Below are 72,089 nucleotides of genomic sequence, written 5' to 3' on the forward strand. Positions count from 1 at the left end.
CATACATTGTTGCTAGGATTGTAAAATGGCTACTGCCACTTTGGAAAAGAGTTTGGAAGTTCCTGAAAATATTAAACCTAGACTTATCATCAATCCAGCAATTCTACTCCTCGGTATATATTCGAGAGTAATAAAACATATCTCCATTCAAAAACTTGAATGAGTGTTCACAGAAGCATTATTCATAATAGCCAAAAAGTAGAAACAACCTAAATGTCCACCGACTGATGAGTGGATTAATAAAATCTGGTATATCCGTACAACGGAATATTATTAGATAATAAAAAGCAGTCACACTGGTGTATGCCATAACATGGATGAACCTTGAAAACATTATACTAAGTGAAAGAAGACAGTCACGAAAGGACACAGATTGTATGATTCCATTGATATGAAATGTCCAGGGAAGGTAATTCATAGAAACTAAAGGTACATTAGTGTTGTCAGGGGCTGGGGGAGGTGAGAATCGGAGTGGCTGTTAATAGGTAAATGGGTTGTTTTGCAGGTGACAAAAATATTCTAAAATTAATTTTAATGATTACAAAACCCTGTGAATCTGCTAAAAACCATTGAATTATACACATTAAAAGTGTGAATTTTGTGTAATAGGAATTATATCTCAATAAATCTGTTGTAAAACATTATACAACAAAAAACAAAGGTTATCAAACAAAACAGAATAAAATTACATATTATGCTTTTTTTGGAAGAGTTTACAAAATGTATTTATATTTCTTTTTCATTTTGATATTGATCCTTCTAGTGGGCCTATGAGTTAGGAGAGCATGTTTTTTGAAAAAACAAAAAACAAAAAACCACGCACAAGATGGTTTACCTGTCATAATGCAAAATTTACTTAGTGCTGTAGGCAAAGCCATGTTTTGCAAATCACTAGGCTCCATTTAGAACACATAATTTCATATTGCATCAATCTCTCCTTTTTGTGATTCTGTCTAATCATAGACTTAAATATACATTCTGCCTAATTCTAAAAGACTGTAATGGAGCTTAATGATCACTTAATTCAATTTTTAAATTTTATTTATAAGGACACTGAAGCCTAGAAAAGTTAAACTCCAGCATATAAGCACATGAGCAACAAATGGTTATGGATTTAGATGCTGGCTAATGCCTCGAGTCCAGTGATATAGATCCAAATTTGAATCTCAGACTGTCACTTTTTAGCTTCCCCATTTGTAACTCTGACCTAGACAGTTATGAAAGTGTTTTTGTTAAAATAAGACAAAATGCAGATGTTAGTGCCATTGCTGTTAAACAGGGAACTTTTAAATCTTTTTTAAGGAGAAATGTAACATTGAATTGCCAAAATGATGTACACTACTCATCATACTGGTAAAACAGAGATATCAATTTCTCTTAATTTGTTTGAATCTTGGTACTATCACTTTTTAACTGAATCATCTTTTTTATTCTAAGTAATGACAGTTTGTCATTTCAAACCCTAGTATACTAGCTCTTCATTTTACAATTGTCTTTGAATTGCAGTAATGAGGTCATGTTATAGATGGCCCAAGTCATAGCACATATATCTACCCATAGCAGACAGCGTTATTTTGAATTCAAATATCATTGCACATCATAGATCCAACATACACAAATTCTTAGATCCTCACTGTGGAAAGGGTAATAATATATTGGCCTAAAGCCATTGACACAGTAACACTTAATCCATCAGTGTGTGCATTGCAAGCTTTATCAGTCTAGGAAGAAAACATGAACATTCATATGACCATGCCACAGATATAAAAGGAAGCAAGCAGGTTGGTTTTCTCTGAAAATAAGTCAGCACAAATTTCATTTGAAGTCTTGACATGGACTTTGCTAATAGAGCTACTTTATGATGAAGATGCATCTACATCCTATCCATAATTTACATACTTCTGAAAGAAGACAAAGTACGCAGTGACTGGAAGTGTATTAGGTACTAGCATGTTGCTGTGATGATGCAGGAGGTATGAAGGCTAATCACTTTATTCTGTAGAGTTCCTTGGAGGGTTAGGCATGTTAGAGCTGTGGCATTTTCAAGTGGTATGCATGTGTGTGTGTGTGTGTGTGTGTGTGTGTGTGTGTGTGTGTGTATAATCTCAGCTGTTCAACAACAACCAAAAAATTGTGTATATACATATACATTTCATTGAACATGAAACATGTTAATTAGGTACAGATCTTCCTCAACTTACGATGGGGTTACTTCCCAATAAACCCACTGTAAGTTGAAAAAAATCATAAGTAGAAAATGCATTTAATACACCTCACCTACTGAATGTCATAGCTTAGCCTAGCCTACCTTACACACGCTCAGAATCATTACATTGGTGTACAGTGGGCAAAATCATCTAACAAAAAGCCTATTTTATAATAAAGTGTTGAATATCTCATGTAATTTATTGAATGCTATACTATACAACAGAATGGTGGTAAGTGTATCAGTTGTTTACCTTGTGACATGGTGTGGCTGACTGGGAGCCGTGGCTCACGGCTGCTGCCCAGCATCAGGGGACAGTATCCTACCACATATCGCTAGCCCAGGAAAAGATCAAAATTCAAAATTTGAAGTACAATTTCTACTGAATGAGTACTGCTTTCAAACATGTAATGTCAAAAAATCTTACGTTGAACCGTTATGTCAGGGACTGTCTGTATTGAAAATGTTAATATTAAATAATAACATTACACACATGAAAGCACAATAAAGCATCCTAATGAAATTATTAGCATATTATAGAAGTATTCTCATACTTATGCATATCTTAGTATTTCATAAGCCTTCATAATTTTCATAAGTGAATGATGATAGTGGATGCTTACTGAGTACACCAAAGAGTTCAGACATCAAACACTTTCAGTGTAAGGTTGCAACCTACTGTTCTGACTAATTTAAAGTTTTACAGCTGCATTGATTTTTGGAATTGACCTCATTGGTCAATTTTCTTTATATTAGTGTTGCTATAAATAAACATTGATAAGCTCAAATATACAGATTTGTTTCCTTTCTTCATTTCTTTATTTTTCTTTAGTTTCAGTTTATTTGTTGCTCTTGCTTTATTTCACTTTCTTGTCTCATCCCTCTTTGTATTGTCATTCTGGTATTGTTTACAATGGCATTTCCTTTTGAAATATTTCACTAACAAGGTTCCCTAGGGCATATTTATTTCTTCTAGTTTCCTCTTTTTTCAAACATCATCTTGCTTATGTTCAATCAAATCAATATGGTTAGCTGATTCTTGTAATACTCTTCATTGTCATGGAACTAATGTTTCATTCTAGAGATTTTAACTTACACCTTTATTTTGCTTTCCTCTCACATGCACAGAGACTATACAGTTCCTTTGAAGCTTGCATGTTGAACGAGTGTATACTGAAAGGGGATTTCCTTGGAAACACTAAGTATGGAAAGCCTTTATATTTGCCTGCTCATCAACTAGTGAATTGACGACTGTTCCTCTGTAAAGTTTGTCAGTTTATTTCAGAATACTATGCACATTGTTAATAGGAAAATGTACAAAAAGTCAGAATTGCTTCACTGGATACAGTACTAAGGGAGAGATAATTTAATGTGCTTCACAGATAGAATAAAACATTTCTTTTAAAGCTCTAAGAATTTTACGTGGGAGTATGACCTCTTGGTCTCTTCATAAGGGATTTTCATTCATTTAGATAGAGCTGATCAAATAAACATTATTTTTCATTTGTTTTTATCTCCTACCATTATTTTAAATTAAATATAAAATAATGTGATTTTTGCTAATGCTTTTTTTTTTGCTAATGCTTTTTAAAATTGGGTTCTTACTGGAATGAAGTACAATAATAATTCATGCTTATACAAAGATATATTATGCTTAAGTATTTATGAATTTGTTGATAGGTTAAAAATCCATGAGAAATTATTTTATCTTTGCTTGTTTCATAGAAAAAATACATACGATATAAGTTACTTTTTAGCAAACTAGATAGACTTCCTTTGTTTGTAAAGTATTTGTATAGAATTCTTCAGGTTAATTCTTTAGATTTATTTGATTCTAGCTTTTCCCACCAACAGTACACAAGGGTTCCCTTCTCTCCACATCCTCACCAACACTTGTTCTTTCTTATCTTTTTGATAATAGCCATACAACAGGTGTTAGCTGATATCTCAGTGTGGTTTTGATTTGTACTTCCCTGAGGATTAGTGATGTTGAGCAGTTTTCATGTACCTGTTGGTCATCTGTATGTCTTCTCTGGAAAAATGTCTCCTCAGATCTTCAGCCCATTTTTAAATCAGATTTTTTGTTGTTGTTATTGAGTTGTAGGGGTTCTTTATATATTTTGCATATTAACCCCTTATTAGATTTATGATTTCCAAATATTTTCTCCTATTTGGTGTATTGTCTTTTTGTTGATTAATTCCTTTGCTGTGCAGAATCTTTTTAGTTTGATGTAGTCCCACTTGTTTATTTTTGCTTCCGTTGCCTCTGCTTTGGGGTCAAATCCAAACAATCATCACTAAGACCAATGTAAAGGATGGAGGCACAGGGAGAGCACAAAGATAGCACCTGCCCTCTGAGGTCTGTGGAGAGGATTACAGTCAGCCCTTAGACGTGTGTTTAATTAGAAGCCTGTCCCTCAGGCTGCAGCTATGAAGATAATAGGCCTCTTCCACAGACACTGAGCATTTCAGTCTTCTGCCCTGGGAGGTGGCTGTTAAGAATTCTTTCTGTTTGTTACAGCTCTGTGGGACCTAAGAAATGTAAACCTCACTGGCTATCAGAGCCAGGTGATCAAGAGGTGTCCCTTGGGTGGCACCTGCGAAAACTGGAGCACCAGAAGTTTGCACAAACTCCTTTCTGGAAGATACTGGTGATCTGGAACAAGACAGAGGGAGAGTGCAAAGATGGCACCCACCAGCCTCCATCTTTGGAGAGCATTTCCACAGGCCCCTAGATTTGTGTTAAATTAGATGTGCCTGCCCCTCAAGTCCAAGCTTTAAGATAAGCAACTAGGTCTCTTTCACAGAAGACTGTGCATTTCAGTTGGATGCCTCTGCACAGGCTCTGGGCATGGAGTGGGAGGAAGGTAGTCAGGTGAATCCACAAGAGCCCGTTAAGAAGTGTTTCTTAGATCACTATAGTCTTATGGATGAAGGCCCTGTTGGCTTTTAGAGCTAGATGTTTTGAGTGTTCATCCCTCAGGTGCAGGCCTTAAAAGTTGGGGTACCAGATGTGGGGTTCAAACCCTTTGCTATTCAGGGAGAAGCTCAGGGTTGTGAGTCCCTTTTGCATCTTTTCTTGCTGTGCCAAGGGTAGGGTTTATGGCCAGATTGTGTCTCAGCCTCTCCTACCCATTTTGATGTGGGTTTTTTCTTGTTTTCCTGATGTATAGGAGTTGCTCAGCTATTCTGGGGGTTTCTTTGAGAGGAAATTGTTTCTTATGTAGCTGTAGTTTCAGTGTGTTTATGGGAAGAGGTGAGTTCAGTATCCTCCTACATTGCCATCTTGAACAGGAACCCACATTAGTTTGAATTACCTATTAGGTCCAACAGGAATGAGATATGATTTGAAACTGTGGCCCAAGGGTGACCCTGGAAGGAAGATTGCCACTGTTGCTGGGAACCCCCATCCAGAACCCTCCAAGAGGAGAAGCCAGAAAGTAAAAAGGATAGTAAGCCTGTAGCCAGAAGCCCTGGCCTCTGGGCTCCCAGGTCCATGGGCATTTGTATAAATCCCACCACAGCTGAAAAATTCTATGAGAAAGACCCAGCTCCAGACCCTGAATCCAGACTCTGGTTCCAAGCCTTAATAACCAGCTTGCTTAGGTTTGGGTGTTTCACAATTACACATTCCTAAATTTCCCTCAAGAGGCCCATAACTTAGTAGCATTGGCATGATGGGTCATGGCTTAAGGAAGGGATTTGGCAGAGCTAGCAAATCTTGTGTCATTAAATAACCTGTATCTTTCCAGAAACTTTCCCTCAGGTTCCACAGATCAAGCGACTCTGATCCCAGTGGTAGTAGGGTAGCCATATAGCCTGGTGACCTCATCCTTATTTCAGTCCTTTCTTGTCTGTACTTACCAATCTGTTGACTCATCCAAGAGCAGGGCCAGATTAAATCATCAGTTTTGTGTTTGAGAAATGGTGACAACAAAATACAGGGCTTGGTTTATGTCACTGTTTGTTTGGTTTACTCTTGTATCTGGAAATAGGCAATGGAGAAAATACTCAAAGTGTACTTCAGGAGCATAAGGTCTCAATATTTCTCCTTGCTCTTCTTGAAGACTGTATACCAGAGTTTGGTGGTCTCTGAAGCTTGTGAAAAGTGATGCATCTGCCACGCCAGCTGAATTTGTTGCCTTTTATTGTATTTTGGGTCAGGGTGGAGTATGTACCAGTTGTTTCCACCTGTTACCATCTAAGGGAATTTAAGTATATTGTTCCATGCTGCATTTACTACTAATCATCTGGCCTACGCCAGGTTTAGTTTGATAGGCTTGACCATGGCTTGCCACACATGATTATCCTGGACCAGTCTCTGGCAAGTGGGAGTCAATGGAAATTCTTTGAAATAAATTAAGGCTACCTTTGAAACTGGGTGGGTAAGATTTACTGAGGCACCATACCTGGGCTATGCTAGAGATGAATGGATTCTTGATAAAATCAGGAAAGGAAGAATGCTGGAAGGCAACCAAATGAGTACTGAGGAGCCCTCAGTGAGGATGAAGGATGCTGATGCATATTTTCAGGCTCAAGATTTTCATGCAGGTTCTGGATATGATGTTCAGGTGCTGTTCCAAATTCCACTCATGCTTCTGATGCTTTCTTCTCCAGGGCAGGTAGGAAAACAGTGTCCACTCCTTTTAGTTCTATTATTTTAGTGGTTCCTAATGCCTTTAGGGTCACAGAGAAGGGAAGCATATATTCTAATTTTATAAATTCAGAAATTTGGGTCAGGATGGGTTTTTTGATAAGCATAATTTATGTTTTGCTGCCTTGGTTATATTTATAAAGCATCCAATGCATTAGTAATGCCTAATACTTATATTTGCTACATTACATGCCCATGTTCATTGTTATTTTCAACCATATACAATACATGTTTTCTTTCAATGAGCTATTTAAGATTATTTTACATCAACTTATGCTTTGAAGAATAAAATTAAAATATGATACAGATACACACATATACACATGTAACTACACATGCATGCAAGGAGTACCAAGATATAACAAGAATTAAGAAGGCACAGCAATCTTAAAAGCATTTACTATAACATGAAATGTAATATATTTATTTTCTTATAGTCTTGGATTAATGGGATTTTACATTTATGAAAACCTTTGTATGTGTTACTTAATCATATATTTTTGTTTTCTTAACAAATGAAATGGTGGCCATTAGAGGGTGGGAATGACTAGAAAGAAGTGAGCATAACTTAGTAAGAGAGGGGATAGAAAATACAGGCTTTCTTATAGCTGAGAGGATAAAAAGTATAGATAAGAAGTATTTTCAAACAGTTTTTCTCTTTTGTTATTTATCATCTACCTCTTTCTCAGCTATATGTATTTCTGATTTTTTATAATATATTTTTTCCCGTTGGTTGCTGGGTTAAAAAATACCTGTTATTGTAGTGTGGCATTAAAATGGATTATCAAATCCTTTTATTATAGGTGTCTATATGGAAGCAAATTGAAATAAAAGGATTTGATATTTATAAAAACCAAATACCTCAAATTACTAATAAGTTCTACGATTTGCAAACTTGAACTAAAGCTGAAACAAATCTGTCGTGCTTTCCCTCTTTTTTTTTTTTTTTGGCCCAACAATTCCCTTTTTGTACTTGAAATATTTTGCATTCTGCTTTTATCAACTGGATTATTATAAAAAAAGTTCTTAATCTCTGAATTGGTACTCTTCCTGTGGTTTTGTGAAATCTCATTTCTCAGGTGCAGTCCTACTTTGTGAGCTAGTTCACAGAAGCTAACACTGGAGCCCTGAAGAGAGCACAGAGAGAATGGATTTATTGTTATCATCATCTAAAACTCACTCAGGTTTCTTTGACATTTAACAATATGTAATACTTTCCTGCAGAGTAATTAGACATAAATAGTATATGGTTTAAGAATATGACTTGATTAACATTAGGTTTAAACATCTGAGTCAATTTAGAATTCTACTTTTCTATGATCCAGGTCATTTACATCTAAAAACGATGCTATGTTAATTTTTTTTGCCTGGTTCAATGTAATGCTAATCAACTTCTCTTTCCATCTCTGTCTCTATTCTCTGTGTCTCTTTGGTACCATGGTTTTCCACTCTCATGTCTGTTTCTTCTCTCCTTTTGAGACTGTGTTCCTCCCTTACTGGCCTTCCTGTCTCTTCTGTCCTGTGAGGTTCCTGAGTATAGATCTACCTGCTCTCAACTCTAAATCCAATATATCAAGTAGGCATAAAATGTGTTCTGTGAGTTGGGGTTAGGACAGTAGAAAAGCCAGCACTGGGGATGGTTGGCTGTGTACTGCCAGCCCAAAGGTGTTAGTGCAACTGGTACAGTTTGTGATGGAAGAAGAAAGACTGGGCAAGATGATAAAACCTGAGTTAGATCTGGAGATAGGACAGCCAAGTAGCAATTGTTCAGGGCACCATCTAGAAGAGAAGCTGAAATATCACTAAAATGAAAGAGCTGTTTAAGCCAAGTTTCCACACATAACTCCTTACATAACTGGAAAAAATGTAAATTGGCCACACTTCTGCCAAAGTAGACAGTGCCCTTGAATGAAAAGGAAGAGAATAAACTAAAGCATTCTCACAGTGCTGATGCATAGGCTAAATGCTTTTTTCCACAGTCAGATGCTATAGTCTGTAAAATCTGAGCTGGAATAATGCCTGGGTCTACTGCGGTTTACCTGGAATGAGTGATTTTCATAAAATTTAATTTAATCTAAATTTAATTCCTCTAATATGCTTCTCAGGAAGCAGTCTGGTTCATACCTCTGCAAAGGAAAACTGAAAAGACAATAAGAACAACAGGAAAGTTAAGAAACTCTTTGTAGCATTTTTTTCATAACATGGATTCTACTTAATCAGGGGATAAGACCTAGGAAGCAAAGTTGTTTTTGTATACTGTTTTTGTCAATGCAAAAATCAGTCTTCTTTCACCCTCTAAAAATTTGAAACATATTTAAGGAATATAATTTTAAATCGATGATATAGTATTAGCTTTTCAAGGTGCCTGCATATATTTATGAAACTGTGGGTAAAAACATCAAGTGTTAGTGAGAGCTGGGAGGGGAGTGTAGGCGTTGGTATCCTTGAGATCCAGGCATTCTTTGACGTAGGCAGGGAATGAACAAGTGCAGGTGCACAATAGGAAAGGAATTATTTTTCCTTTTTTCTTGATTTCTATAACTTCCAGATGTTGGAAGTGGTGGGTGGTGTAGAGGCAAGGGGTGGGGGGTGGCATGTGGTTATGGCTGGAGCAAGACAAAGAAGTTGTATTTAGAGAAGGAGACCTGAAGGACCGATAGCTACGTTCAACTGCCAAGCAAATAAATGATGGAGAAAGAGGGACCAACAACTGCATAAACATTTTTAAGTGTGATAATATGTAAAGGAAGCATATTATAAATTTACCAACTTATAAACAATATTGGTCCATTATGGTAGATTTTGGGGCTATTGAAATAAAGCAAGCTGTATAAGACTTCTGTGAGAAGATGAAAACATGAACGGGAATGAACAAAAGGTTTGGAATTGAGATTGCTTGTGAAAATAAAGATCTGGGGGAATATATATAAAGGCTACAGTTTTGAGATGTGGTTTCAATGATATTTTTGTTATACTTTGCAGAATGACAGAATTTTCCATTTTTGCCAGTCAAAAACTATTTAATGAGTATTTACTAGGTGGCAGGCACTGTTTTAAGCAGTGAATAATTCAGAGTTCCCACATGCAGGAGGTTATTCTGGCTTCGGTTTTCTGGTGTTGATAAGTGACATATAAAATAAGATAGGACAGACACAAGGGGAGGGGAGAGCTTTAGCTAGCATCATGAAGAAAGGTATCTCTGAGAATGTTGACTTGGGTAATGTGGAGTCAGTTGTGCAAAAATTCTGGAGAATAGCATCCATAACAGAAAAAATAGCAAGATCAAAGGCCTCAGTGATGGGAATGATCTTTGCCTCTTAAAGAAACAGAAATAAGGAGAGTGTGGCTGAAGTGTGGTGAATGTGAAGGGAGATTAGGTCAGAGAGGTAGGCAAGGGCCAGATTTTATAGGATCTTAGAAGCTGTGGTAAAGTTTTATTCTGGTTACCATGGGATGCTATTGGTAAGTTTTTAGAAAGGGAGGAAGTAATGATATAAGCCCAGAAAAACACTGGGGAGGATGGATCACTGTGGATTAAGAGTGGGAGACAAGGAAGTCTCTTAGGAAGCTAATGTATTATTCCAGGTGAGAGATGATGATGATTTGGACTAGGTTGTAGCAATTAAAAAAGATGAGAAATGACCCAATTGGGGAGGTATATTTGAAGTAGAGACAGGAAGAATTAGTGATTGATTAGTTGATGAGTGTGAGAAAAAAATAGAGTACTCAAGGATCAAACCAAGTTTTTGCATTTGAGATACCAGATGAATGGTGTGCTATTTATTGAGAAATAGAAGGTCTGAAGCTAAGTGCATTTCCCAGGGTAGAATTTATGTTTTACTTGGGCTTTATTAGGTTGGAATGGTGATGACAAGTAAGTAGTTATTTATGAATTTAGAGCAAAGGTGAATTGACCAGTCTGGAGATGTAACTTAGGGGGTCATCAGCATAAGTGTAATTTATAACCATTTGGTAAAAGTCACCTAAAGAGAGAGAACACCAAGTAAAGGGTCAAGGAGAGTCCTCAGGGAAAGTCCGACATTTAGAAGTTTGACAGGGGAGGAGGAGGCAATACAGGCAGCTGAGAATGTGTAAGCCGGGAATTGATGGGAAAATCTGTTAAGTGTGATTATCTAGTAGTACATAAAGATTGTCAATAAAGAAACAAGAATCAAACAGGCCAAAAGTTGTTGAGAAGTAGAAGATAAAGATGGAGGACTAACCATTAGTAAAATACCTCTTTTTCTAATGTAATATAATCTTCCCAACTTGGGCCTCTCAACTTCCATCTGTTGGTGGAGCCGTGACTCAGTGTCGAGGAAACAATCCTATTTCTGGGTCAGTAATTCCTATTCTCAGGATCTTATTTAACCTTATTAACTTATTTCCTGATTGTTGATTTGCTCCTCAGTGACTAGGGTGACTATACGTCCCAGTTTGATCAAGAAAGTCTCAGGTAATGCTTTTTAGTGCTCCATTTTATGACCCAAAATGTATAATAAATTATATGGTCACCCTATCAGCAATCTTATGGGTTTGAAACAAGGGGCAAGGACTCAGTTATAGGGAAGCTGTTCTGCTTATATAAAGTACAAGAGAGTATTTGCTGCTTCTGACTTGCGAAGCAGCTGAGTCCTGTGAAGGCTTTAGAGATCTGGTGAAGTTCCAAACATAAGCTGATAGTGACAGGTCTGGTCAGGTACAGTGAGATGGCCTGTTCCAAACTGCATTTCACCGTGTATGGCAGTGAGGTCAGGAAGGGAAATAATCTTGTACTCATATTGCTGTCTGCAGGCTCAAGAGATACCTCACTAGGTGTTTGTAATTTGGTTCTGGATTGGTTTCAGAGCTTCCCAGCCTTTTTCATGCCATTGCACATATTGCACATGATAATATATTTGCTGTTCATTGGAGTAAATGTACCAGGCTGTGACTTGCCTGGAGGACACGAGTGCTCAGTAATGAGTAGCCCATTCATGACACAGCAGTGTGTTATGACACAGGGAAAGATGCGTGAAGAAGATACGCTCCTTAGAATGCAGGTGAGAGAGTCCTGAACAATTTTACAAGAGGCAGGGGAAATAGCTCTTGTGATACAGAACTGAAAATGCCTGCCTGGTATGAGAGTGGACACAATGTTTCCATGTGGGTCCCCCACTTAATTCAGTACCAGAGGGAAATGTACTACTTGAGAAAGAAAGACATTTCAAATTATAATTAGTGAGTGCCACGTATCACCATTATAAATTTTCTATAGATTGAGAAAAGACAGTGATTTTTCCAATGCAATTCTCTAGGAGAATAAATCATTTGTGTTGGTGGATTTCTACCCCTTCTAAGATAAGGTAAACAGACTAGCATAATTAAGATCTTTATGGGCTAAGTCTTCCGTTTGAGTTTATGTTCATAACTTTTGGATTCTAACTTTTGGATAAAAACAGTTGTAGGCTGACTTCAACTACTTTCTCACTTACTTTTGAGGTTCTAAGCCTTGGTTTCTATGAACTGTAACCTATGATAATGGTTCTATGGGCGGGGAATTGCTTATTTTCTAAATTTGGAGGGTATAGGGCCAGAGCTATGAAAATCTTGTGTCTTACTAACACTGAATTCTGCAAAGTAAGGCTCAGGAGAAACTTATTATTGAATAATTCAACAAGTTAATTCCTAAAAGACTACACTGATTCCAGTGAAAAGCCAAGGCTTCAGCTGCTAAAAGAAGCCTAACTATAACAGCTGAGACAGAGCAGAATTAGAGGGCTGGGAGGGGGACAATTATTGAATGTTAATTAATTCACAAAAGCAAGATATTTTGAGTATGGCCTTTGTTCGAGACTTTAAATTTGGATTTTTAACTTGTGAAAAGATTTAATTTTTAGATTTAGTTTTTCACAGAAAATTTTACAGTGGAAGGGATTTTATATTCAAATGTGCGGCCTCTCTTATAATGGTGTTTTGTTTTGTTTTTACTGTTATTTTTCTTTTTTGTGTGTGTTTTTTAAATAGATCTTTATTGGAGTATAATTGCTTCACAATACTGTGTTAGTTTCTGTTGCACAACAAAGTGAATCAGCCATATGCACACACATGTCCCCATATCCCCTCCCCCTTGCATCTCCCTCCCGTCCTCCCTATGCCACCCCTCTAGGCCATCACAAAGCACGGAGCCAATCTCCTTGTGCTATGCTGCTGCTTCCCACCAGCCAACTATTTTACATTTGGTAGTGTATATATGTCGATGCTACTCTCACTTTGCCCCAGTTTCCCCCTCCCACCCCATGTCCTCAAGTCCATTCTCTATGTCTACCTCTTTATTCCTGCCCTGCAACTAGGTTCATCAGTCCATTTTTTTTTCTTTAGATTCCATATATATGCATTAGCATATGGTATTTGTTTTTCTCTTTCTGACTTACTTCACTCTGTATAACAGAATCTAGGTCCATCCACCTCACTAAAAATAACTCAATTTCATTCCTATATATGTGCCACATCTTCTTTATCCATTCATCTGTCGATGGACACTTAGGTTGCTTCCATGTCCTGGCTATTGTAAATAGTGCTGCAACAAACATTGTGGCATGTGTCTCTTTTTGAATTATGGTTTTCTCAGGGTATATGCCCAGTAGTGGGATTGCTGGGTCATATGGTAGTTCTATTTTTAGTTTTTTAAGGAACCTCCATACTGTTTTCCATAGTTGTTGTATCAATTTACATTCCCACTAACAGTGCAGGAGGGTTCCCATTTCACCACACCCTTTCCAGCATTTATTGTTTCTAGATTTTTTGATAATGGCCATTCTGACCGGCGTGAGGTGATACCTCATTGTAGTTTTGATTTGCATTTCTCTACAATTAGTGATGTCAAGGATCTTTTCATGTACCTCTTGGCCATCTGTATGTCTTCCTTGGTGAAATGTCTATTTAGGTCTTCCGCCCATTTTTTTAACTGGCTTGTTTGTTTTTTTGATATTGAGCTCCATGAGCTGTTTGTATATTTTGGAAATTAATCCTTGATCTGTTGTTTCATTTGCAAATATTCTCTCCCATTCTGAAGGTTGTCTTTTTGTCTTGTTCATGGTTTCCTTTGCTGTACAAAAGCTTTTAAGTTTACTTAAGTGCCATTTATTTATTTTTGTTTTTTATTTCCATTACTCTAGGAGGTGGGTCAAAAAAGATCTTGCTGTGGTTTATGTCATAGAGTGTTTTTCCTATGTTTTTCTCTAAGAGTTTTACAGTGTCTGGTCTTACATTTAAGTCTTTAATCCATTTGGAGTTTATTTTTGTGTATGGTGTTAAGGAGTGTTCTAATTTCATTCTTTAACATGTAGCTGTCCAGTTTTCCCAGCACCACTTATTGAATAGGCTGTCTTTTCTCCATTGTATGCTCTTGCCTCCTTTGTCGTAAATTAGATGCCCATGTGGGCATGAGTTTATCTCTGGGCATCCTATCCTATACCATTGATCTATATTTCTGTTTTTGTGCCAGTACCATACTGTCTTGATTACTGTAGCTTTGTGGTATAGTTTGAAGTTATGGAGCCTGTTTCCTCCAACTCTGTTTTTCTTTCTCAAGATTGCTTTGGCTATTCAGGGTCTTTTCTGTTTCCATACCAATTGTAAAAGTTTTTGTTCTAATTCTGTGAAGAATGCCATTGGTAGCTTGATAGGGATTGTATTGAATCTGTAGATTGCTTTAGGAAGTATCATCATTTTCACAATGTTGATTCTTCTGATCCAAGAAAATGGTATATTTCTCCATCTGTTTATGTCATCTTTGATTTCTTACATCAGTTTTTTATAGTTTTCTGAGTACAAGTCTTTCACCTCCTTAGGCAGGTTTATTCCTAGGTATTTTATTCTTTTTGTTGCAATGGTAAACGGGAGTGTTTCCTTAATTTCTCTTTCTGATTTTTGATTGTTGGTGTATAAAAATGCCATAGATTTCTGTGCATTAATTTGTATCCTGCAACCTTAATAATGGTGATATTTTACTATTGGAATCTCTTAATATTGTCATGTGATCTCTCTGCAGAACCCCTACTAGGCTCTATGACACAATGTGGTGGATGTAAAATTAAGGATGGGAAATATCATAGACAGTGACATTTTAGTCCTTGAGTGTAAAGTGGATATGTTACAGAGTATTTCAGATTAACCTTTGCTCTAACAAAATTCCTTTGGTGAAATAATAGCAGTCTTCTGCAGTGCCCATCTGCCTGCAGTCTTCATACTGCCCGTACTTGGACCCCTGCCAGCTGACTGCTCTGTTGCTATTTTAAGATACATTCTGATTTTTGTTTCAGTATGAAATTACTGTTAATGGTCTTCCCACCCAAATATATGCAATTCCTGGCATTCAACTTTCCTGAATGTGTTTATCTCCAAGTATTCAGCCTGGTATTAACCCATGGCTTTAATTATATGATGTAACATTTTACTTAGTCTAGTCCTGGGCTAAGCTATTCTTTTTCTTTCTTGATATGTCCCATTACCATCCAAAGCCATTGATCACACAGTTGTTCTCCCATGACCTGAGCTTTTCAGTGTGACCCAAGCCATAGCTTAATGTGATGTGTTTATATCCAGTCTGGACTAGAAGAAAGCAGTTTGACCTTGTTTATAAAAAGAATGTTTGTTGTAAGAGTACATGAACTAAAAAGTTGAAAACAAAATACTACTCAGTGATAGGCAGTGAGAAAAAAAAATATGAAATTTAATATTTTTGAGATCAACTCATCTCGTTGCATTGTGGATGTAATAATAAAACACCAAAGCTGTCAAAGATTTCTTTCCTCCTGTTCCTTCCATTTCTCTTTCTGCAGAGCTGGGATGAAGACTCAGATACATCTTAGCTCCAGAGCCGGGGGACCAAACCTCTGTGATTCACTACCTCTCTGTACATTATGCTTTATTCCACATGACCTGACTCCTCCTTCCATACCTCTTATTAATTTATTCCCAAGGGTGGGAGGCTGGTTTCTTTGAACAAAGTGAGAATGATAAATACTGTGCAAGCAGCAAATGCCAGGTGTCATGGAACACAATTCAGAGCTTAACTGTGGAGCCAGGCAAACTGTAGTTATTTCAAATATATGTTTTTTGTTTTTTCCTTAGATCCCATATTAGTTAGACGCAGACTTTATTTTTTATTTATTTTTTATTTTTTTTGCGGTACGCGGGCCTCTCACTGTTGTGGCCTCTCCCGTTGCGGAGCACAGGCTGTGGACGCGCAGGCTCAGCGGCCATGGCTCACGGGCCCAGCTACTCCGCGGCATGTGGGATCTTCCCAGACCGGGGGACAAACCCTCGTCCCCTGCATCGGCAGGTGGACTCTCAACCACTGCGCCACCAGGGAAGCCCTAGACGCTGACTTTAGAGTTAGCAAGATCTGATCTAGCTTTCCTTCTCAGATCTAACACTCACTGTGTGACCTGTGGAAAGCTACTTAAACTCTTAGAACTTCAGTCTCTTCATATGTAAAATGAGGAGCTAGGTCTGCTTTCCATTGGGTTTTTGTGAGGATTGAAATGATGCTTAAGCACAAGGCTGGGCCCTGGTAAGAGCTCAATAAATGGGAAACATTTGTAAGAGTGACACTGCTCTGTGTTCTGAGAAAACTCTTGGTATAAAATCCATTTTTAAAGAATTTCCTTCCCTTTCTTCATCCTGGGGTGTTTTTATTTGTAAGGAAAACCCTATCAGGTGGAGAATTTGTTTACTTAGGGGGAAAAGTTTGTGCTGGTGCAAATGCTTACTTCTTACTAAGGTTACTCACCTGCTGGGTTTTGTCAAGGGATTAGCACTGTGAAAGAGAGGCAAAGAAGTCTTCCCTCAGGTTGAGACTCAAACTAAAGTTTTGTAATGTATTTGGAGCAGCAGGTACTCATTTCATGCACTGATATTTTCTTTCTTTCCTTTCTTCCTTCCTTCCTTCTTTCCTTTCTTTCTTTCATTTTGAGATATGTTCTACATACAGATATATCATAGTTTAATAATCCATTTCACTTTTTATTGGCTGTATTCATCAGGATTCTTTTAGGGGAACAGGACAACTATGATTATTATAAAAATAAAATAGTATAGTAATAGACTTCACACAAATTTGAGAGTAGCTGGGAAAGTAAAGTTCTGGAAGGGAGAATTCAGGAGTCAGAGAGAGAGAGAGAGAGAGAGAGTCACTAACCAGGTTCCTCCTGGAAGAGCATGATAATGCAAGTCAAAACTTTCAGGTAGAACCAAAAAGCCAAACATATCCAACTACCAAAGTGGACGGGACCTGTGGAGAGGTATTTTTGTCAGTACAGACCAAGCGATTTGTGGTGGTCCAGGAGCCAACTTTGATCAACAAGGCCAGCAAGTAGACAGTTTTTTTTTTTTTTTTTTGGTCTATCTACTTGACCATAACAGTCTGAGAATAATGACAGCTGCTTTGTTTACTCCTTCCAAATCTCAGAGAAGTCCTTCTTTTAGCCAACTCTTCTTACATGGAACTGTGCTGGGAAGAGAATTCTAGAAAACATAGTTTCCAATTTAACTAAATTGACATAACGCAAACTACCACATTAATATGTGGGTTATTTCCAGTTGTGGTAAGCAGAATAATGGTCCCTCAAAGATGTCCCAGAACATGTGAATATGTTACCTTACACGACAAAGTGGATTTGGGGACTTTACAGATGTGATTAAGGTTAAGATCATGAGATGAGATTATCTGCATGGGCTCAACCTAATCTTATTCTTCCTTAAAAGGGAAGAACTTTTCCAGGCTATGGTCAGAGGCTGAGTGTGACTATGGAAGAATGATCAAAGGTATGCAATGTTGCTAGCTTTGAAGATGGTGGAAGGAGGCCATGAGCCAAGGAAAATGGGTGGCTTCTAGAAGCTGGAAAAAACATACAAAAATTATGATTCACCTCAGAATCGTATCTGTACAGTCTTTATACACATTTGCTCTATTATTTCCATTTACTGGAAGGGCCAAGTAAGGGCTACAGTTTCAGCTATTTGTGCAGTTTTGGCTTCTGGGAGAGGGTTAGATTTGAGCAGGACTGAGTAGATTAGATTTATATCCAAGTTAAGAGCCTCTTTGTCTGGTTCCTAAATGCAAGGTCAATCTAGAAGAAAAATGGTGTGTGTTTTTAGTCAAGAGTAAGGTATGAGTAGCCTGAAGAATCATGAGATAAAATAGATATTCTAAAACTAAGTCAGCAGAGGTCCCAGTTAACTCTGCTGCTACCACAGCACAGGAACGAGAGGACTAGCTTTTGCTCCGAGGTCAATGAGAGGCTGTGATAAGTAATAGGTTTCTCATATCCATTGTATGTGCACCTCAAACTTGACCTGATCTTCCAGGTTCAATTAGACAAAAAGATTTGTAGTAATTGGGGAGTCTAAAGAAGGAAGCTTTCTATGTGAGTTATTTAAATTATTAAAGACAACCTAGTGTCTATCCAAGGAAAAGGCTTATGTGTGTCAGCATTTATCATATCAGAAAAGTTAGGAATTCGATATGCACGTAGCCTATGGGACCAAGAAATCCTTTTAGTAATTACCCAGGAAAAGTCATGAATAGTTTCCAGTATTTGAGAAGAAAGAGACTTCCCATTTTATCTGATGTTATAGCCTACATAATGCACTTAGGTCTGACAAAATGGGAGGTCACTGGTAGGCACTTTGTCTTTCTTTTATGGTAATGCTATTCTTAAGTGAAGTGAATTAATTCTATAAGACTCTCAGAGAACATAATAGAAGATCATCAACATATTGTATATGAGTGGATTCCTGGGAACAGAACGTCTCTAAGTTTATGATTAAGTATTAAGCAAGGAGTAAGAGGGTACTTCTGTAAACCCTGGGGCCTAACTATTCAAGTATATTATTGATTTTTCCCAAGTGAATGCAAATACTAGATACCGTAAGTCTGGGTATAAGTGTATACTGAAAAATATTGGGTGTAGATCTAACACCATAAAGTAAATAGCTCTGTGAGTGATCAAGGAAAAGATGATATTGAGGTTGGGGAACACAGGGAAGCAGAGAAGCACAATCTTTTAATGACTTTTAAAACTTCTGCATATCAGTAGCTGCATCTACTTGTCTTTTTGTGGGCAGAACAGGAGTTGTGCGAGGTCTAATACAAGGACTAATGAGTTGTTTCAGAAGGTACACAAATATAATGGGCCACAGCTCTTTTTAGAGCAGTCACTCATTTTAGTGGGTCTTGGGCTAATTTCAAGGGCTCAGCCAGATCGATTGAGGCCATTCAGAGTTCAGCCTTATTTATGTGTCCTTCATCTGAACTGTTTCTAGCCTAGAAGCTCTTGGAGACAGATTCAGATCTTGAGGTATTAATAGAAGAGGTTTCAAGTAACAACTATGCTTTCATCAAACTACACACTGAGAATATTTGTCTAGAAAGTGGCTGTCTAATCCAAATATAATAGGGCCATCCCATTTCTAAAGTAGGTTTTGTCCCAGCAGATTCACTAGAGTGAAATCCCTAAGCAGAAAAGCATGTTGATTATGTTGCCATGTCTCAGACAGACAGGAATTAGTTGAGACAGGAAGTAGTTGAGATGAAGACAGAAGTGTGAGGGGTATTTGAGATTCTTACCATGAAATATTTTTGTTGCTCCAAGGAAGGAATAATAAAAAGGTCATACGGTCAGCTAGGTTTGGAATATAGAGTTTTTGCCAGTTGCATGGAAATGTCTCCTTTTTGTGGTAAGGGCATTTTGGGGCAGAATAGAGATGCTACATTCTTGTAGGATGTTATTCTGTTAGACAAATTTGTCCTTTGTCTTTTGATATCTTCTGAGTAAAGGCAGAGCTAATGTTCTTCCAGTGTCCCTTTTTCTTATAATATGAATATGTTTGTGTAGATTAGACATGAAAGCACCCTTGTTGCTTAATCTGAAGAGGTATTAATTGGGTCTGCATATTTTCTATTTTTATAGTCAAAATTTCTTCAAAATATTTTTTGTTTTGCTTTGTTCTTTTTGCCAGCTCTTGTAATTCAGACAGGAGGCAAATAGTACATCTTATATTTTTTTCTTACTACATTGGCCATCTTAGTTTTAAAATCATGAACAAAGAAGCTACATAGGGTAGATATAATATTCCCTCTGTTGAGATTGGTATAATGTCAAAAGGTAGTAGTGCTATGCCTTTAATGTCTGGAGTAATTTTGATTTTTCCCTGTTTACAGGACTGAATTTTTGACTGAACAGCTTTCATAGAAAAGACATCAGAGATAGCAGTTAAGAGATCTTGCAGGGCTTCCCTGGTGGCGCAGTGGTTGAGAGTCCGCCTGCCGATGCAGGGGACGCGGGTTCGTGCCCCGGTCCGGGAAGATCCCACATGTCGCGGAGCGGCTGGGCCCGTGAGCCATGGCCGCTTAGCCTGCGCGTCCGGAGCCTGTGCTCCACAATGGGAGAGGCCACAACAATGAGAGGCCCGCGTACCGCAAAAAAAAAAAAAAAAAAAAAAAAGATCTTGCACTGTTTTATACCCATTTTGAATGCTGATCCATAGGTTTGATATAATTTTGTAATCAATCTATTCTACTTAAAAAAAATAAAATCAGATTTTTGTATCTCTGGGTCTCATAAGAAGATATATTAATTGTTAAAGGTCAGGAAGTCTCATACTATATGACCTAAGGGCAATTCTCAGTTCTTCATTAAATTTTTGTTTTTCAGTCTGAGAATTAAGAAAGCTGATTTTAGGTCTGAGTTTGAAAAATGTTCTTTTTTTAATTTTTTGAAAAATGTTTGAAGGTATAATTCTACTGGAGTCTGTGTGTTCTTCCTCACTTACATTAGAAGACACTGTGAGGAGTTATCTTCCAGTGAGAGGACTATGTTTAGGAAGGGGTCGTAGAGGGAAGAGAAAAGGGTTCAGTGGAAGTGCAGCAAGAGGCACTGATCACAAAGGAGAAGATAATCAGTGTACAGGGAGCCAGGAGGCAGGACAACCCTGAGTTGGGTCAGAAGGAGGGGATACTTCAAGTTTGGATTTTAGATCCTCAGTGTTCTTATTAGTCCTTTTAAAGGACTCCCTATGGGAAGAAATTTAAATTTTCCCTATCTTTTAAAATATTCTTCATACCATTTTAAAAAACATCTTTATTGGAGTATAATTGCTTTACAATGTTGTGTTAGTTTCTGCTGTATAACAAGGTGAATCAGCTATACATATACATATATCACCTTATCCCCTCCCTCTTGCATCTCTCTCCCTATCCCACCCCTCTAGGTGGTCACAAAGCACTGAGCTGATCTCCCTGTGCTACGTGGCTGCTTCCCACTAGCTATCTATTTTACATTTGGTAGTGTATATATGTCTATGCCACTCTCTAACTTTGTCCCAGCTTACCATTCCCCCTCCCTATATCCTTAAGTCCATTCTCTATGTATGCGTCTTTATTCCTGTCCTGCCCCTAGGTTCTTCAGAACCTTTTTTTTTAGATTCCATATATATAAGTTACCATACGGTATTTATTTTTATCTTTCTGACATACTTCACTCTGTATGACAGACTCTAGGTCCATCCACCTTGCTAAAAATAACTCAATTTCATTTCTTTTTATGGCTGAGTAATATTCCATTGTATATATATGCCACATCTTCTATATCCATTCATCTGTTGATGGACACTTAGGTTGCTTCCATGTCCTGGCTATTGTAAATAGTGCTGCAGTGAACATTGTGGTACATGATTCTTTTTGAATTTTGGTTTTCTCAGGGTATATGCCCAGTAGTGGGATTGCTGGGTCATATGGTAGTTCTATCTTTAGTTTTTTAAGGAAACCCCATACAGTTCTGCGTAGTGGCTGTATCAATTTACATTCCCACCAACAGTGAAAGAGGGTTCCTTTTTCTCCACACCCTCTCCATCATTTATTGTTTGTACAATTTTTGATAATGGCCATTCTGACTGGTGTGAGGTGATACCTCATTGTAGTTTTGATTTGCATTTCTCTAATGATTAGTGATGTTGAGCATACTTTGATTTGTGTGTTGGCAACCTGTATATCTTCTTTGGAGAAATGTCTATTTGGTCTTCTGCCCATTTTTGGATTTGGTTGTTTGCTTTTTTGATATTGAGCTGCATGAGCTGCTTGTATATTTTGGAGATTAATCCTTTGTCAGTTGCTTCATTTGTAAATATTTTCTCAGATTCTGAGGGTTGTCTTTTCATCTTGTTTATGGTTTCCTTTGCTGTGCAAAAGCTTTTAAGTGTCATTAGGTCCCATTTGTTTATTTTTCTTTCTATTTCCATTTCTCTAGGAGGTGGGCCAAAGGAGATCTTGCTGTGATTTATGTCATAGAGTGTTCTGCCTATGTTTTCCTCTAAGAGTTTGATAGCGTCTGGCCTTACATTTAGGTCTTTAATCCATTTTGAGTTTATTTTTGTTTATGGTGTTAGGGAGTGTTCTAATTTCATTCTTTTACATGTAGCTGTCTAGTTTTCCCAGCACCACTTATTGAAGAGGCTGTCTTTTCTCCACTATATATTCTTGCCTTCTTTATCAAAGATAAGTTGACCATATGTGCGTGGGTTTATCTCTGGGCTTTCTATCCTGTTCTGTTGATCTATATTTCTATTTTTGTGCCAGTACCTTACTGTCTTGATTACTGTAGTTTTGTAATATAGTCTGAAGCCAGGGAGCCTGATTCCTCTCCAGCTCCGTTTTTCTTTCTCAAAAATGCCTTGGCTATTCGGGGTCTTTTCTGTTTCCATACAAATTGTGAAACTGTTTGTTCTAGTTCTGTGAAAAATGCCATTGGTAGTTTGATAGGTATTGCATTGAATCTGTAGATTGCTTTGGGTAGTGCAGTCATTTTCACAATGTTGATTCTTCCAATCCAAGAACATGGTCTATCTCTCCATCTGTTTGTATCATCTTTACTTTCTTTCATCAATGTCTTATAAATTATTTGAATGCAGGTCTTTTGTCTCCTTAGGTAGCATTATTCCTAGGTATTTTATTCTTTTTGTTGCAATGGTAAATGGGAGTATTTCCTTAATTTCTCTTTCATATTTTTCATTATTAGTGTATAGGAATGCAAGAGATTTCTGTGCATTAATTTTCTATCCTGCTACTTTACCAAATTCATTGATTAGTTTGCTCGTAGATTCTCTATGATTCTCTGTGATTCTCTATGTATAGTATCATGTCATCTGCAAACAGTGACAGTTTTACTTCTTTTTTCCAATTTGGATTCCTTTTCTTTCCTTTTCATCTCTGATTTCTGTGGCTAAAGCTGCCAAAACTATGTTGAATAATAGTGGTGAGAGTGGGCAAACTTTTCTTGTTCATGATCTTAGTGGATATAGTTTCAGATTTTCCCCATTGAGAATGATGGCTGCGGGTTTGTCATATATGGCCTTTATTATGTTCAGGTAAGTTCCTTCTATGCCTGCATTCTGGAGGGTTTTTATCATAAATGGGTGTTGAATTTTGTTGAAAGTTTTTTCTGCATCTATTGAGTTTATCATATGGTTTTTATCCTTCAGCTTGTCAATATGGTGTATCACATTGATTGATTTCCGTGTATTGACGAATCCTTGCATTCCTGGGAGAAACCCCACTAGATCATGGTGTATGATCCTTTTTATGTGCTGTTGGATTCTGTTTGCAAATATTTTATTGAGGACTTTTGCATCTATGTTCATCAGTGATATTGGCCTGTAGTTTTCTTTTTTGGTGACATCCTTGTCTGGTTTTGGCATCAGGGTGGTGGTGGCCTTGTAGAATGAGTTTGGGTGTGTTCCTCCCTCTGATGTATTTTGGAAGAGTTTGAGAAGGATATGCATTAGCTCTTCTCTAAATGTTTGGTAGAATTTGCCTGTGAAGCCATCTGGTCCTGGGCTTTTGTTTGTTGGAAGATTTTTAAGCACAGTCTCAATTTCAGTGCTTGTGATTGGTCTGTTTATATTTTCGATTTCTTCCTGGTTCAGTCTCGGAAGGTTGTGTTTTTCTAAGAATTAGTCCATTTCTTCCAGATTGTCCACTGTATTGGCATATAGTTGCTTCTAGTAATCTCTCATGACCCTTTGTATTTCTGCAGTGTCAGTTACTTCTCCTTTTTCATTTCTAATTCTGTTGATATGAGTCTTCTCTATTTTTTTTGTTGATGAGTCTGCCTAATGGTTTATCAATTTTGTTTATCTTCTCAAAGAACCAGCTTTTATTTTTATTGATCTTTGCTATCATTTCCTTCATTTCTTTTTCATTTATTTCTGATCTGATCTTTATGATTTCTTTCCTTTTGCTAACTTTTGGTTTCTTTTGTTTTTCTTTCTCTAATTGCTTTAGGTTTAAGATTAGGTTCTTTATTTGAGATGTTTCTTGTTTCTTGAGGTAGGATTGTATTGTTATAAACTTCCCTCTTAGAACTGCTTTTGCTGCATCCCGTAGGTTTTGGGCTGTCGTGTTTTCATTTTTTTATTTCCTCTTTGGTTTCTTTAATGACCTCTTGGTTATTTCATAGTGTATTGTTTAGCCTCCTTGTGTTTGTATTTTTTTCACAGTTTTTTTCCCTTTAATTGATATCTACTCTCATAGTGTTGTAGTTGGAAAACATACGTGATACGATTTGAATTTTCTTAAATTTATCAGGGCTTGATTTGTCACCCAAGGTGTAATCTATACTGGAGAATGTTCCATGATCACTTGAGAACAAAGTGTATACTGTTGTTTTAGGACGGAATGCCCTAGAAATATCAATTAAGTCCATCTTGTTTAATGCATCATTTAAAGCTTGTGTTTTCTTATTTATTTTCATTTTGGATGATATGTCCATTGGTGAAAGTGGAGTATTTAAGTCCCCTACTATTATTGTGTTACTGTCAATTTCCCCTTTTATGGCTGTTAGCACTTGCTTTATGTATTGAGGTGCTTCTATGTTGGGTTCATAAATATTTATAATTGTTATATCTTGGTATTGGATTGATCCCTTGATCATTATGTAGTGTCTTCTTTGTCTCTAATAATAGTGTTTGTTTTAAAATCTATTTTGTCTTATATGAGAATTGCTACTCCAGCTTTCTTTTGGTTTCCATTTGCATGGAATATCTTTTTCTGTCCCCTCACTTTCAGTCTGTATGTGTCCCTGGGTCTGAAACGGGTCTCTTGTAGACAGCACATATACAGGTCCTGTTTTTCTATCCATTCAGCCAGTCTTTGTCTTTTGGTTGGAGCGTTTAAACCATTTACATTTAAGGTAATTATCGATAGGTATGTTCCTATTACCATTTTCTTAATTGTATTGGGTTTGTTATTTTAGGTCTTTTCCTTCTCTTGTGTTTCCTGCCAGAGATGTTCCTTTAGCATTTGTTGTAAACCTGGTTTGGTGGTGCTGAATTCTCTTAGCTTTTGCTTGTCTGTAAAGTTTTTAATTTCTCTGTTGAGTCTGAATGAGATCCTTGCTGGGTAGAGCAATCTTGGTTGTAGGTTTTCCCCTTTAATCACTTTAAATATGTCCTGCCACTCCCTTCTGGCTTGCAGAGTTTCTGCTAAAAGATCAGCTGTTAACCTTATGGAGATTCTCTTGTATGTTATTTGTTGCTTTTCTCTTGCTGCTTTTAATATTTTTTCTTTGTATTTAATTTTTGGTTGTTTGATTAATATGTGTCTTGGCATGTTTCTCCTTGGATTTATCCTGTATGCGACTTTCTTTGCTTCCTGAAAATGATTGACTATTTCCTTTCCTATATTAGGGAAGTTCTCAACTATAACCTCTTCAAATGTTTTCTCAGTCCCTTTCTTTTTCCCTTCTTCTTTTGGGACCCTTATAATTTGAATGTTGGTGCCTTTAATTTTGTGTCAGATGTCTCTGAGACTGTCCTCAGTTCTTTTCGTTATTTTTTCTTTATTCTGGTCTTCAGTAGTTATTTCCAGTATTTGATCTTCCAGCTCACTTGTCCGTTCTTCTGCTCCAGTTATTCTGGTATGGATTCGTTCTAGAGAACTTTAAATTTCATTTATTGTGTTGCTCATCATTGTTGGTTTGCTCTTTAGTTCTTCTAGGTCCTTGTTAAATGTTTCTTGTATTTTCTCCATTTTATTTCCGGGATTTGGATCATCATTCCTATCATTCCTCTGAATTCTTTTTCAGGTAGACTGCCTATTTCATCTTCATTTGTTTGGTCTGGTGGGTTTTTACTTAGTTCCTTCATCTGCTGCGTATTTCTCTGTCTTCTCATTTTGCTTAACTTACTGTGTCTGGGGTCTCCTTTTCCCAGGTTGAAAGTTCTTAGTTCCCATTGTTTTTGGTGTCTGCCCCCAGTTGGTGAGGTTGGTTCAGTGGTTGTGTAGGCTCTGTGGTGGAGGGGAATGGTGCCTGTGTTCTGGTGGATGAGGCTGGATCTTGTCTTTCTGGTAGACCAGACTGCCTCTGGTTTTGTGTTTGGAGTGTCTGTGACCTTATGATTTTAGGCAGCCTCTCTGCTAATGAGTGGGGCTTTGTTCCTTTCTTGTTAGTTGTTTCTCATAGGGTGTCCAGTACTGTAGCTTGCTGGTCGTTGAGTGGAGCTTGGTCTTAGCTTTGAAATCGACCTCTGGGAGAGCTATCACTAATTGATATTATGTGGGGCCGAGAGGCCCCTGGTGGTCCAGTGTCCTGAACTCGGCTCTCCCACCTCTGAGGCTCAGGCTTAATACCCCGCTGGAGCACCATGACCCTGTCAGCCACATGGCTCAGAAGAAAGGGAGAAAAAAAAGAAAGTAAGAAAAATAAAATAAAATGAAGTAAAGTTATTTAAATAAAAAAAATTTTAAAGTATTAAAATAAAAAAGTTTTTAAAATAATAAAAATAAAAGAAGAGAGCAACCAAAGCAGTAAACAAATCCACCAATGATAGCAAGCACTAAAAACTATACTAAGATAAACATAAAAATCAGAAACTAGTCAGTCACATACAGAAAACTCCAAGTCTACAGTTACTCCCAAAGTCCAGTGCCTTAATTTTGGGATGAGTTGTTGTGTATTCCTGTATTCCACAGATGCAAGGTACATCAAATTGATTTTGCAGATTTAATCTGCTGCTCCTGTGGCTGCATGGAGAAATTTCCCATTCTCTTCTTTTTTTGCACAGCTCCTCAGGCCCAGCTTTGGATTTGGCTCCACCTCTGCATGTAGGTCAACTTCTGGCATGTATTCTTTGCCCAGAGGGCGTTAAAGGTGCAGCTGATTAGAGGGCTCTGGCTCACTCCGCCTGTGGGGAAGGATGGGTACGGAATGCAGAGAGAGCCTGCAGCAGCAGAGGCCAGAGTGACGTTGCAACAGACTAAGGCATGCCCTGTGTTCTCCTGGGGAAGTTGTCCCTGGAACATGGGACTCTGGCAGTGGCAGGCTGCACAGTCTCCCAGGAGGGGTGTGGATAGTGACCTTTGCTTGTACACAGGCTTTTTGGTGGCTGCAGCAGCAGCCTTAGCGTTTCATGCCTGTCTATGGTGTCCGTGCTGATACCTGCATCTTGCACCCTCCTCTGAAGCTCGTTTAGGTGGTGTTCTGAATCTCCTCTTCTTGCACACCCCAAAACAATGGTCTCTTGACTCAGGTAGTTCTAGACTTTTTCCCGGACTCCCTCCCAGTTAGCTCTGGCGCACTAGCCCCCTTCAGGCTGTGTTCATGCAATCAACCCCAGTCCTCTCCCTGGGATCTGAATCCCGAAGAAGCCTGAGCCTCAGCTCCCAGCCCCCACCAGCCCTGGCAGGTGAGGAGACACGCCTCTCAGGCTGGTGAGAGCTGGTTGGCACCAATCCCTGTGCAGGAATCTTTCTGCTTTGCCCTCTGCAGCCCTGTTGCTGCGCTCTCCTCTGTGGCTCCACAGCTTTCCGCCACTGGCCCACCCCTGTCTCCACCAGTGAAGGGGCTTCCTAGTGTGTGGAAACTCTTCCTTCTTCACAGCTCCCTCCCAGAGGTGTCGGTCCTGTCCCTATTCTTTGTCTCTGTTTTTTCTTTTGCCCTACTCAGGTACGTGGGGAGTTTCTTGCCTTTTGGGAAGTCTGAGGTCTTCTGCCAGCATTCAGTATGTGTTCTGTAGAAGTTGCTCCACATGTAGATGTATTTTTGTTGTATTTTTTGGGAGAAAGGTGATCTCCATGTCTTTATCCTCTGCCATTTTGAAGGTCCTCGAAGAATGATTTTCTACAGCAGGCTTTATAAGCAAAATAAAGAATCTGAGAAGTTGAAACTTGATCTCTTGATACCAGTTAGGACGAGATCTTTATAGTCCTTTCTTGTGTCCAGGCTCTTCTGCTAGTTTTCAGCCAGTGTTCTTTGAGAATTGTTGCATCTGTAGATGTATTCTTGATGCTCTGAGGAGAGAGATGAACTCCACATCCACCTACTCCTCTGCCATCTTGAATATCTCCCATACCAATTTTTAAAATGCTGATAATGGAATATTTGGAGTCTATGAGCTCTTTGATTCTAAGACATAGCACAGTGGGTTATTGTATGTGTATCTTATGTTTTCTAGGGTGTCCACTGGAATTCTAAATTGGTCTTGGGGGAAATCCTACCACAGTTTCCAAGTATTTGGTGCTATTTGGTCCCACTGACCTTTGTACACATAGGAAAACTGGACAGTGACACACAGGTTCATTGAATGACTAGAAATTACCCATTTTCAAATGACAATAGGACAAAACATTCAGGCCCTGAGAATCTCAGGACTATCCCCCAACTCATTCATGAGAATTCTGAGTAGTTAAACAAATCAAATAAAAGGCTTTTAAAAAGGACAATTAAGAGAATAAAGGCTTAGGTAATATGTTTGCAAAGAGTGAAGTCCTTGTCAGGAGCCAGATGGACACATTTATCCAGTCGCTGGGACTCAGAGGAGCAACAAGTGGGGGCAAACATATATGTTCAGTTAGGTTTCTAACTGCAGGTTCATTTGTTTTTCTACTGCCTCAGAACTTTCAACCATGGCTGCCCATTGAAACAATCGGAAGAGCTTTAAAATTATCAATGCCAAACACCACCCTAACCCCAAGTGTTTAAGTTAGAATCAATATTTTTTAAAGCTCCCTAAGTAATTCTAATATGCATCAAGAAACTCTGCTGGTCACCAAGGTGCTGAAGAATTCAGATTATCCTCTCCCAAAAAGGGAAAACCTAGTTGGGTTTTATAAAAAAATCTTGTCTCATTTTTTCCCCCACTCTTTTAATATGTCAGTTTTTGACAAGTGAATTATCTTTGAGTGGTTCACCCAAGGAGTCTGTGAAAACCCTGTGAAGTTGTCCGCCTGAGGAAAAGCTAAGAACATGAGTTTGGCAATGATTTCTCTTTGAACATTTGAGCCATTTAGTGCTAGAGTAACTTAGCAAGATCATGGAGTTACACTTTATGTTATTCTTTACTTCCTTTCCCTACCTGATAAATCTTCATTCAGTATCAGAATCTGTTCAAGTATTTGATTTTCAACCCTAGAGACATTTCAACAGAATGTCTCTAGATATTTATTTTGCTGCTTATTTTGGCTGTATAAGGATACTATTGCTAGTTTTTATTTTAAAAACTAGCCTGACAACTGAATACTTTAAAATTTTTATTTTTTAAGAAAAACTTTAAAATATTAACTCTAATTTTAATTCCCATACCTATCATAGATGTGAGAGTGCCAGAATAATGGAAATAAATATAAAAGAGATTTTGCTCTGACTTATTTCTCTGTAGAGATGAGATGTGCTCTCTCTTCTTTGTTTACATTTTAAAAATTAGGTGTTGAGTCCCCTAAAGTACAAGGTATTTGATGACATATAGGACAACTGTCATGAAGGTGCTGAAGTAGGTGTTATATAAACCAAGGTATATGTGTCATAGAATAAACTTTCATTACTTTATGTTCATTTTGCTGTGTGACAAGGACTTATGATAAAGTATTTTCTTGTAGATTTGCTCCAACAAAGGACTGTTGTTCAAGGACCAAGAATCCTTGATCTATACAGATGAAAAATCTTCTGCAATAATTAAAGAATACTGCTAAGAAGAATGCTGATTATTATATAAACATTTATTCTAAGTAATTAAATTTAATAATTCCTATGGAAAGTTAGTAAAAGTTTAGCTTTATGAGAAAATAAAGCTGCTTTAATTGATAACCACCATTCTTTTTAAAATTAAAATACTGAGAGACAGTGATTTCTTCCTCCTTCTCTCCTTCCCTTCATCCATCTTTCTACTATCTATCATCTTTCTAGTGACTTTTAACTGAGTTATGGCCAGCAGGATGTGGTCAGAAGTTATGTGTCCTGCAGTGATGTTTAGTTTTATGTGCCAACTTGGCTAGGCTATAGTATCTAATACTTTAATCAAATACTAATCTAGATGTGTTTGTAAAGGTATTTTGCATGTGTGGTTAACAACTGTAATCAGTTGGCTTAAGTAAAGAGGATTGCCCTCAAACTGTGGGGAGATCTAATCCAATCAGGTGAAGATCTTAGGAACAAAAACTCAGTTTCCCAGAGAAAAAAAATTCTGCCTCAAGTCTTTGGAGTCAACTCCTGACTAAGTCCTGCCAGCCTGCCCTATGAATTTTAAACTTGTCAGCCCCCACTACTCTGTGAGCCAATTCTTTAAAGTAAATCTTATTTTATTAAAATTATTTTATTTAAATCACTGCCTGATTTGCAGAGCAGAATTATTCCTCTCTGCAGGGATTTGGGAAAGTTTTTAAATATTACAATATGGAGGTACTTAGTACATACATTTATGTATATTTTAGGAAATAAAGAAAAAAATTGAGTTTTTTATTTTTTTTAGACAGGAAGAATGAATAAGTATTTATTAAAACTTTACATTTAGCATATTGACCAAATAACATGGAAAGATTAAGCACGTCATTTCCTTCTTAAATAAATTTAATGAAGAAGTCAAAGCATGAATAAAGTGTGTAATTTAGTTAATAATAATGTGTAAGTGTTGATTCCTTAGTTGTGACAAACGTAATATAGTAATGTAAGATAGTAACGTAATATATTCATATGTAAGATGTTAATAATAGTGGAAATTTGGTGAGGGATATATGGGAACTATACCAACTTGGTAACCTTTCTGTTAATCTGAAACTATTCTAAAATTAAAAGCTTACTTAAATTTTTAACATTACAGCAAAGGTGGCTTAATAAAAAGAATATTATTTAATTAAATTTCAAGGATAAATCCAATTAGCAAGTAGACCATAATTCTCTGGAGAGCCAATCATACAATCTCTTCCTGTTTAAAAAAAAAATAGACAACTGTATTATCAGGAATTTTTCTGGTAGACATGTGATTAGAACAAAAATGTAAGATGATATTAAGAAGTGACTCTGAGATAAATTTTCCTAAGACCGTCTTTCCTCAGTTGATATTTCAGACATAGCCGTAATGTTCAACTTTGCCTTCTTTAGCCAAGAGTCTTTGATAATGGATCTCCTTTCCCTACATTTCCATGGCAGACCATCTGCCTTTTGTTCATAAAGTAAGTCTCTTTCCAGAGGAGTTAAAATAAATTGAGCTTCCTAGTAAAACAGAGTTCTCCCAGTTCTACTTCCCTGAGCTTATATCCAAACCAATGTTTTCAAGTTTGGGTTGTTTCCATTCCTTTCTTTTTTCAGCAATGCTTTGAAGATCATCCTTGTATATATAGCTTTATGTACTTTCCAACTAATTGTAACAAGATAATTTCCTAGATTTAGGCCCATAAATATTCCTAAAAGGATTTTGGTAATTTTGTTAAATTTCTCTGTAGAACATGTGTATCAGTTTATATACCCAAAAGGACTAGCTGGGAATGCTCATTTTGTAACATACTTGACAACAATTTGGCTTTACCATTAATTATATTTTTTTAAATGAGCAAATTACCAACTTGGTTTTAATATTAATCTGTTGATGACTTGTGAAGCTAAATATATTTTCAGATGTTTGTCATTTTTACTTATATTTTGTGAATTGCTGACTACTGTTCTTTGCTCAGGTGCTCTGAGTTTCAAAAATCAATTTCTGTAAACTTGATTAATTTGTATACAAACTCCTCTCTTAGTGCTGAAAAAACCTGCTTTCTGAACCTGAAGCCCTGCACAGTGGTGAATTCACCTAGAGAACCACCTTGAGTGCCGACGTCCTCAGGCAACACATTTTTTTCTTAAACCATGTTTGACATTTGAAATTAAAAGAGAAATTGCTGATTCTTACCTTTCTATTGTGCTCTACACCCATGACTTTTCCAACCCTTTGCATTTCATTTTTTTCTTCAGCCAATTGTAGAAATAGCTTATTCTCCCAATTAGCCACCTGCCATCCATGCATATTTTTCCCCAAAGGCCCATCACCACTGTAAATGTGGTCATTTCCTTTAAACTTCAGTCTACATGTGCCAAAGTCTCCATCCTCCTCTAACCCTTGTTCAAGAAACATGGTATATTTTGGTCCTCACTCTAAAATATCCTTTTGAAAAGTTCTAAGAACATAAGTAATGTTAATTCAAGCTGTTTCTTAAGAGCATATGTGCTGCAATAGGATTTTGTTTTAGTCCTTTAGCAAAAAGACTGAACTAGATTGCTGGATCGGCTGATTCTTCTTTATTGTCCATACAAATAAAAATTTGTGCTCAAAAAGCTTTTCTCAGAGCTAGTTCTTTTAGGTCTTTCATGTTGCATATAAATACCTGCTTCTCTTACCCCATTCCCATATGGATTTTGAAGTCTTATGAAATTCTCCTTAATATTTATTTTTGCCTTCCCTCACCACCCTATGTACTTGACTAGTGAGGAATAATTCATAGACTCTCAAAAGGTCCTTACTCACTGTCTTGAAGCAGAATGCTATTTAAACATATTTTAGAAGAGCTGTTTATAAAATGAAAACGAATATCATACTAGGTCTTATGGATGTTCTATATAAAGACTAGATTTAGCTTTAGAAACTGTAGTATTATTTTCAGATATTGTCTGAGCTGTGGCAAATCTTCTGTATCCACAAGATATTTTGTAAATGTGACACAGCAAGTTAAATCTTCTGGCTTTTGCAACTAACTGCTGAACAGTCATCAACAGGAAGACACTGGAACTCACCAAAAAATATACCCCACATCCAAAGACAAAGAAGTAGCCACAATGAGATGGTAGGTGGGGTGCAATCACGATAAAATCAAATTCCATAACTGCTGGGTGGGTGACTCACAAAATGGAGAACACTTATAACACAGAAGTCCACACTGGAGTGAAGGTTATGAGTCCCACGTCAGGCTTCCCAATCTGGGGGTCCGGCAATGGCAGGAGGAATTCCTAGAGAATCAGACTTTGAAGAATAGTGAGATTTGACTGCAGGACTTTGACAGGACTGGGGAAAACAGAGACCCCACTCTTGGAGCACACACACAAAGTAGTATGCTCATCGGGACCCAGGGGAAGGAGCAATGACCCCATAGGAGACTGAACCAGACCTACCTGCTAGTGCTGGAGGGTCTTCTGCAGAGGTAGGGGGTGGATGTGGCTCACTGTGGGGACAAGGACACTGGCAGCAGAAGTTCTGGGAAGGACTCCATGGTGTGAGCCCTGTCAGAGTCTGCCATTAGCCCCACCAAAGAGCCCAGGTAGTCTCCAGTGTTGGGTTGCCTCAGGCCAAACAACCAACAGGCAAGAAACCCAGCCCCAGCCATCAGCAGTCACGAGATTAAAGTTTTACTGAGCTATGCCCACCAAAGCAACAGCCAGCTCTACCCAACACCAGACCCTCCCATCAGGAAACTTGGACAGACCTCTTAGATAGCCTCATCCACCAGAGGGCAGACAGCAGAAGCAAGAAGAACTACAGTCCTGCAGCCTGTGGAACAAAAACCACATTCACAGAAAGATAGACAACATGAAAAGGCAGAGGGCTATGTACCAGATGAAGGAACAAGATAAAACCCCAGAAAAACAGCAAAATGAAGTAGAGATAGGCAACCTTCCAGAAAAAGAATTCAGAATAACAATAGTGAAGATGATCCAGGATCCCGGAAAAAGAATGGAGGCAAAGATCCAGAAGATGCAAGAAATGTTTAACAAAGGTCTAGAAGAATTAAAGAACAAACAAACAGAGATGAGCAACACAATAACTGAAATGAAAACATACACATTCCTTCTAGGAATCAGTAGTAGAATAACTGAGGCAGAATAGATAAGTGACCTGGAAGACAGAATGGAGGAATTCACTGCTGTGGAACAGAATAAAGAAAAAAGAATGAAAAGAAATGAAGATAGTCTAAGAGACCTCTGGGACAATACTAAATGCAAGAACATTCGCATTATAGGGGTCCCAGAAGGAGAAGAGAGAGAGAAAGGACCCGAGAAAATATTTGAAGAGATTATAGCCGAAAACTTCACCAACATGGGAAAGGAAATAGCCACCCAAGTCCAGGAAGCGCAGAGAGTCCCATACAGGATAAACCCAAGGAGAAACACGCCAAGACACATAGTAATCAAATTGGCAAAAATTAAAGACAAAGAAAAATTATTGAAAGCAGCAAGGGAAAAATGACAAATAACACACAAGGGAACTCCCAAAAGGTTAACAGCTGATTTCTCAACAGAAACTCTGCAAGCCAGAAGGGAGTGGCATGATATACTTAAAGTGATGAAAGAGAAGAACCTACAACCAAGATTACTGTACCTGGCAAGGATCTCATTCAGATTCAATGGAGAAATCAAAAGCTTTACAGGAAGCAAAAGCTAAGAGAATTCAGCACCACCAAACCAGCTCCACAACAAATGTTAAGGGAACTTCTCTAAGTGGGAAACCAAGAGAAGAAAAGGACCTACAAAAACAAACCCAAAACAATTAAGAAAATGGTAATAAGAATATACATATCGATAATTATCTTAAACGTGAATGGATGAAATGCTCCAACCAAAAGACACAGGCTTGCTGAATGTATACAAAAACAAGACCCATATATATGCTGTCTACAGGAGACCCACTTCAGACTGTAGTGAGGGGATGGAAAAAGATATTCCATGCAAATGGAAATCAAACGAAAGCTGGAGTAGCGATACTCATATTAGATAAAATAGACTTCAAAATAAAGAATGTTACAAGAGACAAGGAAGGACACTACATAATGATCAAGAGATCAGTCCAAGAAGAAGATATAACAATTATATATGCACCCAACATAGGAGCACCTCAATACATAAGGCAACTGCTAACAGCTCTAAAAAAGGAAATCGACAGTAACACAATAATAGTGGGGGACTTTAACACCTCACTTACACCAATGGACAGATCATGCCAACAGAAAATTAATAAGGAAACACAAGCTTTAAATGACAAAATAGACCAGGTAGATTTAATTGATATTTATAGGACATTCCATCTGAAGCCCACAGATTACACTTTCTTCTCAAGTGCACACAGAACATTCTCCAGGATAGATCACATATTGGGTCACAAATCAAGCCTCAGTAAATTTAAGAAAATTGAAATCATATCAAGCATCTTTTCTGACCACAATGCTATGAGATTAGAAATCAATTACATGGGGGAAAATGTAAAAAGCACAAACACATGGAGGCTAAACAATACGTTACTAAATAACCAAGAGATCACTGAGGAAATCAAACAGGAAATCAAAAAATAGCTAGAGACAAGTGACAATGAAAACACAATGATCCAAAGCCTATGGGATGCAGAAAAAGCAGTTCTAAGAGGGAAGTTTATAGCAATAAAAGCCTACCTCAAGAAACAAGAAAAATCTCAAATAAACAATCTAAACTTACACCTAAAGGAACTAGAGAAAGAAGAACAAACAAAACCCAAAGTTAGCAGAAGGAAAGATAAAGATTAGAGCAGAAATAAATGAAATAGAAACAAAGAAAACTATAGCAAAGATCAATGAAATTAAAAGCTGGTTCTTTGAGAAGATAAACAAAATTGATAAACCATTAGCCAGACTCATCAAGCAAAAGAGGGAGAGGAACCAAATCAATAAAATTAGAAATGAAAAAGGAGAAGCTACAACAGACACCGCAGAAACACAAAGCATCTCGCGACTACTACAAGCAGCTCTATGCCAATAAAATGGGCAACCTGGAAGAAATGGACAAATACTTAGAAAGGTATAACCTTCCAAGACTGAACCAGGAAGACATAGAAAATATGAACAGACTAATCACAAGTAATGAAATTGAAACTTCGATTAAAAATCTTCCAAGAAACAAAAGTCCAGGACCAGATGGCTTAACAGGTGAATTCTATCAAACATTTAGAGAAAAGTTAACACCCATCCTTCTCAAAGCCTTCTAAAAATTTCAGAGGAAGGAACACTGCCAAACTCATTCTATGAGGCCACCATCACCCTGACACAAAAACCAGGAAAAGATACTACAGAAAAAGGAAATTAGAGGCCAATATCTCTGATTAATATAGAGGGAAAAATCCTCATCAAAATACTAGCAAACAGAATCCAACAGCACATTAAAAGGATCATACACCATGATCAAGTGGGATTTATCCCAGGTATGCAAGGATTCTTCAATATATGCAAATCAATCAATGTGATACACCATATTAAAAAATTGAAGAATAAAAACCATATGATCATCTCAACAGATGCAGAAAAAGCTTTTGACAAAATTCAACACCTATTTGTGATAAAAACTCCCCAGAAAGTGAACACAGAGGGAACCTACCTCAACATAATAAAGGCCATATATGACAAACCCACAGCCAACATCATTCTCAATGGTGAGAAACAGAAAACATTTCCTCTAAGATCAGGAACAAGACAAGGATGTCCATTTGCACCACTGTTTTTCAACATCGTTTTGGAAGTCCTAGCCACGGCAATCAGAGAAGAAAAAGAAATAAAAGGAATACAAGGGGGGGACCTTGAAGATGGCGGAAGAGTAAGACGCGGAGATCGCCTTCCTCCCCACGGATACACCAGAAATACATCCACACGTGGAACAACTCCTACAGAACTCCTACTGAAGGCTGGCAGAAGACCTCAGACCTCCCAAAAGGCAAGAAACTCCCCACGTAACTGGGTAGGGCAAAAGAAAAAACAGAGACAAAAGAATAAGGACGGCACCTGCACCAGTGGGAGGGAGCTGTGAAGGAGGAAAAGTTTCCACACACTAGGAAGCCCCTCCGCGGGCGGAGACTGCGGGAGGCAGAGGGGGGAGTTTCGGGACCGTGGAGTAGTGCACAGCGACGGGTGCGGAGGGCAAAGCGGGGAGATTCCTGCACAGACGATCGGTGCCGACCAGCACTCACCAACCCGAGAGGCTTGTCTGCTCACCCGCCGGGGCGGGCGGGGCTGCGAGCTCAGGCTCGGGTTTTGGTTTTGGACGGAGCTCAGGGAGAGGACTGGGGTTGGCGGCTTGAACATAGCCTGAAGGGGTTAGTGCACCACGACTAGCCGGGAGGGAGTTCGGGGAAAAGCCTGCACCGGCCGAAGAGGCAAGAGACTTTTTCTTCCCTCTTTGTCTCCTGGTGCGCGAGGAGAGGGGTCTAAGAGCGCTGCTTAAAGGAACTCCAGAGATGGGCGCGAGCCGCGGCTAAAAGCGCGAACCCCAGAGACGGGCGCGAGCCGCGGCTGAGGGCGCGAGCCCCCGAGACGGGCGCGAGCCGCGGCTGAAAGCGCAAACCCCAGAGACGGGCGCGAGCCGCGGCTGAGGGCGCGAGCCCCCGAGACGGGCGCGAGCCGCGGCTGAAAGCGCAAACCCCAGAGACGGGCGCGAGCCCCCGAGACGGGCGCGAGCCGCGGCTAAAACCGCGGACCCCAGAGACGGGCGGGAGACGCTAAGGTTGCTGCTGCCGCCACCAAGGGGCCTGTGTGCGAGCACAGGTCACTCTCCACACCCCTCTTCCGCGGAGCCTGTGCAGCCCGCCACTGCCAGGTTCCCGGGATCCAGGGACAACTTCCCCGGGACAGCGCACGGCGGGCCTCAGGCTGGTGCAACGTCACGCCGGCCTCTGCCGCAACGTCACGCTGCCTCTGCCGCCGCAGGCCGGCCCCGCACGCAGTGCCCCTCCTTCCCCCATCCCCCAACCCCCGGCCTGAGTGAGCCGGAGGCCCCGAATCAGCGGCTCCTTTAACCCCGTCCTGTCTGAGCGAAAAAACAGACGCCCTCCAGCGACCTACACGCAGAGGCAGGGCCAAATCCAAAGCTGAGCTCCTGTGAGCTGTGAAAACAAAGAAGAGAAAGGGAAATCTCTCCCAGCAGCCACAGAAGCAGCGGATTAAAGCTCCACAATCAACTTGATATACCCTGCATCTGTGGAATACCTGAATAGACAAGGAATGATCCCAAATTGAAGAGGTGGAATTTAGGAGCGAAATCTATGATTTTTTTCCCTTTTCCTCTTTTTGTGAAGGTGTACGTGTATGCTCCTGTGTGACATCTAGTCTGTATACTCTAGCTTCCACCATTTGTCCTAGGGCTCTATCCGTCCATGACTTTTTTTTAAAAATTCTTTTTCTTAATAATTAAGTTTAATTGTAATAACTTTATTATACTTTACCTTCGTTCTTTCTTTCCTTCCTTCCCTCCCTCCTTTAGACAACGAATCACCCCAAATTGAGGAGGTGGTCTCAGGGAGCAGGATTTATGATTTTTCCCCCTTTACCTCTTTTTGTGAAGGTGTATGTGTATGCTTCTGTGTAAGATTTTCTCTGTATAGCTTTGCTTCCAACATTTGTCCTAAGGTTCTATCCGTCCCTTTTTTTTTTTTCTAAATATTTTTTAATTCAATAACTATATTATACTTTATTTTATTTTTACTGTATCATCTTTCTTTCTGTCTTTTTTTCCTTCTTTCCCTCCTTCCTTCCTTCCTTCCTCCCTCCCTCCTTTCTTTCCTTCTTTGCTTCTTTCTTCCTTCCTTCCTTTCCTCCTTTCCTTCTTTCTTTCCTCATACTTCTACTAATTCTCTCTACTTTTTCTCCCTTTTATTCTGAGCCGTGTGGATGAAAGGCTCTTGGTGCTCCAGCCAGGAGTCAGGGCTCTGCCTCTGAGGTAGGAGAGCCAACTTCAGGTCACTGGTCAACAAGAGACCTCCCAGCTCCACATAATATTAAACGGCGGAAATCTCCCAGAGACCTCCATCTTAACACCAGCACCCAGCTTCACTCAACGACCAGCAAGCCACAGTGCTGGACAACCTATGCCAAACAACTAGCAAAACAGGAACACAACCCCACCCATTAGCAGAGAGCCTGCCTAAAATCATAATAAGGCCACAGACACCCCAAAACACACCACCAGACGTGAACCTGCCCACTAGAGAGACAAGATCCAGCCTCATCCACCACAACACAGGCACTAGTCCCCTCCACCAGGAAGCCTACACAACCCACTGAAACAACCTTAGCCACTGGAGACAGACATCAAAAACAACGGGAACTACGAACCTGCAGCCTGCAAAAAGGAGACCCCAAACACAGTAAGATAAGCAAAATGAGAAGACAGAAAAACACACAGCAGATGAAGGAGCAAGATAAAAACCCACCAGACCTAACAAATGAAGAGGAAATAGGCAATCTACCTGAAAAAGAATTCAGAATAATGATAGTAAGGATGATCCGAAATCTTGGAAGTAGAATGGACAAAATGCAAGAAACAGTTAACAAGGACCTACAAGAACTAAAGATGAAACAAGCAACGATGAACAATGCAATAAATGAAATTAAAATCACTCTAGATAGGATCAATAGCAGAATAACTGAGGCAGAAGAACGGATAAGTGACCTGGAAGATAAAGTAGTAGAAATAACTACTGCAGAGCAGAATAAAGAAAAAAGAATGAAAAGAACTGAGGACAGTCTCAGAGACCTCTGGGACAACATGAAACGCACCAACATTCGAATTATAGGGGTTCCAGAAGAAGAAGAAAGAAAGAAAGGGACTGAGAAAATATTTGAAGAGATTATAGTTGAAAACTTCCCTAATATGGGAAAGGAAATAGTTAATCAAGTCCAGGAAGCACAGAGGGTCCCATACAGGATAAATACAAGGAGAAACACGCCAAGACACATATTAATCAAACTGTCAAAAATTAAATACAAAGAAAGCATATTAAAAGCAGCAAGGGAAAAACAACAAATAACACACAAGGGAATCCCCATAAGGTTAACAGCTGATCTCTCAGCAGAAACCCTACAAGCCAGAAGGGAGTGGCAGGACATACTGAAAGTGATGAAGGAGAATAGCCTGAAACCAAGACTACTCTACCCAGCAAGGATCTCATTCACATTTGATGGAGAAATTAAAACCTTTACAGACAAGCAAAAGCTGAGAGAGTTCAGCACCACCAAACCAGCTTTACAACAAATGCTAAAGGAACTTCTCTAGACACGAAACACAAGAGAAGGAAATGACCTATAGTAGCGAACCCAAAACAATATATAAAATGGAAATAGGAACATACATATCGATAATTACCTTAAATGTAAATGGACTAAATGCTCCCACCAAAAGACACAGATTGGCTGAATGGATACAAAAACAAGACCCTTATATATGCTGTCTACAAGAGACCCACTTCAGAACTAGAGACACATACAGACTGAAAGTAAGGGGATGGAAAAAGATATTCCATGCAAATGGAAACCAAAAGAAAGCTGGAGTAGCAATTCTCATATCAGACAAAATAGACTTTAAAATAAGGACTATTAAAAGGGACAAAGAAGGACACTACATAATGATCAAGGGATCGATCCAAGAAGAAGATATAACAATTGTAAATATTTATGCACCCAACATAGGAGCACCTCAATACATAAGGCAAATACTAACAACCATAAAAGGGGAGATCAACAGTAACACATTCATAGTAGGGGACTTTAACACCCCACTTTCACCCATGGACAGATCATCCAAAATGAAAATAAATAAGGAAACACAAGCTTTAAATGATACATTAAACAAGATGGACTTAATTGATGTTTATAGGACACTCCATCCAAAAACAACAGAATACACATTTTTCTCAAGTGCTCATGGAACATTCTCCAGGATAGATCATATCTTGGGTCACAAATCAAGCCTTGGTAAATTTAAGAAAACTGAAATTGTATCAAGTATCTTTTCCGACCACAACGCCATGAGACTAGATATCAATTACAGGAAAAGATCTGTAAAAAATACAAACACATGGAGGCTAAACAATACACTACTTAATAATGAAGTGATCACTGAAGAAATCAAAGAGGAAATAAAAAAATACCTAGAAACAAATGACAATGGAGACACAACGACCCAAAACCTATGGGATGCAGCAAAAGCAGTTCTAAGGGGGAAGTTTATAGCAATACAAGCCCACCTTAAGAAGCAGGAAACATCTCGAATAAACAACCTAACCTTGCACCTCAAGCAATTAGAGAAAGAAGAACAAAAAAACCCCAAAGCTAGCAGAAGGAAAGAAATCATAAAAATCAGATCAGAAATAAATGAAAAAGAAATGAAGGAAACAATAGCAAAGATCAATAAAACTAAAAGCTGGTTCTTTGAGAAGATAAACAAAATAGATAAACCACTAGCCAGACTCATCAAGAAAAAAAGGGAGAAGACTCAAATCAATAGAATTAGAAATGAAAAAGGAGAAGTAACAACTGACACTGCAGAAATAAAAAAAAATGAGAGATTACTACAAGCAACTCTATGCCAATAAAATGGACAATCTGGAAGAAATGGACAAATTCTTAGAAATGCACAACCTGCCAAGACTGAATCAGGAAGAAATAGAAAATATGAACAGACCAATCACAAGCACTGAAATTGAAACTGTGATTAAAAACCTTCCAACAAACAAAAGCCCAGGACCAGATGGCTTCACAGGTGAATTCTATCAAACGTTTAGAGAAGAGCTAACACCTATCCTTCTCAAACTCTTCCAAAATATAGCAGAGGGAGGAACACTCCCAAATTCCTTCTACGAAGCCACCATCACCTTGATACCAAAACCAGACAAGGATGTCACAAAGAAAGAAAACTACAGGCCAATATCACTGATGAACATAGATGCAAAAATCCTCAACAAAATACTAGCAAACAGAATCCAACAGCACATTAAAAGGATCATACACCATGATCAAGTGGGGTTTATTCCAGGAATGCAAGGATTCTTCAATATACGCAAATCTATCAATGTGATAAACCATATTAACAAATTGAAGGAGAAAAACCATATGATCATCTCAATAGATGCAGAGAAAGCTTTCGACAAAATTCAACACCCATTTATGATAAAAACCCTCCAGAAAGTAGGCATAGAGGGAACTTTCCTAAACATAATAAAAGCCATATATGACAAGCCCACAGCAAACATCATCCTCAATGGTGAAAAACTGAAAGCATTTCCACTAAGATCAGGAACAAGACAAGGTTGCCCACTCTCACCACTCTTATTCAACATAGTTTTGGAAGTTTTAGCCACAGCAATCAGAGAAGAAAAGGAAATAAAAGGAATCCAAATCGGAAAAGAAGAAGTAAAGCTGTCACTGTTTGCAGATGACATGATACTATACATAGAGAATCCTAAAGATGCTACCAGAAAACTACTAGAGCTAATCAATGAATTTGGTAAAGTAGCAGGATACAAAATTAATGCACAGAAATCTCTGGCATTCCTATATACTAATGATGAAAAATCTGAAAGTGAAATCAAGAAAACACTCCCATTTACCATTGCAACAAAAAGAATAAAATATCTAGGAATAAACCTACCTAAGGATACGAAAGACCTGTATGCAGAAAATTATAAGACACTGATGAAAGAAATTAAAGATGATACAAATAGATGGAGAGATATACCATGTTCTTGGATGGGAAGAATCAACATTGTGAAAATGACTCTACTACCCAAAGCAATCTACAGATTCAATGCAATCCCTATCAAACTACCACTGGCATTATTCACAGAACTAGAACAAAAAATTTCGCAATTTGTATGGAAACACAAAAGACCCCGAATAGCCAAAGCAATCTTTAGAACGAAAAAAGGAGCTGGAGGAATAAGGCTCCCTGACTTCAGACTATATTACAAAGCAACAGTAATCAAGACAGTATGGTACTGGCACAAAAACAGAAAGACAGATCAGTGGAACAGGATAGAAAGCCCAGAGATAAACCCACGCACATATGGACACCTTATCTTTGATAAAGGAGGCAGGAATGTACAGTGGAGAAAGGACAGCCTCTTCAATAAATGGTGCTGGGAAAACTGGACAGGTACATGTAAAAGTATGAGATTAGATCACTCCCTAACACCATACACAAAAACAAGCTCAAAATGGATTAAAGACCTAAATGTAAGGCCAGAAACTATCAAACTCTTAGAAGAAAACATAGGAGGAACACTCTATGACATAAATCACAGCAAGATCCTTTCTGACCCACCTCCTAGAGTAATGGAAATAAAAACAAAAATAAACAAATGGGACCTAATGAAACTTCAAAGCTTTTGCACAGCAAAGGAAACCATAACCAAGACCAAAAGACAACCCTCAGAATGGGAGAAAACATTTGCAAATGAAGCAACTGACAAAGGATTAATCTCCAAAATTTACAAGCAGCTCATGCAGCTCAATAACAAAAAAACAAACAACCCCATCCAAAAATGGGCAGAAGACCTAAATAGACATTTCTCCAAAGAAGATATACAGAATGCCAACAAACACATGAAAGAATGCTCAACATCATTAATCATTAGAGAAATGCAAATCAAAACTACAATGAGATATCATCTCACACCAGTCAGAATGGCCATCATCAAAAAATCAAGAAACAATAAATGCTGGAGAGGGTGTGGAGAAAAGGGGACACTCTTGCACTGCTGGTGGGAATGTGAATTGGTTCAGCCACTCTGGAGAACAGTATGGAGGTTCCTTAAAAAACTACAAATAGAATTACCATATGACCCAGCAATCCCACTACTTGGCATATACCCTGAGAAAACCAAAATTCAAAGAGAGTCATGTACCAAAATGTTCATTGCAGCTCTATTTACAATAGCCAGGACATGGAAACAACCTAAGCGCCCATCATCGGATGAATGGATAAAGAAGATGTGGCACATATACACAATGGAATATTACTCAGCCTTAAAAAGAAATGAAATTGAGCTATTTGTAATGAGATGGATAGACCTAGAATCTGTCATACAGAGTGAAGTAAGTCAGAAAGAAAAAGACAAATACCGTATGCTAACACATATATATGGAATTTAAGGGAAAAAAATGTCATGAAGAACCTAGGGGTAAGATAGGAATAAAGACGCAGACCTACTGGAGAACGGACTTAAGGATATGGGCAGGGGGAAGGGTGAGTTTTGACAGGGCGAGAGAGAGTCATGGACATATACACACTAACAAACGTAGTAAGGTAGATAGCTGGGGGGAAGCAGCCGCAAGGCACAGGGATATTAGCTCGGTGCTTTGTGACAGCCTGGAAGGGTGGGATGGGGAGAGTGGGAGGGAGGGAGACGCAAGAGGGAAGACATATGGGAACATATGTATATGTATAGCTGATTCACTTTGTTGTAAAGCAGAAACTAACACACCATTGTAAAGCAATTATACCCCAATAAAGATGTTTAAAAAAAAAAAAAAAAAAAAAAGGAATACAAATTGGAAAAGAAGAAGTAAAACTGTCACTGTTTGCAGATGACATGATACTATACATAGAGAATCGTAAAGATGCTACCAGAAAACTACTAGAGCTAATCAATGAATTTGGTAAAGTTGCAGGATATAAAATTAATGCACAGAAATCTCTTGCATTCCTATCACTAATGATGAAAAATCTGAAAGAGAAATTAAGGAAACACTCCCATTTACCACTGCAGAAAAAGAATAATATACCCAGGAATAAACCTACTTAGGGAGACAAAAGACCTGTATGCCGAAAACTATAAGACACTGATGAAAGAAATTAAAGATGATACAAACAGGTGGAGAGATATACCATGTTCTTGGATTGGAAGAATCAATATTGTGAAAATGACTATACTACCGAAAGCAATCTACAGGTTCAATGCAATCCCTATCAAATTACCAGTGGCATTTTCGACAGAACTAGAACAGAAAAATCTTAAAATTTCTATGGAGACACAAAAGACCCCAAATAGCCAAAGCAGTCTTAAGGGAAAAAAACAGCTGGAGGAATCCGACTCCCTGACTTCAGACTATACTATATAGCTACAGTAATGAAGACAATATGGTACTGGCACAAAAACAGAAATATAGATCAATGGAATAGGATAGAAAGCCCAGAAATAAACCCACGCACCTATGGTCAACTACCCTATGACAAAGGAGGCAAGGGTATACAATGGAGAAAAGACAGTCTCTTCAAAAAGTGGTGCTGGGAAAACTGGAGAGCTACATGTAAAAGAATGAAATTAGAACACTCCCTAATACCATACACAAACTCAAAATGGATTAGAGACCTATATGTAAGACCAGACACTATGAAACTCTTAGCAGAAAACATAGGAAGAACACTCTTTGATATAAATTGCAGCAAGAACCTTTTTGATCCACCTCCTTGAGTAATGGAAATAAAAACTAAAATAAGAAATGGGACCTAATGAAACTTAAAAACTTTTGCAAAGCAAAGGAAACTACAAACAAGATGAAAAGACAGCCCTCAGAATGGGAGAAAATATTTGCAAACAAATCAATGGACAAAGGATTAATCTCCAAAATATATAAACAGCTCATGCAGCTCAATATTCAAAAAAACAACCCAGTCATAAAATGGGTAGAAGACATAGACATTTCTCCAAAGGGGGCATACAGATGGCCAAGAAGCACATGAAAAGCTTCCCAACATTACTAATTATTAGAGAAATGCAAATCAAAACTACAATGAGGTATCACCTCACACCAGTTAGAATGGGCATCATCAGAAAATCTACAAACAACAAATGCTGGAGAGGTTGTGGAGAAAAGGGAACCCTCTTGCACTGTTGGTGGGAATGTAAATTGATACAGCCACTATGGATGGAGAACAGTATGGAGGTTCCTTAGAAAACTAAAAATAGAATTACCATATGACCCAGCAATCCCACTATTGGGCATATACCTGGAGAAAACCATAATTCAAAAAGACACATGCACTCCAATGTTCACTGGTGTGCTATTTACAATAGCCAGGTCATGGAAGCCACCTAAATGCCCATCGACGGATGAATGGTTAAAGAAGATGTGGTACATATATGCAATGGAATATTACTCAGTCATAAAAAGTACGAAATTGGGTCATTTGTAGAGACGTGGGTGAATCTATAGAGTGTCATACAGAGTGAAGTACGTCAGACAGAGAAAAACAAATATCCTATATTAATGCATGTATGTGGAACGTAGAAAAATGGTACAGATGAACCGGTTTGCAGGGCAGAAATAGAGACACAGATGTAGAAAAGAAACATGTGGACACCAAGCAGGGAGAGCAGCGGGGGGTGGGGTTGGTGGTATGATGAATTGGGAGATTGGGATTGGCACGTATACACTGATGTTTATGAAATGGATGACTAATAAGAACCTGCTGTATAAACAAATAAATAAAATAAAATTCAAAAAAATATAATTGCTTTAAAAAAAAATAAAAACTTTCCGACTTTTAAAAGACTGAGTCTTGTGCTGAACCAAAAGGGCAAGTTAAAGCAAGACATAGTCATCGCTTATATACTGTCTCTCCCTGTCCTTTACCACAGCGTTCTGATCAATCCCTTCCTAAACATTAACCCAAAAATTTTCCAAGAGAGAGTACCTGTTCCAACATGAGGGCAAGTTTCATACCATTTTCTCTGGTCCCTATTTGTCCTCTCTTGATATAGTTAGTTAATTTGTCCAGGCTTAATCTTAACACAGGACATGACAATTGTGATTACTTCCTTAATTTTTGTGATTGATGATTTTATTGGCTTAGGGACTTTTAGAACTTCAACTAAGTGTACTTAAAGAGTCAGACTTCTTGGGACCCTAGGAATCAGGGGATCTGTGACTTCATGGATTTCTCCTATACTTAAAACAGTTATTTTTCCTGAGTCTTCCCTTCAAATCCTTCCTGTTTGTCGGAGTTTTTGGCATACAATAGAAAATTCTTTACCAAATGGATTTTTCCCCCTTAGCTTTATTAAAAAGTTATATTGGGTCACTTTTCGTGTAATTCTAGAACTTACTACATTTAGCTGTTTTAAGCCTAGGAAATCCTATCACTAGAACATCATGGAGATTATATCAAAGGGGGATGCAAGCTATTATCCAAGACCAATTTTCATCGATTTTCTTTGTTAACATCTTTGTATCTCTCTGTTTCACATTATATTATTTCGGCTACCTGCTAATACAGATGAGTAAAAGATTAGAGGATAGGAAAGAAGTTGGAAAAAGGACCAAATCTTCTAGAAGCAAGAAAGGATCTAATTAAATATAAATAGTTTGAAACTTTGCAGAAATTATTTATTTATGCTTTAAGAATAGACCCAGATGGCATCTTCTGGGATTTGTTTCCTTTAACCCCCTGACTATATGAAGTACCTTTATAAATCTCTGCATATTTTTTACCACAAATATTCTACTCTTTATGATCATTTGCTTTTGTTTCCTTGACTAAGCTGTATCTATTGAGTGGAGGGCTGTATCATACATTATTTTGTTTCCAGCTTCTAGCATAGCACTGTTCTATAATAAGTATAAAACAAGGGTTTTGCAATTAAAGGTAATAGTTTTTGAGGGCCTTTCTCTGTGTCATGTCTAAACTGAGTACTACCTAAATGGAATTCTCATTTAATTCTCTTATAAACCTTAAGTGGGAGGTTCTGTAATTGTCCCCATTTTTAAGATGATGACCTGAAGCGTAGAGGGGAAAGTTAAACATATTATCAAAGGACACAGGGTAAGTAAGTGGTAGAGCTAGGATTTGGTCAAATAAATGCTCTCCCCTCTAACCAATCTGCTGTGCTGTTCCTCATGAACAAATGAATGGACAGATGAATGGTGCTTCCGGATTAACTTTGACTTGAACCTTAAAATGCCTCAAATAGAATTTTGACCATTGGCACCAATCTAAAAATAGATCTGCTGTAAGATGAATAAGGCTACAGCAGTACTGAGATGTCTCTCCTTTTTCTTCTCCTTTGTTGAACAAGTTACGTGTAATTAAACATCTCGAAGTTGGGCAACCAGAGAATCAGAAGGAAGAGGTGTTAAAAAAGAAACATGCTTATTTAATAAACCTAATAACCCTAAATACTTAAACTTTTCTGGTCATATAGTTAATCCTACATTCTTTTAGCATGTATATTGCAGTTTGCATGCTTATAAATTGCACATCTAGGCCCTTTATTATTCTGCTTACCAGTGTAGTGGTGATCATGCTCATCTTGACCTTTCCTTGGGATTTCAGTTTAAGTGCAAGCCATGTGCAGTGAGGACTTTAAGTGGAAATCACTTGGAATTATAATACCTGCAATGCCTCTGAAATACGTTAAAAAGAACAATGGTTATGATAAAGTATTCATAGCTTCTAAAAAATGTATTCATTTATGTCTGCTGAGCATCACTGAGCAATAGGTTTATTTAAATTACCTTTATATTTCCTTGCTTCTGTTGATTTCAAAGTAGTAGGATACTGTAGCCAGACTTCCCTTGGGCAACCAAAAAGTGAGAAGCCTCTATAAAAGCCAGATATTTAACTGATTGCTTCAAACAATGGCTTTGAAATTGCAATGGTGTTTTTGATGAAATGTGTTCTTAGAGGAATAACTTTTTCAATTGTTCATCTAGTTGAAGGATATGAATATATTCAGAAAATCCTCAAATGAATTTATTATGCAGTCTGAAAGCACAAACATCATATTACAAATATTACAACAAATAGGGTTAAAAAGGAAGTTAGCCACACGCCATGAGTTTTGTCTAAGTTCCTAACTAACTCTTTCATTGCATTGTGTTCTTTGTGATTGTGCATAAGATGGCAGCAGACTTCATGACATGCAGCATGGAGATAGCTTTTAAGCTCTTTTGTATACTTCTCTAGGCTGCTGCCTCTTTAAATTGGGCTGCCAGCTGGCATCTGGGAAGTCAGCTCTGCAATATTTTAAGACTGACAGACTGGAGAAATGGGTGATTAGAGCTCAACATTTAAGGTACTTCATTTGCAGGGGCACTTTGCAGAATATTTTTCTTTATCAGTAGTGAATATAGGGAAAGTCATTCTTCAATTATTTGAAAAATAACCAAATCATCCATTACTTCTTTGCTGTTAACTCTAATTTTAAATATTCCACTCCAGTGTGTCTAAATTCAATTGTGGTGAGGATGGCAATAACAATCCAATTGGAAAACTGGGTGAACTATCTTTAAAGTGGATATGCAAATCTCATTATTTGATTAAACAATATATCTTTGGAATTTTATGCTATGTTGAGATTGAGGGAAAAGTCTTTTTGGCGTATGTCTAGAAAATTGCTGAAACTTGCCAGTCATTCTAATGAAATCTTATCATCTAGTATAAACATCCCTAGGGACAACTTTTCACTTTGTTTCTTATCCTATGTACTTCAGAAGGTTTAATATCTAGGTCAGGATATTTACTAACCCGGAAAGTAAATTTTCCCTATTTTATATCCAAAAATGAAATGACATTTTTTAGGTTATCGGAAAAGAGAAGTGAATATACACCTTCATTAGAATTCTGCAGTCATAATGAAATTTGAGGGAGATTAATGAAAACTGTCAAATATGATGTATCTTTAATCTGGGAGAGAAGATAATATATAAAAAATGACTAATGTAAACATCAAATATACATAAAATTGCTAAAGAAAAGGGTAATTTTCTGTCTGCCTCCAAAGATTGGGGCTTTCTTCCAAACTGTAAACACCTTTAGCTCATGTTAAAATAGATATGGACATTATTTATATACAAGAATGGGTAATAAATCTTGGAGCATCATCTTGACTGACTAAAGATGTTTCAACACTAGTTTGAAAATCATTGAAAATTAATAACATACTATTATGATATTTAGAAGTCTCATATAACAAAATAAAACATAAAAATTGTGATACATCATATAAAAATAAAACATAAAAATGTATTGCTTCATATTTTAAGTTAGCACTTTAGATTATTTATCTTTTATTAGTCAGGCTGACACTTAAGCCAATGTTAATTGGGGTTATGAATCTGCCCTCTATTAATTCTACTGTAAGTATAGCTGGTCAGAGGGTATTTGTTTTGCACTGAATCAAGTGTGGATAGAGGGTAATCCAGGAGAGGAGAGCGGGTTGATGATGACCAATTGGAAGGATGTGATCTCAAAATGGATCCCTGCATTTCCATCTCCCTTTCCTCATCACTGGCTATTGTGGCTACGCAGTCCTCACTGAACAGTTGACAGTGCAGATTATTAAACAAAGACATTACTAAGTTGTTTGCTCTCAGTTTGCTCTATTCCAGACATATGTAGGTCCTATACTTCTCATTCCTAAATAAACAAACAAGGCATAAGTCATCTTACTTCTACACAGCAGTCATCGGTCATGAGAGTAAGCCTTGTAGTGGACCTAGCTGTCTTTCATGTAAATAAAACCTCAGTGATATTTGTCTACTTATTACCAGAAAATTTTGAGAATGAATGAAAATTATGAGGAATATATATATACAGTAATTTTTCAATAGCATGGGATTAGGAGTTAATTAAGGCATTAGAGAGCTAGCTGTATAGCTTTGGGCTGATTATATAACTTTTTAAGATTATTTTACCATCTGTCAAGTAAGATACTCATAGTACACGACAGGATTGTTGTGAGGTTGAAATAAGACAATGTTATAAATTCCTTAGCACAATGCCTAAAATAATAAGTGCTCAACAAATTGTTATTTAAAATGTATGTAATGTAATAATTGAAGTCAAGCAAACTGAGACTAAAAATAGAATCTCAGACATTACAGACAAAATGTAATTTCTTAAGCCATCACCATATGGCTATGTAATTACTCCCACAGAATCCCGTCGAGTGAAACAACAAATATTTTAAAATCTTTAAATGCTGTTTTCCTCATAAAACTGATGTAAGGGAAGATCTACAGAGTTTTCCAGACCAAAAAAAATCATCCTTTAACTGTTTTCCTTAAGATATACAATTTCAACTACAAATGCAGAATATTGTAGAAGGCACTCTTCATTTTATCATGGTTTTTCCAAACACATTGTCTATTCCTTCTGGGGACTTTGTACGTTACTAATGAAGTATTTACTAGTAATCATATACATATATACACGTGTATATATACACACATATATATATAACACACACATGTATGTATATGTGTGTGCGTGGGTGGGTAGGTGAGGTTTTCAACAAGGCCTCGATGTAAGAAGAAATTTTCTGAAGTAATTGTGAATTAGTTTGCTTTTCCTAAAATAATGTTTTTATTCCATAGTTGTAAAGCATTTAGGCTGTAACTAGTCAGCAATATATGATTGATGTCTATTTTCATTTCTTTGTGTTCTTAGGCAAAACATTTCCTATTTAAATCACATTAGCATTTTCTAATGTGACAGGATTTAACTTAATTGGCTGGGCATATGGTGGCTTAATTCACCTATTCATCTCCTGCCCCATTTTCAGACATGTCCTAATAGCAATCATTGTTTCCCCATCTTACACACTGAGCATCCTGAGTCTACATTTCTGCTTTTTTCTAAAAACAAAAACCCACTGTGATATAATATCCAAGCTGCTACTGGAAAGGATTCGAATACTGCAAACAGAATGAGGACACACCTTTTAATATAATCTTTGAAATTTAAACAGCTATTGCTATCTTTGAAATTTAAACAGCTATTGCTAGTGAAAAGAATAATTTCCTTCTGCTTGTCTACAAAGATTATTACTGTATTTCAAACAGCAAATAAGAAAGACTCTACCTTGCTACTTTTGATTAGGAAAAGCAATCATGAGCAGATGAAAGATCAGAAAAACCTGTACAGGTATTCTTTCTTCACAGTAATGGAACTTTGAAGCTTTGAACCAATTAAAGATGTTTTTCATTGTAAGTCTCTACTTCTTGGGTGTTGAATATCAATTCAAAACTGGGTTGAAAATCAGAAATGTGCACAAATCTCATACTGGCTCAAGCAGGTCCAGAATATTCCAGCCACTCATCGAGGCATTGAGAGCCATGTTTCTATCTCCATCTGAGATTCTTAAGCTGCCAAGAAACTAGAAGGGGGATTTTATCCCAAGATGTCATTCATAACATGGATGCCAGAGTCAACTACTGACATCCCTGGCTAGTCCTATGGAACTCCAGTTAACAGCTGGCTGCTTGGCCTGCCAAAACAATCCACAATATTTTGAGCTCCTGCCTTTCTTCTGGCTTCCAGCCTTTGCAGAGAGAAAAGAAGCACATAGTCATTCCATTTTTACTGTTGTAAAGAAAACCTTAAGATGGCAGTTACGGTTGATTTGCGAGTTGAAGAAAGGAAGATAAACTTTCAGAGATATAACCAAGGACACCATTAGCCTGCAGGTTACCGGAGAGCAAATAAAAGGAGTCCCTTTCTTGGAAGTTATAGGCTCTTAGGAGCAAGGCTGGGCCATCTGATATCATTTTTGTATGAAACAATATGTGCCTCATCCTGCAGGTGGAGAGACATAGCCTTGCACACTCCACTCACCCTTGTAACTATTGTATATGCTGACCCTGGATCTCAGGGACCTTTAGGGCTCAGATGAATTTCTTTCATAGGAAAGATAGAGGTGACAGTTATATTTTTTGTGTCTTATTTATCCAGATTTATTCTCATGATAATTACTCAGACATCCACCTTTAAATATCAGAAGAGTAAGCCCATCAGTGTATGTGGTTCCCCTCCAAATAATGTAGATCCAAAACATCAGGTGTATATAAGAAATAGAATTCTATCTAGAAAACAACAACAAAACTCATAGCAAAAAAAAGCCAAACTTATTACCAGAGCCAGGGGTTGTGGGAGGGGGAACTGGAGGAAGGTGTTCAAAAGTTACAAACTTCCCATTACAGGACAAATACTAGAGATGTACTGTACAACATGATGACTCGATAACATCATAACACTGCTGCATGATATGTAGGAAAGTTGTTAAGAGAGTAGACCCTAAAAAGGATAACAAGGAAAAAAATTTTTTTCTTTATTCTTCTTCCTTTTCTTTTTATTGTATCTGTATGAGATGATTGTTTTTAGCTGAACCTACAGTGATAATCATTTCACAAAATATGCAAGTAAAACCATCATGCTGTATGCCCTAGGCTTTTACATGATCTGTGTCAATTATTTCTCAGTAAAACTGGGGCTTCCCTGGTGGCACAGTGGTTGAGAATCTGCCTGCTATTGCAGGGGACACGGGTTCGAGCCCTGGTCTGGGAAGATCCCACATGCCGCGGAGCAACTAGGCCCGTGAGCCACAACTACTGAGCCTGCGCTCCGCAACAAGAGAGGCCGCGATAGTGAGAGGCCCGCGCACTGCAATGAAGAGTGGCCCCCGCTTGCCACAAATAGAGAAAGTCCTTGCACAGAAACGAAGACCCAACACAGCAAAAATTAATTAATTAATTAATAAACTCCTACCCCCAACATCTTCTTAAAAAAAAAAAAACTGAAAAAAATTGGATCAGAAACCCTGCTGTACCAAAAAGATGACAGAGACTGAAAGGAAATGGCAGCCAACTCAGAATGACTAACAGAGACAGAGATTACTGGGAAAAAATAAAGAACCACCCACAACTTAAAAAAAAAAAGTAGGATTCCAACATGATCTGATTGGGATTTTAATCTCTTATGATACATTTAGCTTTAGTTTAAGCTAATGGATTTATAAGAAATTACAAAGCATTCCAAAATTATACCCTAACACTTAAAATATGTCAACATATTTCAGTAGCTTGTAAGGCCAGTGAGGGTGCTTGTCTTAATTCCAGCCATAACATCAGTATCTACTGTGTTATTGGTACAAAATAAGTGTTCAGTAAATATTTATTGGCAGGAAGAAGGAAGGAGGGGATGAAAAGAAGGAGAGAGGGAGAGAGGAAAAGAGAAGGGGGAAAGATTTTAGAAGCTTTTAAAAATGTGATAACATTTATAAACTAAAGCTAACTAGATTTTTGAAATTTGTAACATAGCTCTTTTACCTGCAGAAGATTTAAATATAATTTTAATACAAAAGATAAAGATCACAATTTTGATCCACCTGTTTCTGTTAAAATAATTATTTTACTGAGGGGAAAAACAAATGCACCACAAACAAAGTAAAGTGTCATTTGGGAGTATTGAGTGAGGCCCATAATATGCAATGATAACTAAAAATTCAAAGGCTATATGGCTTATAACAAGAAAGATAAAATAGTTGTTACAGGGATTAGATGAAAATCAACACACCATTATAGCCAAAAGCCACAGAATTGATAGCAGCAATACATAGAGGGGAAAAATACTTTTTTAAATGTTGAAAGTTTAGGATACCAAAAATAGTCTACAATTTATTCATTTTCCAAATCTATTTTATTCAAATTTTTACTTAAAGTAAATTATTGATTACCTTTGAACACATCAAGAACCCTATTTTTTTTTAAATGGTAACTACAAATATATGAGGGAAATTGACTAGAACTCAGAAGTATTAGGGTAAGAATATAAATTGACCACTTTGATACAGAGAGAGCAAGAATCCAAGTGGCAGCTGGTGTTGTGGAATGTCCTGGGATATGATTTAATGCATAAAGGAAATTTACTTTGGAAAGACAATGAAAAACTAGTCTCAAGAGGGATTTTATCTATAATTGCATTTTATGTACTAGAATTACAAGACAAAGGCAAGGGCATTGACTAAGTGTTGAGTGAGCTAAGGGCAAAATCTGCCTATGACCAGAGTGGCATTAGGAAACCAGATCTCACCAAAACCACACAGTATAGGTAGCTGCAACTTTAATAGAATTTATTAATGATGTAGTTGTGAGTGTTCATCATATTTTCAATAAGATAATTGAACCGTAACAATGTGAGGTACCATATAAGGAAATAATAAATGTGTTATTGTACTTGAATTAGGCAATTTCTTTATATTGGTAAACTAGGCAGATAAAAAGAGGGGTAATGGCAGGAGTGGGTGTGAAAGAGTGTGCATGTAGAAAATTATTGTGTAGTCAGGCTAACTGGTGACAAATTTTAACTGAATGGTTTAGACCCAGTAAAAAATTGTTTTCTACAAGGGCAAAAGTTTTTCAATGCCAGACCCTTGACTTTCAACATGCCAGAGTTTCCCATACATTGTTACATTAACTTTGTTCCTTTGTGATTGACATCCTAACACAATAATATATTGAGTAGACATTCAAAAACACTGTAAAAATAAAATACATCACAGAATCCTTACAGACAAGATGAACTTGTACAAGACATCTAGCTTTTATATAAAGTCTCTCAAAATAGAAATTATTGAGGATGTTATATCATGGGAGATGATTTGTTTTACTTTCTGCTAGAGCTGTCTGCTTACATTTTGTCAGCCTATGTTGTGTAGGTGTGTGCACGTCTATGTGGAAAGGAATGAAAATTTTTTAATCTGTTAAAGAAAAATTCTGAACCCATTTATGATTTATCTTAAATGTGCATTCCTGATATGAAATTTAAAATGTAAATAATTGTTTCATTTTTTAACTGATTTTTTTCCCTCTGTGGCATGGAGGGGCTCTGGCCACCACAACACAGGAGGCATTAGAGACCATGGCAATAACGAAATGCCACATAGTTTAGATTTATGCTATCGAGTAGTTTGTACACCACTAGTATTTTTGAGTGAACACTGCATGCTGGCATGGTATTACATTCTGTTAGGACATCAAAGAGATATGAGATATTATTCGTGTCCCCCAGGCCTGAGCAGTTTTGCTGCACTTTTCTCAAATGAAAATACAGTGAAACGCCTGAATTGTTAACTTTCAAGGAAGGGTAGCTTGTTTTTCTTTTCTAAGGGTCTCATAAAAGATCTCAGCTCAGACAGTCCCACCAGATAGAAAGATTGAATGGACATTCATATGGATTTAGTGGAATGGGGGAGAAAGCCACTTTGAGAAAGATTGGGGGTATCTCAGCACTTCACTGGGTAGAGTAACGTGATTCCAGATAAGATGTTGAAAGCCCGTAAAACTATGACAAAGGCAAGCACATTTATTTGTGATTTCTAGTCCGCAGTTCTGTGGCATAGAATCCTGATGCATTTTTATAGATTTTATTGGCTGCCTTTAAACCGTTGATTTGAGAATTCATAGTCATCCCTTTTCATTCTTTTATAACTTGTTGAAATTATCTAAGGCAGAGGGTAAGCTTGGGATGGGGGAGTCTACACTTCTTTTAAACTCTGTGAGCCAAGTTAAATGTAGATTTTTAGAGTAGCCACGGATGTATGTCGAGATAGTGATTCCAGGTTTCACATAATGGGAAAGAAGATAAACTATCTGCATATTAGCACAGAATGAAATATGAAATCCATAGACAGGGAATACCCTGTGGATATAAATATTAACATTATGGGTATATTAAAGCACTGGAAAGAGTGTAAAGTAGGGGCAGACCATAGACATTTATTCCCTAAGTTATTCTCAGTATTCAACAAGGAGAAAAAAACAAGATGAGTCTGGAAGTATGGATGGGAAAAACTGAGGGAATTTCCTAAGTTTTAGTAAATTATTATCATGAGGGGTCAGGAGCAAGGAGGAAAGTTAGCCACCAAGTAGGTATAGACTCTTTAGGGAGGCAAAATTGTAGTCTGTAAGGGAGTATGTAAATATAGTGTAAGTATAGAGTATTTGCACTTATGGCGTTTTCTGATTTTCAAAATTCAGCTTTGGCACCTGAATATAATCTAGGGTTTTATTTTTATTTCTTTCATCACTCACATTTTGATTTTAAAAACTGTAGTGATTGAAGCACAACTCAATAAAATATTTTCTAAGGTCTCACAGTCAGAAGTTGAAACCACAAGCTCCTGTATCTCCAGTAATTTTGCTCTAAGTACTTGGGAACATGAGCTCTTCATTTGAATTAAGGATGGAGATGTTTCTGGGAATAAAGAGCCAATTGTTATTGGTCTCCTGACAAGAATCAAACCAAATGGACTATGAAATGATTGTGTTCATAAAAAGGCATGTAATAAAGACCAGCGTGAGTATAATAGGAAATTTTCACTATCTATGGAACCAGTAGAAAACTGTTATGTAAATGGGTCTGGTATACTAGATTGTTTCTTAACTCTGTATGTGCCTTAAATGACCATGTTATTGAAGCTTTAGACGTTAACTTACACAAAGAGATCTGCAATAATGTTTTTTTTTTCTAACATCTTTATTGAAGTATAATTGCTTTACAATGTTGTGTTAGTTTCTGCTTTAAAACAAAGTGAATCAGTTATACATATACATATGTTCCCATATCTCTTCCCTCTTGCGTCTCCCTCCCTCCCACCCTCCCTATTCCACCCATCTAGGTGGTCACAAACCACCAAGCTGATCTCCCTGTGCTTTGCGGCTGCTTCCCACTAGCTATCTATTTCACATTTGGTATTGTATATATGTCCATACCACTCTCGCACTTTGTCACAGCTTACCCTTCCCCTCCCCATATCCTCAAGTCCATTCTCTAGTAGGTCTGTGTCTTTATTCCCGTCTTACCCCTAGGTTCTTCATGACTTTTTTTTTTTTCTTAGACTCCATATATATGTGTTAGCATACGGTATTTGTCTTTCTCTTTCTGACATACTTCACTCTGTATGACAGACTCTAAGTCCATCCACCTCACTACAAATAACTCAATTTCATTTCTTTTTACAGATGAGTAATATTCCATTGTATATATGTGCCACATCTTCTTTAGCGATTCATCCCATTATGGACACTTAGGTTGCTTCCATTTCCTGGCTTTTGTAAATAGAGCTGCAATGAAAATGACTCTTTTTGAATTATGGTTTTCACAGGGTATATGCCCAGTAGTGGGACTGCTGGGTCATATGGTAGTTCTATTTGTAGTTTTTTAAGGAAGCTCCATACTGTTCTCTATAGTGGCTGTATCAATTTACATTCCCACCAACAGTGAAAAAGGGTTCCCTTTTCTCCATACCCTCTCCAGCATTTATTGTTTCTAGATTTTTTGATGAGGGCCATTCTGACCTGTGTGAGATGATATCTCATTGTAGTTCTGATTTGCATTTCTCTAATGATTAATGATGTTGAGCATTCTTTCATGTGTTTGTTGGCAATCTGTATATCTTCTTTGGAGAAATGTCTATTTAGGTCTTCTGCTGATGTTTGGATTGGGTTGTTTGTTTTTCTGTTATTGAGCTGCATGAGCTGCTTGTAAATTTTGGAGATTAATCCTTTGCCAGTTGCTTCATTTGCAAATATTTTCTCCCATTCTGAGGGTTGTCTTTTGTTCTTGTTTATGGTTTCCTTTGCTGTGTAAAATCTTTGAAGTTTCATTAGGTCCCATTTGTTTATTTTTGTTTTTATTTCCATTTCTCTAGGAGGTGGGTCAAAAAGTATCTTGCTGTGATTTATGTCATTAAGTGTTCTGCCTATGTTTTCCTCTAAGACTTTGATAGTTTCTGGCCTTACATTTAGATTTTTAATGCATTTTGAGCTTATTTTTGTGTATGGTGTTAGGGAGTTTTCTAATCTCATACTTTTACGTGTAGCTGTCCAGTTTTCCCAGCACCACTTATTGAAGAGGCTGTCTTTTCTCCACTGTACATTCCTGCCTCCTTTATCAAAGATAAGATGACCAAATGTGCGTGGGTTTATCTCTGGGCTTTCTATCCTGTTCCATTGATCTATATTTCTGTTTTTGTGCCAGTACCATACTCTCTTGATTACTGTAGCTTTGTAGTATAGTCTGAAGACAGGGAGCCTGATTCCTCCAGCTCCGTTTTTCATTCTCAAGATTGCTTTGGCTATTCGGGGTCTTTTGTGTTTCTATACAAATTGTGAAATTTTTTGTTTTATTTCTGTGAAAAATGCCAGTGGTAGTTTGATAGGGATTGCATTGAATCTGTAGATTGCTTTAGGTAATAGAGTCATTTTCACAATGTTGATTCTTCCAATCCAGGAACATGGTATATCTTTCCATCTATTTGTATCATCTTTAATTTCTTTCATTGGTGTCTTATAATTTTCGGCATACAGGTCTTTTGTCTCCTTCAGTAGGTTTATCCCTAGATATTTTATTCTTTTTGTTGCAGTGGTAAAAGGGAGTGTTTTCTTGATTTCACTTTCAGATTTTTCATCATTAGTGTATAGGAATGCCAGAGTTTTCTGTGCATTAATTTTGTACCCTGCTACTTTACCAAATACATTAATTACCTCTAGTAGTTTTCTGGTAGCATCTTTAGGATTCTCTATGTATAGTATCATGTCATCTGCAAACAGTGACAGCTTTACCTCTTTTCTGATTTGGATTCCTTTTATTTCCTTTTCTTCTCTGATTGCTGTGGCTAAAACTTCCAAAACTATGTTGAGTAAGAGTGGTGAGAGTGGGCAACGTTGTCTTGTTCCTGATCTTAGCGGGAATGCTTTCAGTTTTTCACCATTGAGGACATTGTTGGCTGTGGGCTTGTCATATATGGCCTTTAGTATGTTGAGGAAAGTTCCTCTATGCCTACTTTCTGCAGGCTTTTTATCATAAATGGGTGTTGAGTTTTATCAAAAGCTTTCTCTGCATCTATTGAGATGATCATATGGTTTTTCTCCTTCAATTTGTTAATATGGTGTATCATGTTGTTTGATTTGCGTATATTGAAGAATCCTTGCATTCCTGGAGTAAACCGCACTTGATCATGGTGTATGATCCTATTAATGTGCTGTTGGATTCTGTTTGCTAGTATTTTGTTGAGGATTTTTGCATCTATGTTCATCAGTGATATTGGCCTGTAGTTTTCTTTCTTTGTGACATCTTTGTGTGGTTTTGGTATCAGGGTGATGGTGGCCTCATAGAATGAGTTTGGGAGTGTTCCTCCATCTGCTATATTTTGGAAGAGTTTGAGAAGAATAGGTGTTAGCTCTTCTCTAAATGTTTGGTAGAATTCGCCTGTGAAGTCATCTGGTCCTGGGCTTTTGTTTGTTGAAAGATTTTTAATCATAATTTCAATTTCAATGCTTGTGATTGGTCTGTTTATATTTTCTATTTCTTCCTGATTCAGGCTTGGCACGTTGTGCATTTCTAAGAGTTTGTCCATTACTTCCAGGTTGTCCATTTTATTGGCATAGAGTTGCTTGTAGTAATCTCTCATGATCTTTTGTTTTTCTGCAGTGTCAGTTTTCACTTCTTTTTCCTTTCTAATTCTATTGATTTGAGTCTTCTCCTTTTTTTTCTTGATGAGTCTGGCTAATGGTTTATCAATATTGTTTATCTTCTCAAAGAACCAGATTTTAGCTTTATTGATCTTTGCTGTCATTTCCTTCATTTCTTTTTCATTTTTTCTGATCTGACCTTTATGATTTCTTTCCTTCTGCTAACTTTGGGGTTCTTTTGTTCTTCTTTCTCTAATTGCTTTAGGTGCAAGATTAGGTTGTTTTTTCAAGATTTTTCTTGTTTCTTAAGGTAGGATTGTATTGCTATAAACTTCCCTCTTTGAACTGCTTTTGCTGCATCCCATAGGTTTTGGGCAATTGTGTCTCCATTGTCCTTTTTTTCTATGTATTTTTTGATTTCCTCTTTGATTTCTTTAGTGATCACTTCGTTATTAAGTAGTGTATTGTTTAGCCTCCACGTGTTTGTATTTTTTACAAATCTTTCCCTGTAATTGATATCTAGTCTCATAGCATTGTGGTCGGAAAAGATACTTGATATAATTTCAATTTTCTTAAATTTAGCAAGGCTTGATTTGTGACGCAAGATATGATCTATCCTGAAGAATGTTCCATGAGCACTTGAGAGAAATGTGTATTCTGTTGTTTTTGGATGGAATGTCCTATAATATCAATTAAGCCCATCTTGTTTAATGTATCATTTAAAGATTGTATTTCCTTATTTATTTTCATTTTGGATGATCTGTCCATTGGTGAAAGCAGAGTATTAAAGTCCCCTACTATGAATGTGTTACTGTCAGTTTCCCCTTTTATGGCTGTTAGTATTTGCCTTATGTATTGAGGTGCTCCAGTGTTGGGTGCATAAATATTTACAATTGTTACAGCTTCTTGTTGGATCAATCCCTTGATCATTATGTAGTGTCCTTCTTTGTCTCTTGTAATAGTCTTTATTTTAAATTCTATTTTATATGATATGAGAATTGCTACTCCAGCTTTCATTTGATTTCCATTTGCATGGAATATCTTTTTCCATCCCCTCACTTTCAGTCTGTATGTGTCCCTAGGTCTGAAATGGGTCTCTTGTAGACAGCATATATATGGGTCTTGTTTTTGTATCCATTCAGCCAGTCTGTGTCTTTTGATGGGTGCATTTAATCCATTTACATTTAAGGTAATTATCGATATGTATGTTCCTATTCCCATTTTCTTAATTGTTTTGGGTTTGTTATTGTAGGTCTTTTCCTTCTGTTGTGTTTCTTGCCTAGTGAAGTTTCTTTAGCATTTGTTGTAAAACTGGTTTGGTGATGCTGAACTCTCTCAGCTTTTGCCTGTCTGTAAAGGCTTTAATTTCTCCATCAAATCTGAATGAGATCCTTGCTGGGTAGAGTAATCTGGGTTGTAGGTTTTTCTCCTTCATCACTTTATATATGTCCTGCCAGTCCCTTCTGGCTTGCAGAGTTTCTGCTGAAAGATCAGCTGTTAACCTTATGGGGATTCCCTTGTGTGTTATTTGTTGTTTTTCCCTTGCTGCTTTTAATATGTTTTCTTTGTATTTAATTTTTGATAGTTTGATGAATACGTGTCTTGGCATGTTTCTCCTTGGATTTATCCTTTATGGGACTCTCTGTGCTTCCTGGACTTGAATAACTATTTCCTTTCCCATATTAGGGAAGTTTTCAACTATAGTCTCTTCAAATATTTTCTCAGTCCCTTTCTTTTTCTCTTCTTCTTCTGGGACCCCTATAATGTGAATGTTGGTGCATTTAATGTTGTCCCAGAGGTCTCTGAGACTGTCCTCAGTTCTTTTCATTCTTTTTTCTTTATTCTGCTCTGCAGTAGTTATTTCCACTATTTTATTCTTGAAGACACTTATCCGTTCTTCTTCCTCAGTTATTCTGCTATTGATCCCTTCTAGAGTATTTTAAATTTCATTTATTGTGTTGGTCATCATTGCTTGTTCCCTCTTTAGTTCTTCTAGGTTCTTCTTAAATGTTTCTCGCATTTTCTGTATTCTATTTCCAAGATTTTGGATCATCTTTACTGTCATTATTCTGAATTCTTTTTCAGATGACTGCCTATTTCCTCCTCATTTGTTAGGTCTGTTGGGGTTTTATCTTGCTCGTTCATCTGATGTGTGTTTTTCTGTGTTCTCATTTTGCTTATCGTAATGTGTTTGGGGTCTCCTTTTTGCAGGCTGCAAGTTCGTAGTTCCCGTTGTTTTTGGTGTCTGTCACCAGTGGCTAAGGTTGGTTCAGTGTGTTGTGTAGGCTTCCTTTCGGAGGCTAGTGCCTGTGTTCTGGTGGATGAGGCTTGATCTTGTCTTTCTGGTGGGCAGGTCCACGTCTGGTGGTGTGTTTTGGTGTGTCTGTGGCCTTATTATGATTTTAGGTAGCCTCTCTGCTAATGGATGGGGCTGTGTTCCTGTCTTGCTAGTTGTTTGTCATAGGGCGTCCAGCACTGTAGCTTGCTGGTCGTTGAGTGAAGCTGGGTCTTGGCGTTGAGATGGAGATCTTTGGGAGATTTTCAACATTTGATATTATGTGGAGCTGGGAGGTCTCTTGTGGACCAGTGTGCTGAAGTTGGCTCTCCCACCTCAGAGTCACAGCACTGACTCCTGGCTGGAGCACCAAGAGCCTTTCATCCACATGGCTCAGAATAAAAGGGAGAAAATGTAGAAAGAAAGAAAGAGGGTAAAATAAAATAAAATAAAGTAAGATAAAAAAATAAAGTTATTAAAATTGAAAATAGGTATTAAGAAAAAAAATTTTAAAGAAAAAAAAACAAAAACAAAAAAGCGGACGGACAGAACCCTAGGACAAATGGTGAAAGCAAATCTATACAGACAAAATCTCACACAGAGCCTACACATACATACTCACAAAAAGAGGAAAAGGGGAAAAAATAATCTATCTTGTTCTCAAAGTTCACCTCCTCAATTTGGGATGATTCTTTGCCTATTCAGTTATTCCACAGATGCAGAGTACATCAAGTTGATCGTGGAGCTTTAATCTGCTGCTCCTGAGGCTGCAGGGAGAAATTTCCCTTTCTCTTCTTTGTTCGCACAGCTCCCAGGGTTCAGCTTTGCATTTGGCCCCGCCTCTGCGTGTAGGTCGCCTGAGGGCGTCTGTTCTTCGCTCAGACAGGATGGGGTTAAAGGAGTAGCTGCTTCGGGGACTCTGGCTCCCTCTGCGGCGGCAGAGGCCAGCATGACGTTGCAGCAGCCTGAGGAGCGCTGTGCGTTCTCCTGGGGAAGTTGTCCCTGGATCCCGCGACCCTGGCAGTGGCGGGCTGCACAGGCTCCAGGGAGGAGAGGTGTGGACAGTGACCTGTGTTTGCACACAGGCTTCTTGGTGGTTGCAGCAGCAGCCTTAGAGTCTCATGCCAGTCTCTGGGGTCCGCGCTGTTATCCACTGCTCGCGCCTGTCTCTGGAGCTCCTTTAAGCAGCGCTTTTAATCCCCTCTCCTCATGCACCAGGAAACAGAGGGAAGAAAATGTCTCTAGCCTCTTCTGCAGGTCCAGATTTTTTCCCAGACTCCCTCCAGCTAGCCGTGGTGAACCAGCCCCCTGCAGGCTGTGTTCACGCCGCCAACCCCAGTCCTCTCTCGGTGCTCCGACCGAAGCCCGAGCCTCAGCTCCCAGCCCCGCCCGTCCCAGCGGGTGAGCAGACAAGCCTCTCGTACTGTTGAGTGCTGGTTGGCACCGATCCTCTGTGCAGGAATCTCTCCACTTTGCCCTCCGCACACCTGTGGCTGCGGTTTCCTTCGTGGCTCCGAAGCTTCCCCCCTCCGCCACCCGCCGTCTGTGCCCGCGAAGGGGCTTCCTAGTGTGTGGAAACCTTTCCTCCTTCAAAGCTCCCTCCCACTGGTGTAGGTCCCATCCCTATTCTTTTGTCTCTATTTATTCTTTTTTCTTTTGCCCTACCCAGGTACGTGGGGACTTTCTTGCCTTTTGGGAGGTCTGAGGTTTTCTGCCAGCGTTCAGTAGGTGTTCTGGAGGAGTTGTTCCATGTGTAGATGTATTTCTGGTGTATCTGTGGGGAGGAAGGTGATCTACACGTCTTACTCTTCTGCCATCTTCCACCGAGCTTCTGCAGTAGTGTTTTATTCCTGAGAATAAAATGAAACCTCTCCCTCTTTCTCTGTAAAAGTGCTATAAGCTTATATGTATTAATTAGATTTTGTAATATTTTATTGTTTCCTGTCCAGAGCTTTTATTCAGGAAAATATAATATTATAAGCTTAAGATGTTCATTTATTGGATGATTTAGTTGAGGACAATTTATACTTACAGTATTTAAAACAGAAAATTATTCTCAGCCCTCTTGCTCACTTCGTTAGACTAGAGAAAAAAAGAGAACTATAAATTATCCAGGTTTCACAGACACATTTTTAAAAATTTCATACAAGAGATTCTTTTTAACATTAGAAATTGTGTTCCAAGTGAGGGCTATTGGAATGGATTTTTCAATATCTTAAGGCCTAGAACACACACTTTAATACTGTCACAATTCATAGTGGAGTGAGCTAATAAATGATTTGATGATCTCAGGTTCACATAAATTGAGCAGTTTTTGCCTCTACCCACTTTACAGTGTAAGAAGGTAAACAGGCCTGCTTTAGGGTAAACTCTGAAGAAATGACTAGGTCTGAACTATTGTAACTTTTTGAGTATTGGAATCACCAGGCTGGATTCATTTATCTTCTCTATTAGCTGCATTTCTTTTCATCAATACCACCCCTACACCCTGGCCCTGCTCCCATATGATGGCCTTGTACAAATTTTTAATTGGGCATTACATTGAATTATCTCATTGCATTATATTCCATTATCTTCTGGAGAATTTTCATGAGCATAAAATTGATAAATAGAATTAGAAGTTGTGATTCCTATTCATAAAACTATGCATTTTATTCATAGGTGGATTTATTGTGAAGTTAATAAAAAGCTTAAGCTTCAGATTCCTTTTCTTCCCCTGGGAGAGGTCCTAGTAATATATTCACATGGTTGAACAATTTTATAAACTTTTAGAAATAAAGTATTTTGTTTTATTGTTTTCAATAACCATATTTTAAAATTGAAGTATAGTTAATTTACAATGTTATGTTAGCTTCAGGGGTACTTTGAGCAAATTGATTCAATTTTATATATATATATATATATATATATATATATATATATATATGTTCTTTAAAAGTAAAGTATTTTAAGTACAATTAGTTAGGACCCACCATCTTTTATCACACTTACTTCCTGCTTATTATACTTTTTCTTTACTTTGGTGGTATTGGAATGGGATGTTTGGGTTGCAGCCAAGCAGAAGATGAGCTTAGTGGGATATATTTATGGTTTATGATCATTTTATGGTTTATGATCATTTTCATTTACAGTTCATTTATTGCTTGCTATCCTGGTGAAGGAATGGTGTCCAGGATCACCCTTCACACCCACTGTGCTGATTTGCCTGACTTGTGAGCCTGAAGTTTAGGGCCAGAAATCTCATTGCAATATGAATATGTTCTATAGCCCTGGACAATGAAAGTATATGAACAGTGGAAGAGAAAGCATGTTTGAGCTATATGGCGGCAAAGTTAATTTGTATAACCATTTCCAATTATTGGCACACTGGCTAATAAGTGTTTTCAATTGAAAGAATATTTAAGATTAGCCCCTGTACAATAAAACTTGAAATACTGTAAAATTGTACAATTTATATATGAAAGAAAGTTGAGAGAGGGTTTCTCAAATTTGACAACAATCATAAATATTTAAATATTATTATCATTAATAAACTATGAAGTGGAAACATTTCTAAGTTGTCAGCATTAAAAATTAAATTAAAAATTAAATATTACAAAAATAAATTTTGATCCCAACCATGCTGGAGGAAAGAGTTTCATATCTCAAAGGTTGAGTTTACATTTGATTTTATGTAATATAGAAAAATGAGAGATTGTTATAATAATTACAATAAAAGGTAATAGTGGAAAGAAAAGTTGTCTGGAAGTCCATAGTAAATGGTTTCTAATAGGAAGGTGTCTTGTGTGTTCAGAGAGAGGAAAGTCTCCATTTTCCTATGTTACTTAGAAGTGATTCTTTTCTAGGAAACATCAGATCAAAAAGATCAACTTAACCCATTTTCATCTCTAGAAGAAGCAGGCATTGATCCTAGTAGATTATGAAAGAATATTTAAAAGTGAAAACGAGAATGAAGGAACGACAAATTATGTAGTCAAAACAAAGTCATAGAAGCAACACTTAGGAATAGGAGTAAAATTGAATAAAGATTCAGGGAAGTAATTGAAAATACACATATTTTTTACTCTAGGAACAAGCCAAGTTGAAGTGAGACAGAAAGCAAGGTAGACAAGAAAAGAAGGAAAAGAGATAGTGGCATTTTAAGCAAGTTTGGAGATTAATGCAGAAGCCAGAACAATCAGAAAGCCAACACTTAAAACTATAGGATCTTTAAGCACTACAGTGTCTCAGTCACTGTGAGGTGTGTCAAAAACAATTTATTAATAAACACACACACCTATGATTAATTAATCTATGACAAAGGAGGCAGGAATATACAATGGATTAAAAATTGTCTCTCCAGCAAGTGGTGTTGGGAAAGCTGGACAGCTACATGTAACTCAATTAAATTAGAACACTCCTTCATACCATATACAAAAATAAACTAAAAAATGGATTAAAGACCTAAATTTAAGGCATGACAGCATAAGACTCCTACAAGAGAACATAGGCAAAATATTCTTGGACATAAATCATAGCAATATTTTCTTAGATCTCTCTCCCGAGACCAAAAAAAACAAACAAAGGCAAAAATAAACAGATGGGACCTAATCAAACTTAGAAGTTTTTGCACAGCAAAGGAAACCATCAACAAAATGAAAAGACAACCTATAGAATGCAAGAAAATATTTGCAGACAATGGTACCAACAAGGGGTTAATATCCAAAATATACAAATAGCTCATACAACTCAATATCAAAAAAGCAAATCACCCAATTGAAAAATGGGCAGAAGACCTAAACAGACATTTCTCCAAAGAAGACAAACAGATGGCCCACAGGCATGTGAAAAGATGCTCAACATCACTAATTATTAGAGAAATGCAAATCAAAACCATAATGAGGTATCACCTCACACCTGTCAGAATGGCCATCATCAAAAAGTCTATAAACAATAAATTTGAAGAGGATAGGGAGAAAAGGGAACCCTCCTACACTGGGTGGGAATGTAAATTGGTACAACCACTATGGAGAACAGTATGGAGGTTCCTAAAAGACTAAAAATAGAGCTACCATGTGATCCAGCAATCCCACTCCTGGGCATATATCGGGACAAAACTATAATTCAAAAAGACACACATGGGCTTCCCTGGTGGCGCAGTGGTTAAGAATCCGCCTGCCAATGCAGGGGACATTGGTTCGAGCCCTGGTCTGGGAAGATCCTACATGCCACAGAGCAACTAAGCCCATGCGCCACAACCACTGAGCCTGTGCTCTAGAGCCGGCGCTCCACAACAAGGGAGGCCACCGCAATGAGAAGCCAGTGCACCACAGCAAAGAGTAGCCCCTGCTCGCCTCAACTAGAGAAAAGCCCGGGTACAGCAACAGAGACCCAGTGCAGCCAGAAAAATAAATAAATAAAATAAAATAAAATAAAATAAAAAAGGACACACACATCCCTAATTTCATAGTAGCACTATTTATAATATCCAAGACATGGAAACAACCTAAACATCCATCAACAGATGATTGGTTTAAGAATATGTAGTATCTATATCTATTTATCTATCTATCTATCTATCTATGTATCATCTACCTATCTACATTCATGCAATGGACTATTACTCAGCCATAAAAAAGAACAAAATAATGCCATTTGCAGCAACATGGATGGACACAAAGATTATCATAGTAAGTGAAGTAAGTTAGCAAAATACAAATATTATATGATATCACTTATATGTGGAATCCAAAAAAATATAGATAAATTTATTTACAAAGCAGAAACAGGAATCCAAAAAGAGGGGATATATGTGTACATATAGTTAATTCACTTTGCTGTGCAGTAGAAACTAACACAACATTGCAAAACAACTACGCTCCAATAAAAATAAAAAAACAAAAAGAGAAAAAACAGAAATAGGCTCACAGACATAGAAAACAATCTTATGGTTACCAAAGGAGAAAGAGGGGGAGGGATAAATTAGGAGTATGGGATTGACAGGTACAAACTACTATACATAAAATAGATGGGCAATACGGATTTACTGTATAGTACAAGGAACAATATTCAGTATCTTGTAATAACCTATAATAGAAAATAATCTGAAAAAAATAAATATACATATAGCTGAATCACTTTGCTGTATACCTGAAACTAACACAATTTTGTAAATCAACTATACTTCAATAAAAAATAAACAACTTGTTAATAGCATTAAAGAACATGTTGACTAGACCTATGTGAAAGTATATCTTTTGTCATTTTGTTGACTAGACCTATGCAAAAGTATATTTTTTGTCATTTTGTATCTTCTCATTTGGGGAAGAATCTTAGAAATGCAAATGCTGGAAAAGGGTAAATATATATATACTTCTAGATATTGATAAATTTCTGTCAATAGGGGTTGCACAATTTTACATTCTTACCAGCAGTCTTTGAGAGTGTCTGTTTCTCCTCAGCCACACCAGTAGAGCGTGTTGTCAAATTTCTGGATGTTTGAATGTGTAAGTAGGAATTTATATCTTATGGTAGGTTTGTACATTTCTCTGATAGAGAGAAAAGTTGGTCATCCTTTAATATGTTTAAGGGCTATCTACATTTCATTTTATTGAGAACTGTATGTTTACACCTCTTGCATACTTTTATACCAGGTTATTGATTTTTTCTTTCCTATTTTTAAATTTTTTTATGTAATAGAAACACCAATCTTTCTTCTTTTTACCTAAAGTGGCTATAGTTGGTCTTCATTTAATATAACCAAGAATCCCATTAGATGAAAATCTTTGCATAATCTGGCCCCATCCTTCTTGGTAGCTTCATCACCTTACTAGCCAATCTTAACTAAATACTCTGTGCTACAGCCACACTGAATTTCATGCTATTTTATAAATAGCAAGCTTATAGTTTTCAATAACATCTGTATTAATTTTATGTCATTGCCATAACAAATTATGAAAAACTTAATGGCTTAATCAACATAAAATTTTTATATTACAATTCTGTAGGTTACAAGTCTGCTCCAGGTAACACTGCACTTAAATAAAAATGTCAGTAGGGCTCTTCTCCTTTCTGTCATCTCTGAGGCAATGATATATTTACTTGCTCATTTGAGTTGTTGGGAGAATTTAGTCCCTTGTAATTTCAGGACTGAGGTCCCTGTTTTCTTACTGGTTATAAACTAAGAGTCATTCTCAGCTTCTACAGGCCACAGAATACTTTGGTTAATGTTCCCCTTCATTCCTCTTCAAAGCCAGCAATGGCAGGTCAAGTCTTTGTCATATGTCATCTTTCTGAGTCCTCTTCCATCATCACGTCTGTCTTTGACCACAGCCAGGAAAGATTCCTCACTTTTAAAGCCTCATATGATTATATATACATATAATACAGGTTAATTTCTCCATCTCAGAGTCCATATTCTTGATCACGTTTGTAAACTCTCTATTGCCATATAGAGTAACATATTCACAAGCTCCAGGCATTAGAACATGGACATCTCGAGGGACCGTTATTCTATTGTACTTACTACAGTCCACCCTCTGGCTGCAAAAGATCCACATTTCCCACATATAAAATACATACAATACATCCCAATATCCCACAAAGTTTTAACCCATTACTGCATCAACTCAAAGTCCAAAGTCTCATCTAAATCTCATAAGGTGAAAAATCCCAAATATCATCATTTGTATCATCTAAATTAGGTATATTTGAGATTCTCTGGTAATCTATTCTTGGCATATTTCCTCTCCATCTATGGACATGTGAAACTAAAGAACAGATTATCTGCACCCATAATACATATGGGACAGGCATAGGATAATATTTACAGACATACAGTTCAGAAATGGATAAAATGAAAGGAAAAGAGTAGTCACCAGTCCCAAGAACTTTTGAAACTCAGTCTGGCAAACTCCATTAGATTTCAAGACTTGGGGATGATCCTCTATGGTTAATGGTTCTACCCTCTAGGCTCTAGCATCTCCCATCCGAGTCATCCTTTTCTCATGAAAAGTATCAAGTGTTTGCAGCTGAGTAGTTTTATATCAGCCTGTTTCCTGCCATTAGTATTTGGAGCACAGGAGGGTGCACAGCTACAGACTTCTTTCATTTTGTACTCTCTTTGTCCTTTTCAGTCCAAGCTGGTGTTGTTTCTGCTGTATAAAGGACTTAAAACCTTGTGAATCTCCTATGTATGTCACAGAGATTCCTGTCAATAGGAAGAGACTTGTCCATAGATCTTTCCTGGATAATCCCATCCCCACTTGTGCCTTGCTCACATGACTGGGGGACAATGCCCTTAAGCTTCCTAGATCCTTTTAGGTTTAACTGATATCTGTGATCCATACTCCTTAGTCTCTTTAAAGAGCCTTTTATGTGACATAATGTCTGAATACTCTGACCTTCTGATCTTTCTGAGGCATAGGCAAAAATTACACAACCATGCTCTGGGTTTTCCATCTAAAGCATACTTTCTCTTAATTTTAGCAACTTTTGCAATCTGGATAACTTGAAAATTTCTCAAATCCTCAAGTCCTGGTTCCTGTTCATTTAACAATTTTCCCCTAAATTTATCTCTTTCTTCTCAAATTTTATTATAAACATCAAGAAGTTCATTTAACACTTTCCCCAAATAAATATGCAAGTTTTTCTGTATTTTTGACATTTTGCTTGGAAAATCTCCTCACCTAAATATTCAAGTTCATCACTTACAAATTCTGATTTCCACATAACTGCAGGACACACTTCCACTAAGCTTACTGCCACTAACAAAGGATCAGCTTTCCTCCAGTTTCCGCTGATGTTTCTCATTGGCAGTATCTTTCACATCCATATTGCTAACAGTTTATTCATGACGATTCATATATTTTCTGAGGCAATTTAGATTTTCTTTACCAAGCTCCTCACTTTATTCTGAGTCTTCAGTAACAGAGTCATTAACATCCATATTTCTTCCAATAGTCTATTCAAAGCAATCCAGGCATTTTCTGTCATGCTTCTCATGACAAATAGATGAGAAAAGAAATATTAACAAATTATAAATTTTATAAACTTATGAATACTTTAAGCTTTTCAAAATCCAGAAAACTAGCATACTATTTTTTATTAATAAACTGCCTGAAAAACCTCTATAATCCTTTCCCTCCTCTATTCTTTGATTACCTCATCATGTTCCAATAATTTTATAATATCAATTTTATTAGAAGAAAAAGATAATTTGGTTATTCCTCTAACATAAATGATTTTTTTTCTTATTTGGATATGCTAGAAATGTTCTTTTTGCTTCAAAACCTGTTTATTGGAAATGCCATGTAAAATTTTAGAATTATTGTAAAATTTGGTTAAAATCCTTTTAAAGTATTTTCTTATCTGAATTGTAAGATTTCAAGGAACACACAGTTTTCTTGAGTATTCTCCAATCTTAAATACTATTTGAATTGTTCACGGACATTAATCAGTTTGTCACTGATCTTTATAACAGTTCTATATTATGAGGATTTGTTGTTGTTAATGTCACTATTTTGTGTTAACTGAGAAGTAAAGTTAAATATATTTCCCTTATGTTAATATGATTTCACTTCTCTTCATGAATTGGTCAATCAAAAATAGAAGAACCTAGTCAATACAACAACCACTAATTTAGTGATGAATATATATAGGA

This window comes from Phocoena sinus, chromosome 2 (genome assembly GCF_008692025.1).
Source record: "Phocoena sinus isolate mPhoSin1 chromosome 2, mPhoSin1.pri, whole genome shotgun sequence".
Classification (NCBI taxonomy): domain Eukaryota; kingdom Metazoa; phylum Chordata; class Mammalia; order Artiodactyla; family Phocoenidae; genus Phocoena; species Phocoena sinus.